Source organism: Esox lucius, chromosome 3 (assembly GCF_011004845.1).
Source record: "Esox lucius isolate fEsoLuc1 chromosome 3, fEsoLuc1.pri, whole genome shotgun sequence".
NCBI classification, from domain to species: Eukaryota; Metazoa; Chordata; class Actinopteri; order Esociformes; family Esocidae; genus Esox; species Esox lucius.
In genome coordinates, this window is record NC_047571.1 from 21,868,853 (window position 1) to 21,925,158 (window position 56,306).

The 56,306-nt window shown below is 42.9% G+C and overlaps 2 protein-coding genes across 3 annotated transcripts; one reads left to right on the forward strand and one right to left on the reverse strand.

Annotated features, from left to right (window-relative positions):
* Positions 1-232: 232 nt before the first annotated feature.
* On the forward strand, positions 233-46,799 carry ncana (neurocan a). Of its 2 annotated transcripts, XM_020045466.2 has the most exons (21): positions 233-595; positions 7,008-7,060; positions 14,130-14,297; positions 16,105-16,181; positions 23,267-23,482; positions 23,697-23,879; positions 25,116-25,290; positions 25,465-25,592; positions 25,775-26,089; positions 27,233-27,382; positions 27,471-27,554; positions 27,695-27,933; positions 28,063-28,219; positions 28,590-29,393; positions 33,442-33,558; positions 40,265-40,378; positions 41,419-41,470; positions 41,743-41,932; positions 42,143-42,287; positions 44,999-45,181; positions 45,801-46,799. In XM_020045466.2, the coding sequence occupies exons 3-21, from the start codon at positions 14,188-14,190 to the stop codon at positions 45,923-45,925; spliced, it is 3,564 nt and encodes a 1,187-aa protein (XP_019901025.1). In that variant the 5' UTR covers positions 233-595; positions 7,008-7,060; positions 14,130-14,187; the 3' UTR covers positions 45,926-46,799. The 2 variants fall into 2 exon arrangements, with proteins under 2 accessions (XP_019901025.1, XP_010886420.1); XM_010888118.3 differs by lacking the exon at positions 14,130-14,297 and having other exon boundaries at positions 234-595.
* A 2,556-nt stretch (positions 46,800-49,355) lies between these two features.
* On the reverse strand, positions 49,356-54,499 carry zgc:85843 (DUF2781 domain-containing protein). Its single transcript, XM_010888138.4, has 10 exons — positions 54,294-54,499; positions 53,903-54,024; positions 53,659-53,756; positions 53,362-53,465; positions 53,188-53,270; positions 52,968-53,092; positions 52,195-52,296; positions 51,983-52,075; positions 51,709-51,828; positions 49,356-51,545 (listed from the first exon to the last, which is right to left on the reverse strand). The coding sequence occupies exons 1-10, from the start codon at positions 54,377-54,379 to the stop codon at positions 51,321-51,323; spliced, it is 1,158 nt and encodes a 385-aa protein (XP_010886440.2). The 5' UTR covers positions 54,380-54,499; the 3' UTR covers positions 49,356-51,320.
* Positions 54,500-56,306: the final 1,807 nt, after the last annotated feature.

Sequence of the window (56,306 nt, forward strand, 5' to 3'; positions counted from 1 at the left end):
TCTAGGCCTATTGTGAGGGGTAAGGGGAAAGGGTGTTGTGGGGAATAGTTATAATCTCTTGATGTGCCAATCTAAATTGAATTCAGAGACAGGGGATCAACCTTTGAGGTTTACGTTTGGAATCGGATTATGGTCATGTAAAATACCCCCTTTCACCAATGCTTTCTCCAATCCATGCTTCCCTTCGTTTTTCCGATGAATGGGGGGCGCTGGAACCGTCTGTCAGCGATCGCGTCTTTGTTCAAACCGATTCAGCTTCTCACCCTGAGCCTCGCCACCGGCACAAGGGGAGTGAAAACCGGGAACTTCCGTCTAACCCGCTTCAGAGCAGTTATCTCCATATTGGACAAGAGGCAAATGGTGAATATTAGTCGTGGAGCAGAAAATTGGCCCAAGCAGAAGGTGTAGCGCGTATCAAGAAGTGGTATTTTTCTCTCTCTCACTTACCGGTTCTTTTTTGCTGTTTCACCCATTCGACTCATTGCTGATTCGATTGGAGCATCCGGGAAGGCTATGTTTTAAACACCTGCACTGAAGCGCAACGCGCTGTAACATTCCTGCGGATTGCGCTGCATTTTTTTCCTACTACTTTCAGGTAAGATTTAACCTTTCAATAGTCTGGAAATTGTTTACTTTTTTATTGGTTTGAGATAATTAGAATTTGCGGTAACACAACCTTGTCTGAACAACACTGACTAGACACAGACCGGGTTGTAAGCGGCGTCTTGCCACAGGGGATGAAATGGATGCATTGCTATCTGGCTCTGTTGTTGAACAAGCATTTAGTAGGCTACTTTATAAGCCTTTCATGTTAAGCCAAACAAGAAAAGTATTTAAGCCAATGACAAGTAATTCCAGGAGCTCTGACAAGAATATGACACAGAGAGGCTGCTGCTTGGCACATTAAGGCAGGAGTCTGCACCGAAAGTGATCTCACCTTTATTTAAACGAAATACCTATTCAGGGTCATCTTTTAATATTTTTTTATAAACCAGCAGGAACTTGGATCCAACAAAAACGTAATATATGAAATCTGTCCCTGTATTTCCTTGAATTAAATCAAATACAATATATTTCAATGAGATCAAAGCATAAAGTTAGTTATGGTGAATTACTGTATATTTTTGGGCTTAATGGTGGTCATATGATTATGTTCTGGCCCCTCCACCATTCACAAAGACAAATAGGTCTTGTGGCTGAATATTGTTTTTTGCTAGTCGAAAAGATAATTTATAAAGAGATGCTTACATTTTACTTACAAGTATATAAAATGGGTGGTGAGTATATAAGATAATGGGATATTAGTGGTGTAGTATAATAGTACATGGATAGATTATACTTCATAATTAACATACATTTGTATTATTTTTTTTTTTTTACATTTACATTTTATATACATTTGCAATATAATTATTGTACTCTATATCTAGATGCAGGGAGATGGGCTGAGTTTTGAGTTTTTCAGGTATTTTGTTTACAGTTTGAATGTGGCTAGCAAGCATAGTCTGGTCAGTCTCTAAGGGCCAGATGGCCAGTTTCTGAGAGCGAGAGCACAGGGAAATGGCAGGATGAATGAGTTAGGAATAGTTAATTGGGAGCTGTTTTTCAGTATTTATTTTACAGGAAAATCACAAAAACTAGTGACACTTTTCTGGTTAACACCATTGATGTCCTATAGATAGCCAAAATTAAGGACTATCATGTACATTTTAATTTAATTATTTATTATATTTCAGTTAAGCTATTCCTTCAGTATTTGATACTATGCATAAAATATGTGGTCATCTTAGAGCAAATCACTGATGGCTTGCATAACTAACTCTGCCTCTAACAGCTTCAGTAGCTTCATCTTGATTATCTAAATTATTTAGATCCAAGCTTTTAATATTACATTCATGACACATGTACAAAATGTATAAAATATGAGGTTGCTGAATATCCTGTTTAGTGTGTCTCTAACAAGCCTTGGTCTCATGGGAGTACCTCTGGGCATGTCTCAGTAATGTGCTCAGAAGGCCCAAGCTTGGGCGGACATAGACGTCCACAGGATGGGTCTCAACACCCCTCTAAAACTGCAGGCTACCGTTCATTTGGAAGAGCCTTAGAACTTTCTTGCAAGGGTTTAAGTTGTCTGTGTCTTTTAAGAGCGTCCTCCTCGGGTTAATGGTGCGTGTGTGTGCACGGCAAAACAGAGAGAATAGGATGGGTGAGAGAGTAAGAGAGAGTGGTAATGTACAGTATGAGTCAGATGTTTGGACACACCCATTCATGGGTAAAAGCCAGATGATAAAACAAAGATCAGAGAATACCTGCACATCTGGCCCACGGTCCATCATGCGTACTGGTCCCACCCACTCTAACTTCTGAGGTTCTGTAACACCAATACACAAGTCTAGGCAGGACATCAGGATGTCAACATAAGTTAATACTTTCTGGGAAAGGTCATTAGTTGCATTACTTGTATTATTCGTAGACAACCACAAACATGTTGTGTGTCTTCACTCAGTGTGAACAATGTCTACTAGATCTTAAGCGACTTAAACACCAACACAGAATCAGCGTGATGGCAAGTAGTGTAGAACAAGTACCAACAATCCTGGTAAGCTGTCACTAATAATGTTTTTTTTGCTCAGAAAGTGGCGACAACAAAATGATGCCTTCCAGCTAGGCATGTTTCACACTGGTGCTAAATGTTTGAACAGTCTAAAAGACATGGTAAACACATGAAAATGTACCAGCCTAGTTAGAGTTAGCTAGCGGAACTGTTTCAGTCACCTTGACAAATAAGGTCTATTGTGTGAGATTGTCTTGTGTTTTTCTATTTATTGTTCCAGTCTTGAATACTATTCCTCCATTAAAATGGGCTTTGTAAAGACGGGAATGCCTGGTCTGTAAACTTGTGGTAAGCAGGGCACGGTTAACTAGCCAGGCTTTTACAAAGCAGAATTTGGGCTGTTGTCATTGTGAACCGAACAGAGAAGTAGGGGGAGGGACAAAAGACACTGAAGAGAAAGATAGGCAGGCAGGGAGATGAAGGAACCAATGATAGAAGGAGAATACAAAGAGGGACATAGAGAGAAAATTTCAGCAACCAGACTGAATCTTCACCAGTGACACCCATGTATTTTTCATTCTGTCTGGGGTGCGTGCGGGAAAGGTCACTCCTGGAGTTCATGGCCCAGTGCCAGAGGCGTCCCAGAACTCCTTCTCACCTCGTTAGATTAATCCACTGGGAGGAGAGGATGGAATGATCTGACCCGCTGAAGGAGAATTAGAGAAGAATGCTAAGCTAGCCTTACCTAGTGGAAGGCTGGTGATGCCAAAGCCATTACACTCTAACCTATACCATTGTATCCCAATGAGTTGCTCCTATATCCTTAAGCCTACTGGCCAAGTACGAAATTGTGATAACAAAATACATATATTTTTTTAATTAGTTCATAAGAAAGGTTTCAGCGCTATAAACAACAACCAATTACTAGATGCTGGACCACAGGCGGCTCGGGGAGACAATGGTCAGTGCCAGTCATCCTAACCTTTTCCAGTGTTCGTGCAGTCAGATTTCACCAGGCCACAGCAAACTACAGGGATGTGGCTAGAAATATTAGACAAGAAATTTAAAAAACATTGCCTCAACTATACATGGATCATAGCCATTGATTGGTGTATAAAAACACAGTGATTGTTCTCTAAAACTACTGAGCACTGCCAGAAAGGGCTGTTGGATTAGAAGGCTGAAATGGCAACTTGTTTATATGACCCAGCAACTTGTCTAACCCATCTGGCAACATGTTGGTTTTAGTCGCCAATATGTTCAAAGGGAATTTGTGTCAGCACACCCTGGACTGTAATGCATTTCAGTTGTCTGAAAACTAAATACCTCAAATTATAATCTGTCAAAGAGACTCGGGTTTCTCTATCAACTTGCCAATTTGTTGTTTATCAGTGGTCAGAAGGTTGACATTTATTTTAATGGACAGCTCAGTGTTTTGGTCAGATGTTCAGTGATACTGTGGGATACTATGGTTCTTTTGGTATAGATGTGTTTTACTTCAAATGAGGATGAGAGTTAGTGTTCAATGTTTTTTTGTCAAGTGTGGTCAGTATGATCAGTAATATAAAGAAGAATCATATGTACATTTGGTTGTGGTAGTGGTTGGCCAATTATATTGTTTCATAATTGGTCTTTTAATGTAGTGCTTGCTATGCATTAATCTAAGGGATTATATTGGGGAATGGGCCAATTTTGGGGATCAGCTTTCCCTTGCTGGAATCAAATCCTCAACCTTTGACCAACTAAGAATAATATATTAAAAACAGATTACAGGATTGGAAGTGTGGGGTTGTGTTGTGCCAACTTATTATCATGTGGTCATTATTTTGCAAAAAAACTGAATTGGCCACTTTTTGTCTTCTCTAGTTCACTGGGCAGTTTTTCAGCAGCGGAGAGTTCCATGGTCACAGAGAAACAGAAAAATATAGAAATGCATGATGCAGAAACTTGGTTTAAAAATGACAAGCCATGCCTGCAGCCGGGTCTTCTACTGAAAACCCCCAGGCATTTACCTTTGATGGGTTTTCCTGGTATTTGCTCTTTAGCTTGTCATAGGAGTGTATGCTGCTCCGACGTGGCCTCACTATCATGTTAATGTTTTTTTAAGAAGAAAAAACAGTGGCCATGTTGTGTATTACATCCAGACCGAACAAGCCTGAAAGTGCAGGTCTGAGTAAAGTGTTTATTTTCTGAATTGTGTCAGATTATTATAATCTCTGAGTTCCTGTGTCGGGACAACATAGACCGCTTTCTGCTTGAATTTTTGAGCCAGTAAAAGAACAGCAGAGATGGAGAGAAATTTTCCCACTCAGATTCTCTCTTTTTCTCTCTCCGTTTCCCCTGCTGTGAAGTCTCAAATGCCGAGCAGCACAGAGGGGGGTTGGACGGAGCGAGCCATCAATCAAGCTAGCTATTTGCACCCTGGGAAGGACTAACACCTCTCTGCAAACCAATCACCATAGGCCTGGATAAGACCACAGCACCACGGCTAAAAGGCTTGCACACAAAGACACTGCCTCTCTCTTTGTCTCTGGTTTGAAGGGAGCCTTCTTTTCTCTTGTATTGACTGGTTGCAGATGCTGAAGGTCATTCTGTCATGTTGAGTATTCCTGTGAGAGTGGCTCGATTTCAGGCTTTTTGACCCGTTTCTGATTGTGCCACAGTGGTAGGAGCTTCTTTAGCTTGTTCACTCTTGGGAGGGAAGAATTGTGGGTACCTTTGCGAGACACATCCACTGTGCGTGTTAGTTAGTTGTTAGTGTCTTTGTGTTATTGTGTGTAGCCTGCAGTAAGCAGTTGGTTGCCAGAGTACAGCATTCAGTGTTTCAACCCTAATGAATAGTTGATAAATAATATTTATTGCCAACACGTCATTATTTGGAACAAGTCTATTGCTGTAAAATAATGTTAATGTTAATGGACCTAGTTTATAGTCGGTGGACTGAGCACCTCTTCTGTGGGTCATTAAACATGTAAACTCCTGGATGAAGTGGCAGCCATTAAAATCAAAGTAGTTTATCTCGGTGGCGCCAGCATCTCTTAGCCTAGATGTGTTATTACTTTTAGTTATGAACATGGCAATATCTGAAATTACACCCTATTTCCCATATTACTGCAAAAGAAGTGCACTATATAAGGAATAGGGATCCATTTAAGGTCCATTTTACCCAGTGGATGGGTTAAAGTCATGAGGGAACAACATAACCGTTGTTTTGTCGGTGTCAGAGGAGGAACTATATTAAAGCTTAAATATTTGTGTGATTTGTGGGATTGTCTGTTGTCGACGCTTCAATCACACTTACAGGCTATGAGTCTCCCATCGAACTAGAAAACATGCAATGGTCTGTAATTATTTATATAATAAACAGAGGCATAAATATCTATTGATGTTTTAAACGTCAACTCGGTAGGGATGATACGAAAAGCACAGTCACCCATTGCAGGTACACCTCCAACACCTCCATCACCTCCATCACCCCCAACACCTCCAACACCTCTAACACCTCCATCACCTTCATCACCTCCAACAACTCCATCACCTCCTACAACTCCATCACCTCCAACACCTCCTACAGCTCCTAAACCTCCAACAACTCTATCAACTCCAACACCTCCAAAACCTCCATCACCTCCAACAACTCCAAAACCTCCAACAACTCCATCACCTCCATCAACTTCATCACCTCCAACATCACCATCACCTCCATCACCTCCAACACCTCCAAAACCTCCATCACCTCTATCACCTCCAACACCTCCATCACCTCCAACACCTCCATCACCTTCAACACCTCCATCACTTCTAACACCTCCAACACCTCCATCACATTCAACACTTTGGTCACCTCCAGCACCTTCATCACCTCCAACACCTCCATCTCTTCTACATAATCCAACACCTCCATCACTTTCAACACCTCCATCACTTCTAACACCTCCAACACCTCCATCACATTCAACACTTTAGTCACCTGCAGCACCTTCATCACCTCCAACACCTCCATCTCTTCTACATAATCCAAAACCTCCATCACCTCAACACCTCTGTCACTTCCAACCTCTCCCAACCTCACAACATCTCCATTTTCCCTCCTTCACCACCAACACCTTCAGAAAATCCACTGTGCCTGAGGCCACAGCAGATTCATTCTTGATTGAATCAAGGCCTCATCCAATGTTCATGCACCTGATACCATGCACCTAACGTTGCAAGCCATAATGACCCCTCAACTTTAACCTTTCACCTCTGAACCCCAGCAGACATAGATCTGGAGTAAAGGCCCTTTCTGTAGGCATGTTAACAGCCCCTAGTTGAATCAGGCTTCTGGTTAATGTCATCAGGGACTTCCTCACCTCGACTTCTTTCCTGTAGAGAAATTGCAGAATATGTGTCAACAGCAGTTTGGATATATTGAATGGAAAACTACATTATATCAATTTCTACTGTGTTTCAGAATTTTATCCAGAGACCCTCACTGATTTGGCAGCACGCCTACAGACTCTAAAGGTAAGACAGAGCTGTGTTGATTGAGGTCATTCACCGGTAGATCCCTGCTGCCTCTCTCTCTCTCTCTCTCTCTCTCTGTCTTTCTCTCTTTCTCACACATAAATACAAACACACACACACACACACACAAACACTGCACAGCAGTCATCCACTGATAAATAAGATGTGTACAGTTCCATTGAGGAGTTGTAGCTCCACAGGAGATTATGGCAGATGTGCTATCTATAGAATATGCATATACTGTTCTGTTGGCACTTTCTTATATTTCCATATATTTGTTTGCCAAGCACATTTTTTTGGAATAGATACAGATATACATATATATCAATTGCACCACCTACTTATATTATATGTGCTATCAATACTTATATAAAGAAACATGCATAGAGCTGGCATCCCCATTCAAGTTTATCCGATCAATCATACACAATGGTCCAGTGAATACTAGGTGCAACTATTAATATACCCCAGCATGGTTAACCCCTGTTTTATATGTCTTGGCCTTTTGTTTATACTGTAATTATAGTTTTGACCACACTGTAAAACCTAATAAGTTCAGAGAACTCAACACTTTTGTGGAAACTGATTACATCAAAATATTTAAGTCAAGTTACTTAATTTAGTTAAGTAAGTAATTGCTTAAATAAAAAAATAAAAAGCATTTTTAAGCAATACAATATAATACAATTATTTCCCAATATGCATTGCCCTTTCAAGTGAACTCTAGAGTTACCACCCATGACTGTATTTGTTAATGACAGAGACATGGTTATTGAACACATTTATTATCTCTAAGTTCACTTTATTGACTGTTATGAAATAGTCAACTGTGAATACCTAACATATTCCATAAATCCTTATTTTGAATTGCAACCCACCTAGCTCGTAGACTATTCATTTCAAATGTCCTCAAAATACCCTGTGCTGAAAGCCCTGGTTAAAGAAACTTTCAGTAAATCCCCAGGTTTCCAAAAATGAAATAAGTGCTTCCGCTGATATTTCTGGAAAACCTGGGAACTTAACCAGACTTTTGCCAAGCTACCCACAAAATTCCTATTGAAATCCAGCACGTGTTTTGACAGGAATATTTTTGATATAATATAATACAATCATTTCAGTAGTGGGTGCAAAATATGTTTGACTAAATTATTGGATTACTTTAAACAAACGTATGTGTTTGATGTTTGTGTAGCTAAGATGAATCAATCATTCAATGTCCATGCAAAAAAAAAATAAAAAAAAAAGAAATAGTAAAAGTCAGTATAACATAAACATTTTAAGTAACCCTTAGTAGAAACATTTGAGTAAGAAATTAATTCGGGTTTACAGTGCATAATAGGCAATTAAACATATTAGAATATCACAGCATGGCCTTTTTTTTCGCAATTTTTTTTTTACTGAAGGTGAATAATGTAGAATATCAAGGGTATGAACCTACAGAAACCAAAGTCTTTTCAGTTTTTCTATTTTGTCCTTCACCAATGCTTGATATACAGATAATAAAATACGCCAAGTTAAATGATCATTACAAAAAGCAATGTCTAAAATGTAAAATATGATGTACTCTATGCAGTGTGGCAGCATTGTAACTTACCTCTTCTAATTCTTGACTCTTCTTACTATGGATGCAACAGATGTTATGCTGGAATCGGCTTGGAGCCTTTGCTCAGCCTCTCTCATGGAAAGGCCATAATTGACAACATGGTCAATAATTGTGGCATGAATTTCATCTCAAACTATAGTTCTTCATATTCCACTTTGAGCCCCTCCATCACCATGTGTCTGAACCCCTCTTCCCATTCCCCTTGATTGGTCAATCTTTGCAATTAACAACTCATAGGTGACCTCTTTTATGCCTGAATAAGAATTGAATGCTGGTTAAATAATTGTGCCAAGAAGTTTTGTATAGGTGTAAAACGGGAGTTTCACATTCAAGGGAGTAGTTTGTATCAGCTGTAACCAAATGCTTTTATTTGGTTTGACATGATTTACTCCACGGTGGTTTAAGTTTTCAGTAGAGTTGGGTTTACTCTAATAATTTACCTTGAGCCCAGAGTAATTAGAAGTATCTTAGCAATTGAGAACTTTAACCATTATAACCTTTGATATGATCCAGTTACAAACATGTATTTTTTCCGGATAGGTGAAAAAAGCTGTCTTATTAAACTGTATATGCAACATCACGTGAAAGCGTGAAGTCATTTAGACTGATCTGCATGGTTGGAAGTTTAAATGATTTGTTCTTAAACAGTGTAGGAGTAGTGTTCCAAGAAAGGAAAATAAATACATTATAATGTTCCATGAAGAGAAACTGAGCACCAGACTTTCACTCTTTAAAGGTAAAGGTTCAAAGTAAAGGTTCAAAAGCAGAGAAGTACAGGAAGATGTGGTGTAGTTTAACTAATAGTATATGCAGTATTACAATAATAATACTATAAATGCATTGTGTTTGTAGAGATCACCGAATGGTAGTCACGTTGGAGTCCTGTATTCTGGTATTGGAGGGTTTGTATGTGTTTGAGTAGACCTGCTATCTTTACCACCATCTGTCATGCTTTGTGCTGGGCAGTAACCTGATTATTGTAGGGCTGACCGCTGCATGGTCCCTGGCCATTTGCTCCAATAATCAAGCCCAATGGAAATCAATGCCTCTGTGCCCTGATTGTGATTGATGCCATTTTAAAGATATCCAGTGCTGAGATTGCCTGCTTAAACTGCAATGTCTGTTCCAATAATTTTCCTCTATGTTTTCCTGCTCACTCCGACACACTGGCCTTCTCTGCCTCTATTAAATCTCCTCTCTTTTCCACTCCTCCCCTCCTCTCCCCTACCCTCTCCTCTCCTCCTTCTGCTCTCCTCCCTTCCTTGCCTCTCTCCAGTCACCTCTTTCCCCGCTCCCTTTTCCTCCTCTCCCCTCCTCTCTCCTACTGCCCTCCTCACTTCCCTTCCCCTCCCCATCCCCTGCCTTCTCCTCTCCTCGTCTCCTCTCCTCCCATTCCCTCCCCTCTCCTTCTTTCCTCCTCCCCCATTCTCCCCCCTCCCTCCATGTGCCTTTCCTGTCTCTCTACTCCGCTCACCTTTCCTCTCACAGCAGGGTCCAATCTGAGCCCCAGTTGAGGTTTTCAGAAACCCTGTTCCCTTCACGTGGGTGTCCGTAGAAGTCATTAGCTGCTTTAAGTGTAGTTATTCCCCTGTCTTATTCCACACACAAGCACAACCTAGTGTGTCAAGACGAGAATGACATATGATTCAGACCATCAAAGGAGAGTTTGGAATGGGCTACTGGAGAGGAGTCACGCTGCTTTTTTTCATAATGTCTAAAGCAATTAATGTAGTGTCTACTTACTATTTCCTAGATGTACCCATTATGTAGCTTGTTGCTGAGTCATTCAGTTATTATGTTACACACCCATGTTGAGTGTATTAATGTACAGAACTATTTTCTTTTTTCTTTTAATATTACCTTACTAATGTACATTACTTAAAATTGTGATATCAACCATGTTGTATTTCTACAATACATTTTATAGCGATTAAAACGTATTTACAGTGTCAAAGTTCAAGATCCCCCATGGGGATTGGCACCAGTCCACACGGTATCACAGCCACTGAAAGAGTACTGTGCCAGTCTGCCAGCCTTTCCATTTTCAAAGAGCTTTTGAATTGCAACTGGCAGTTTAATCTGGCTTTATCCTCCATCACTCTACTCCTCCTCTCCTCCCCTCCTCCATCACTCTGTTCCTCCTCACCTCCATCACTCTGCTCCTCTCCATCACTTGGCTTCTCCTCTCCTCATCACTCTTCTCCTCCTCTTCTCCATCACTCTGCTCCACTGTCACTCTACTCATCCTCTTGTCCGTCACTCTGTTCCTTCTCTCCTCCATTACTCTGCATCTCCTCTCATCCATCACTCTACTCCTGCTCTCCTCTCTCACTCTGTTCCTCCTCTCCTCCATCACTGTGCTCCACCTCCATCACTCTGCTCCTCCTCTCCTCAATCACATTGTTACTGTCCTTCATCACTCTATTCCACCTCCCCTCCATTGTGTTGTTCCTCTCTTCTATCACTGTTCCTCCTCTCCTTCATTGCGTTGTTCCTCTCCTCTTTCACTCCGCTCCTCCTGTCCTCCTCTCCTCCATCACTCTGCTTTTCTCCTCTATCCCAATGTTCCTGCTGTCTTCCATCATCCTCCCCTCTCTCCAGGGGTAATTGTTTTTGTAGGTCATGATTAAGGAGGAGGAACGAAAGGACAGTAATGTTTAGCTGCCGGGTCCCCAAGAGAGATAAAAACATGAAGCCACGCCTGGCACTTTCTCTTTATGAAACAGTTTCTCTTAATAAAGCACTGGTTCGCTCTACGAAAGGCTACTCCTGTCTTTCCTACAGCCACGCACGGACCCACACTGCCATTTTCTCCTCTTCCACCATTTCTCTTCTTTCATCTTCCTTGATTGACATGCAATTACATTTCGGTGGAACTTCAATAGTCTGTTGCATGAACTGGCATGTGCGTTCTAACACAGGTCATTGTTGTCCACAAGTGTGTTGTCTTATTCACCTGATACCACACTATCAATCAATCAAATGTATTTATGAAGTCCTTTTTAAATCAGCAGTTTTCACAAAGTGCTTTTACAAAACACCTGGCCTTAAACCCCAAGGAGCAAACAACAGTAGTGTTGAATTTCAGTGGCTAGGAAAAACTCCCTAAGAATGCCAAAATGTAGGAAAAAACCTAGAGAGGACCTAGTCTCAGAGTGTTGACCGGTCCTCTTCTGGCTGTGCTGGGTGAACATATTAAGAGTACAATTGTAATAATTAATAAATGCATGTGGGCTGAGTCCAGAGTCAGAAGCATGACCAGATGGACAAGGAGAGGTGTCAGCACAGTGGCAGCTGATATCATCAGGTATTGTCTTGCTCTGATCTGAAAATGCATTCCTTAGATTATAGTGGAGAAGGAGAACTTAGTGGAGAAGGAGAACTGACCCTACTCCCCCAGCACAACAATATAGCAGCTTAAGACCTTGGGACTTATTGAAGACCTTGGGCACTATTGAATGGTTCCCAGGAGGCTTTGGCACTTCTCTGAGGAGACATACGTTCTATCTCAGGTTACGTAGAGGACACAGCAGAATCAGCTGAACATAATGTGAAATGGTGTGTCTGTGTGTTATTGTTTGTCTGTGTATTATTATGGGTGTGTGTTGTTTGTCTGTGTATTATTGTGTGTATGTGTGTTATTGTTTGTCTGTGTATTATTATGGGTCTGTGTGTTGTTTGTCTGTGTATTATTGTGTGTCTGTGTGTTATTGTGTGTTTTTGTGTGCCTGTGTATTACTGGTTGTCTGTGTGTTATTTTGTGTCTGTGTATTATTGTGTGTATGTTTGTTATTATGTGTTTTTGTGTGCCTGTGTATTACTGGTTGTCTGTGTGTTATTTTGTGTCTGTGTATTATTGTGTGTATGTGTGTTATTATGTGTTTTTGTGTGCCTGTGTATTACTGGTTTTCTGTGTGTTTTTGTGTGTCTGAGAACCTACAGTCTTCTCCTCACCCAAGACAAAGCCAGAGATATGAAGACATTTAGCCAGTCCTCACTTGGCTATTTTGTTTAGGTTTAAGGTTAGAATTGAAGTTGGGAATTATTGGCAATTTTTAGGATTAACTGAGATTACCAAGTTACGTTTAGGTTTTTGGGGTTTGTTTTATGGTTAGGCAATATATGATCTTTAAAGGCAATATACTGTAAAAAAGGGCTTAATGTGCATTTGTAGTTGTTTGCGTGTTTTTTGTCTGTGTGTGTGTGTGTCTTAGTGTGTATTTGTCTGTGTGTGTTAATGTGTGTCTCGTGGAGACGGATGAGGAGCTCTGAGGTGCCTCCGACAGTGGCCCGGGGCCTGCAGGGGAGCGCTCTGACAGGCTAACAATGCCAACATGGCCGACCTGGACGCTGCGTCATGAATCAACAGCAGAGCAGTTGCATGGTTGATTAACCAGGGGACTTAAAGCTCCTTTATCACTGCTGACTCTATGTAGGTCTGTTGAGGCGTCTGGAGTGCAGATAGACATGTTAACCAGGGCTGGGCGAAACATATTCAGCTGTGCTGTCTTATCTCACTGTATATAATGTCTAATATTTGTTTAGCCCAAAATCTGTTTTGTTGTTTTTTTGGAAAAGTCTTGGGATGTCTATGTTATCATTTCTATCTATCACCTCCTGCTTAGTGAAACGGTATGTCCACACGGGTTATCATTTCCCCTGTTTCCCTGAAGGGGGTTTTGGTCCCCCCACAAGTGTAGTTATAGTTCACACACACACACAATCGTGTCTATGGTTAAGAGAGGGGACAGTAAATGAAGCTCATGCCCAGATGTGATTTTGGGCAGGTATGCCCCTGATGCCATGATAACCATGGGATGGTGTTGAGAATTCAACTGGTTTTCAGTTTCTCTGGTGTGGCACTGCTGGTTTTTCCCCTATGATTCCTATTTAGGTTTGGCAAATGTGGAGTATCCCAGTGGCTGATGTTTTCAGGCAGGGCGGGGCCCTGAGGGCACGTTGAAGGGACCCATTCATTTTCTGCCGGTCTTGATTGTGAAGGGATTGGGTTCAGCGCCTTCGCTTTGCTCCACCAGTGAACAGCCGTGTATGTCCTCCAGTCAGTCCTGCCTGTCAGGGTGGCGGGTCAGTCCCAGAACGTCTCGCATTCAGGCCTTACAATCAGAACGTATGGAATGGACGTCCCCATTCACAGACACACTGTTGAGCTCTTGTTGAGCTCTTTTCTATGTCCTAAGGCAACCCTGAGTGTGAAATAAAGCTCTGAATGAAGCCTTAGAAGGAGGCGTCAACCACATCCGACGGCTCCTCCTCAACAATGGGGGGGGGGGCTAGTTAGTATGCGGATGGTGGATTCAGGTTCACAGTTTACTGTACGCTTTGAACGAATGGACTGCTGAATGGAGGGCTGAGTTGTCTGGTGTCCATAGTGATGTCCACACTCGGTATGCTGGCTGTGACCGCAGGGGCCGCTGGGATGACGGTGTCCCATGCCCTCCTCTGCAGGTCTGTGACCCCATCTCCCCAGAGCAGCCCGCTCACACGTCGCCATGACCCATCTCAAATGTCCCTGGAGGTTCTGCACGGACCGCCCGTTGAGCACGGCACCACGTCTCCAGGCGTGAACCCAAATGAATCAGCAACGGTTCACGAGTGGGTCCCGACCCATCTTGGGTAAAGTCTGTGTTGTTCTCCCTTGAGTGTGTGTCACTTCACAGTGGAGAGTCCTCACGGCACCAGGACCTCCCGTCTGCAGCGCCGTAGAGCAAAATAACTCATTACTTAAAGGATAGGGAGGATTGTAATTTAATGCCACTTAGATGTGGAATGTGTTAACTAACAGGCAATACGTTTCACTCTGTGATTAAATAAATGTGTCTTTTTATCCCCTCAATGGCAGGTGCTCTCTGAATGGATAAACTAGCTAAAGCACAGGCAGACAACAGCTCAGAGCAGTAGAGACATCATTGTTGTTGCCCTGGTCAGTGTGAAACAAGCTGAACATGGAAATCCTCGCACAAATCACTTGACTCATATTTGATTATACACCCTTTGAATGCTGGGCTGATTTCTTCTTTTTAATATTGTACAGAATAAAAAAAGATATGGAGCTTTATGGAGAACTGCCAGTTCAAAAGATGAGCAATCAGCTGTCTATATATGCAGGGTTTTAATAGACACAATCAGACTAATGCAATATGCATACATGAGACTGCCAGCAAATCAGAACAATTTGGACAGGGTAGGATCACATTTAGGATCTTGACTGGTAAAGTTAATCTGTTAGACCCATTCCAGGTTGGCGTGTACAGAACATATAGATTCACTGTCTACACCAAACCATTTACAGTTTCCCCCATACCACAAAGACACCAAACCATCTACTGTTTCCCCTATACCACAAAGACACCAAACCATCTAGTTTCTCCCCTTCCACAAAAACACCAATCTACTGTTTCCCCCTGTACCACAAAGACATCAAACCATCTACTGATTCCCCTATACCACAAAGACACCAAACCATCTACTGTTTCCCCCATACCACAAAGACACCAAACCATCTAGTTTTTCCTCTTCCACAAAGACACCAATCTACTGTTTCCCCCTGTACCATGAAAACATCAAACCATCTACTGATTCCCCCATACCACAAAGACACCAAACCATCTACTGTTTCCCCCATACCACAAAGACACCAAACCATCTACTGATTCCCCCATACCACAAAGACACCAAACCATCTACTGTTTCCCCCATACCACAAAGACACCAAACCATCTACTGTTTCCCCTATGCCACAAAGACACCAAACCATCTACTGTTTCCCCCATACCACAAAGACACCAAACCATCTACTGTTTCCCCCTGTACCACGAAGACATCAAACCATCTACTGTTTCCCCCCACCATATAATAGAATCCTAGTGAGGATGAATGATTTAGAACACAGTACATGTACACTGTTATAGTAACCTTAATACGGATGTTCTATTTTTCTAACACAACAAGAGGATGAATTATTTTTGTCGGGGTCAAGGGAATATTTGTAAAATATTCTGGAGTCAAGGGTCTTGCTCAGGTCTGCGTCAATAGCGCCCCCTCCAGGTCCATGTTAGTAGCGTCAATAATGTGTTGACTTGTGTGTTCACATATTTACATGTAGGTAGTATGCATTTGCGTGCATATGGGATGCAAAATCTTTACAGATTGCGCAGCCCTACCAGAAAGACACCAAACCATCAAAACCTTACCCTAAATCACAAAAACAACGTAGCATCTACAGTTTCCCACATCCAACAATGACACCAAACCATTCTTATATCTAAACCTTAAAATTGCCTTTTTCCTCACATGGGCTGGCGGTATTTGCCTGGACACTGAAATGTTACTTTTTTTATCTATATTTGTGGGTATTTTGTCTCCACCAGGTTAATAAAACAAGAACACACACACACAGTATTAATGCTATCTCTCTCTGCAGGTCCAGGATGGTGGTGGCTGTGCCTGTAGCTGGTCTACAGGCTGTTCTGTCTCTGCTGCTTCTGTGTGTTGTCCTGGGTGAGTGTTCCTCCTTCAGTATGACATGTACACTGGTTTCAGGGCCTGGAAACTGCCCAACAACACATAATCAACATGAGCTGCTACCGATAATCATAGGCACATTCTGAGCAGATAGAAGCAGAATATTTAATCAAGGTAACAGGTTTCTGAACAATAGTAATTGATTGTGCTATTCCAAAGGCTCTGAGGGACTGTATTGGAAAGAATCCAAACCCATTGATAGAACTTTAGGCAACCGTCTGTTCAAATACACTGCTGGAACAACAAAGACAATGACTCTCTTGGAAGTCTATCAAAGCCTGTGGTTCTACAATGTTTAAACTGTGTCCTGATAGGTTTAGATAGTTACCACAGAACTGTGTCCTGATAGGTTTAGATAGTTACCACAGAACTGTGTCCTGATAGGTTTAGATAGTTACCACAGAACTGTGTCCTGATAGGTTTAGGTAGTTACCACAGAACTGTGTCCTGATAGGTTTAGATAGTTACCATGGAACTGCGTCCTGATAGGTTTAGATAGTTACCATGGAACTGCGTCCTGATAGATTTAGATAGTTACCACGGAACTGTGTCCTGATAGGTTTAGATAATTACCATGGAACTGTGTCCTGATAGGTTTAGATAGTTACCACGGAACTGTGTCCTGATTGGTAGACAGTTACAATCCTTGCCTTGTTTCCGCTCCTGTCTGGTGTTGGTCATGCTGATTTAAATGATTGGATGATGATTTAGTTGTATAGCAGTTATTAATGCTCTTCAGTGTGAGAGAGACTTTTTTGTCTAACTGTTTGTGTTCAGATATTTGTCTTATGTCCTTATATTAGTATACTTGTCAAGTACCAAAAAGATTTTGGAGTTACGTGTTAGAAGTTAAGAGATAGGGTTAGAGGATAGGGGACATGTTGTTGGAGTTATGGTTAGGGTTATCTTTCATTGTTTGGGGTTAAAGTTGTGGTTATGCTTTGGTTTGGGCTTAGGATTTTAGGATAGTACATTTTAAATGTGTGTTTGTGTATGCATGCAGATGGATGGGGAGAACTTACATTATATTACTGTCCTACCTAACCCCCGAGCATAAACACACACACACACATCACTACCTGTCTAATGGACAGAGGCCACTTATAGTTCACAGTACATCACTGTCCTACCTACAGTAACCCCCCACCACTTCCTATCTGATGGATCGTGGCCACTTACAGGTTACAGTATATTACTGTCCTACCTACAGTAACCCCCCACCACTTCCTCTCTGATGGATCGTGGCCACTTACAGGTTACAGTATATTACTGTCCTACCTACAGTAACCCCCCACCACTTCCAATCTGATGGATCGTGGCCACTTACAGGTTACAGTATATTACTGTCCTACCTACAGTAACCCCCCACCACTTCCTATCTGATGGATCGTGGTCACTTACAGATTACAGTATATTACTGTCCTACCTACAGTAACCCCCCACCACTTCCTATCTGATGGATCGTGGTCACTTACAGATTACAGTATATTACTGTCCTACCTACAGTAACCCCCCACCACTTCCTATCTGATGGATCGTGGCCACTTACAGGTTACAGTATATTACTGTCCTACCTACAGTAACCCCCCACCACTTCCTCTCTGATGGATCGTGGCCACTTATAGGTTACAGTAGATTACTGTCCTACCTACAGTAACCCCCCACCACTTCCTATCTGATGGATCGTGGCCACTTACAGGTTACAGTATATTACTGTCCTACCTACAGTAACCCCCCACCACTTCCTCTCTGATGGATCGTGGCCACTTATAGGTTACAGTAGATTACTGTCCTACCTACAGTAACCCCCCACCACTTCCTATCTGATGGATCGTGGCCACTTACAGGTTACAGTATATTACTGTCCTACCTACAGTAACCCCCCACCACTTCCTATCTGATGGATCGTGGCCACTTACAGGTTACAGTATATTACTGTCCTACCTACAGTAACCCCCCACCACTTCCTATCTGATGGATCGTGGCCACTTACAGGTTACAGTATATTACTGTCCTACCTACAGTAACCCCCCACCACTTCCTCTCTGATGGATCGTGGTCACTTACAGGTTACAGTATATTACTGTCCTACCTACAGTAACCCCCCACCACTTCCTATCTGATGGATCGTGGCCACTTACAGGTTACAGTATATTACTGTCCTACCTACAGTAACCCCCACCACTTCCTCTCTGATGGATCGTGGCCACTTACAGGTTACAGTATATTACTGTCCTACCTACAGTAACCCCCCACCACTTCCTATCTGATGGATCGTGGCCACTTACAGGTTACAGTATATTACTGTCCTACCTACAGTAACCCCCCACCACTTCCTCTCTGATGGATCGTGGCCACTTACAGGTTACAGTATATTACTGTCCTACCTACAGTAACCCCCCACCACTTCCTCTCTGATGGATCGTGGCCCCTTACAGGTTACAGTATATTACTGTCCTACCTACAGTAACCCCCCACCACTTCCTATCTGATGGATCGTGGTCACTTACAGGTTACAGTATATTACTGTCCTACCTACAGTAACCCCCACCACTTCCTATCTGATGGATCGTGGCCCCTTACAGGTTACAGTATATTACTGTCCTACACCTTCACCCCACAGCCCTGCACATATTGTTCTGTTCAGCTTTCATTTCTGTTCAGCTTTCATTTTCTTGTGTTTGAAATATGAATGTTCTATGTGAACTCATTCTTACACAACCAAAATGTTTAGTATTAATTTTACTACCTTCGCAAACAAACTTTTTTCTTATAATTTATCGTCAGGGAAAAGGGATTACACAAATGGATTTGGGTCAGAAATATTTGACTAAAAGATTTTGACTGACCTGTTTATCAAAGCGCATATATCTATAGGGTTGAAATGCATGTATAGGAAATTGTCTACTTAATGAAACGGTTCCCCATTGTGGGATAGAACCCTTTGATGTTTGATTAGATGACAATGTCAGCCAATCTGACATACAAAAAAGCGGGCATGCATAATTCCCCTATCAAAAATCAAAAGCACAATTTAAGTATGTTCTCCACTGTCACACAAATATTCTTAGGTTTTCTCTAGAGTTGATGTTCACAACAGGTGGGTAATATTGTAGTACAAAACATTTCAACGTTGTTTTTAACATGACACAAATCATGAATAGATAATGAGGCACATCTTGCGGAGAATGTCATAATCAAAAGATGATGGGAAATCGTGGGGGGGCAGTTATTGACTCTGAGGCGAAACATTAGAAAGAGCCAGGTGGACAGAGAGTTATTCATGTGAATGTGTAATGCCGATAAGTCTGTGCAAACTAGTTGTTATTGTCATATGTTACAAATGCTTTAAATATAGTACCAAAATGTTGTTTAAACATGTTGGCCCTAAGACCAGCCTATCAGGCCTGACAACTACGTTCCTGGTCGTGAATTTAGATTATAGATCTGGATTCTGCCTTTTGACAGCTTGACAGGATTATTGATGTTCAATTGAATACCTCACGTCTGTCTAAAATGTCTGGATTCCATTGATTTTCTCTGTCAATATTGTTGTTGCGTTACAATGCACATATATAGATACATTATATATAGTGTTTATTTATATCTACAGTATTTATATATATAATTACCTTATATCAATATTGACAACCGTTGTTGCTTTGTTGTCAAGGCTTGTTTGTACATCAGAAGGTGTATAGCATTTTGAATTGAAGCCGTTACAGAGAAGACAGCCATGTGGAAGCAGTAAAGACATGAATAATGTCCTATTTTCTTAGATCATTGTCAGGCATCCTATTATGTCTGTGCTACACTGCAGAAAGCTTGGTGGCTTTGGGCCCTGAGTACTAGGAACAAGATTGAGACCCATGAGATGAATATCCTTAAAGCACAGGAAGTAGGAAGTAGACCTAATACAAGCATGTTGATTGACACCTCACCAATCTGACAGGAATACAGCAAGACGTTGACTTCAGTTAATGACAGTTTTCATGTCCTCTGCGAACCATATTTAGATCCTTTTTCTGGTGGATCATACACTTCACTTCTGTCTGTCTGTCTTCTCTGCCTTTTTGTCCCACTCTCCCTCCCTCTCTGTGTTTGGTCTAATCTCGGATTCAGGTGTAAAGATGTGTTGTTTTAAAAACACAAACATGGGGGTTCTCTCTAGAGGGTTCTGCTTTTGAAAACATTCCAATCTATATGCAGATGGGCACTATCTGCCAGGGATTTCAACCAGTCATCTCCACCATATGGCATAAACACATTATTCCAACACTGTTTTGTCATATAGTTTCCTGCTTAAGGGGGATATTTGTTTTAAATATCAGCAAAATGTACGTGTTTGTGGAAGAAGGGCATTAAAGGAATTTGAGAACATTAAAGGAATTGGAAGAAAACCCCAAAACAAATTTGTGCTTTGTTGACTTCAGACTTCAGGATGTTCAGACTTGACTTCAGGATGTTCAGACTTGACCCTGTGCGTGTTTTAAGGATCTTGAGGCTTGGCTCAGTGCGTGTTTTGAGGATATTGTGACTTTGTTTTTGTATGAGTTTTGCGCTGACCGGTGGTCATTATGCTGTATATTTGGGTTTTGGAGTGTTATTGAAGAGTGGACTTAAGTCATAGCCAGAAGGCATGGCTCCGATGACAGGTATATGTCTTCTGTTGAGACTGAAGGCAAACACCCAAGCTCAGGATTCACTTTTCAAAACAGCTTTCCGTGTGATGCATTTAAAGTGTGGAGGCGTTCACAGGAATCTTTTCAGAATACAGAAACCTCCCATTCTTTGTGTTAGACAGTAGGCTCCAACGTCTGGAGGAGAGCCAGACAGACAGAGGGTGGGGTGGGGGAGGTGTAGGGAGCCTTTACCGGTATAGCTGTTTCCATGGTTACCCTGAAGCTGTTATCTCACGGTAGCTGGACTGAGTAAATTACTGATACCTACAGCATCTGCCGAGCGATGAACCCTAATTGCGGCTTTATGGAACATCACTGTCCCCGCTCCTTTGACATCCAGTCTAATAAATACTGTTTTCTGAAGCTTTTTCATCCAACTGTCAATAACCTTTCACCTTTGGAACACGTCAACTTTCACCTCAGATTTGGTATGATACCATTTCCTAAAGAGAAAGTACAGAGTATTGTGTCTACAGACTTAGTGAGCATGCCATTATCGAGAGAGGCTTACAATAGGCAGACCTGGCTTTCCACAATGTTAACGCTGGCCATGAAGTGGGTGTGAAGTAGAGCTACTCATCCTACCCTCTTATCAAATGTGCAACTACATTAGAGACACATATTTCCATCATATCATACCGACACGCAAATAATGTAAAACTAAATGAAACATTGATAAACCCACATGTCTGTTGGGTAAAATGCAATTACAGCAGAAACATGTGGTCAAACCATTAACATTAAAACAGAGGCAGCCTGTGAAGCAAAAACAACATTGTGAACAGAACCCATACTCATCTCTTATTTATTTACCTTTGTCTTTTACGACATTGCACATAGCTTATAATATAACATCCCAAATGCTGGTATCCTTTTTAAAATGGAGTGTAATGTGTATGTAAAATGTCTGATATTTTATTTTAGGCAATTTAAACAAATATTTCCCATGCCAATAAAGCCTTTTAAATTGAATTGAGAGAAAGGTTACTGGAGAGAAAGAGACACATGCAGAAAGGTAGAGAAAAGGAGAGGTAGAGGGGGAGAAACATATAGTAAGAGGTAGATATTAAAGTTTTAGTGAGGGAAAGCAAGAGAGACAGTGAATGAGAGGTAGAGAGAGAGAGAGAGAGAGAGAAATGGGGAGAGAAAGAGGGGTAAAGAGAGAAGGGGAGAGAGATAAACGGAGACAGATAGGGAGAAGAAGAGAGAGAGGGAATGAATGAGCAGGTGTGTGAGTACAGATATGAGTGTGATTAAATTAACATTGTGAAATTGGAATTAATTATCTGTATACACACATGCACACACACACACACACACGCACACACATTCAGACACACACCCTGCAAAGACTCAAGTGGATTACTGTGTTCATGTCTGTGTGTGTTTATCTTTGTCATACTGTGTGTGTCTGTGTTGGCCTGTGTCTGTGCATTTGTCTGTTTGTCTGTATCTGTCTTTGCTTGTCTCTGTGTTTGTCTGTGTCTCTCTGTGCATATCTCTGTGTGTGACTCTTTGTGTGACTCAACATGGTGTAATCAGTTTTTCTTACTGTTTAACTCTGCATTGTTGGAAAGGATCATTTAGCATTTGGCAAATATATATATATATATATATATATATATATATATATATATATAATGTTAGCTCTGGCCCAATCCATATTTTTCTGGGACCAATCAGACAGAACCCATTGGCTTCTGGGACCAATCAGATCATTTGGTTGTCTTCTGGGAGATGTTCAGATCCAGACATGTCTGTGGGCTTGGAGTTTGTCTGGTGCTACTCTAATGTAGTAGGCAGGTTCATGGTTTATTTGTGAATTTGTAAAAATTCACAAATAACAGTAAAAAGTCTTGACATTTTTTTTTCTTCTCCATGGTTTCAACCGACCCAGAAAATGTAGAGGAGTTAAGATGAATGGTTGTCTTTTTAAAGATGCCTTTTGGGATTTTGGGGAGTATTATGAAATGTCTTTATTCCTTTCTGAATGTCTTTGCCCAGCATTTTGGCTGCACAGCACCACTTTTACAACCAGTAGCCAAAACCCCCAGAATGCATCTATAAATTAGGTCTTCAATAACTGACAGGACAGGTGAAAAAACCCCATTTACACTACCTCATTTAACAACGATGCCTTATGTGCGTCACATTTACTGAAAGTCATTAGCTCAGTCGACCTTACACACCATTACTAACTACTAAAAATGACTCCTATCTTGGTATCCTTGAGGGCCGTAGCAACAGAATACCATTCAAGTCCATGATGGGTGGATCGGCAGCCACATTGAGCGAACCCATTGGATTGCATTGATTTATTCTTCCAGTGGTCCTTGGTTACCGTCTCATCTTTTTTCCCCACCTATCTTCTCTCCGTAGTTGTGACCCAGGCATCCTCCATAGTAAACATGCGTAGAGTCACCCATCCTACAATACGAGAGTCTCTGGCTGGGTTTGCCCACCTCCCCTGTGTCTTCACCCTTCAGCCCAATGAGCCCAGTCCCTCCAGCAAGCCATCCCAAATCCAGTGGACCCGAACCTGGGTAGCAGGTGGAGAGGGTATTCCCTTGGAGCAGACGATTCTCTCAGTCAGAGGTAAGATTAGTCCTAAATTAAAGCAGATGATTCAAAGACTTTCAACAAGGCAAGTTTCCATTGACATGGATGTGAACATTTCGCATTTAGATTTTTGTAATACACTATGAATTCAGAAACATTTGACAATGTCATTTGTTATGATAAAACAATGTATAGTGCTGGTGTATACATTTCTATAGAATAATGTACCTTTTTTAATTCTTTGCCGAAGGTGAAACGTTGAACGTGAATAAAGCTTTTGCTGGACGGGTCAGGTTGCTTGGATACACCACTAACAACCTAAATGCTACCATGGAGATCTCTGGCCTTCGTATCAACGACACAGGCACCTATCACTGCCAGATAGTCGTGGGCGATCACTACGAGAGAGACATAGTGCCCCTTGTGGTCTTGGGTGAGTGATTTTACTAAATCTAACTGGTCTCTAAACTGCTGGGATTATTATTGCGATGGCTTTTTTCCTTCAAAACAGCATGACTTTATAATACCCCTATACTATAGGACAAAAATGTATTTGTTCCTTTTGTTATTAAAGACGTATGTTGTGTAATAAGTCTTTAATTAGGGTAATATGTGAACCACTGGTCATTCCTACAAAGTTCAAGTTCAAAGTTCAAGCTCATTAACACTTTCTAAAACCTTGTGCAGATAGCACCGTACTAGTATGGATACATTTAACTTAGAATAAATAACAACTTAGAAATCTAAGAGGGAAATGTGAATTTTAAGCTAAAGAGATATGAGCATCTTTGGCTAGCTTAGTTGCTTGCATAAGCACCTTGTAAGAGAGAGAGTGATTTCGGCATAGTTGTATATCAGGATCGACAGGCTCTATAACTTGTTAACACCAAACCTTCTCTAGAGATCACCTTTGACTGTCCAGAAATGCTGTGTCTGAAGCAAAACTAACATCCAACAATAGAAAACCAGAACTGTCAATCAAATATCTCAAAGTGCATTAGCTCAGCCTACCTGCCTGCTGTTTGGGTGTAAACAACTCTTTCCTAAAACAGTATGTTACCACGAATTAACAAGATATTTAGTAGAATACAACTTTCTGTCATATTAGCCAAATGCAAACAACACATATCACATCAATCCGCAACATTTACAGATAGCTGTCAGGGAAAAAATATCAAGCATTCTTTGTCGGAGCAGAATTCTCTTGTCTGAAAGGTTACATACGCCTCTGATGCACCACTTTTTTAATTGTCTGAAAGGTTATCAGTTGCCGCTATTGACATGTTAGGGTAGCAGCATTGAATGTCTGGAAAAGGTATTAGCATAATTATTAAGTGTCTTACAATTCTACATGGACAGTAACATTTCATTGGTTGACCTTCGCCAGTGAATGAAAATCCTAATTATGTTCATGCTTGTACCATTTCCAATCTGTTTGGCTGAGACAAGGACACTTTTGGCATCAAAATGCAAACCTCTCTGTGAGTGTTTCACGGCCTGCTGAAACAGCCCCATTGGGATTGTTCTGAATTCCGTGCTTGTTCGTTTCTAGTGAATACAAATGTGACTGGTTGTTCGGTTCCTTGTGGTGTCAGAGACACGCTGTAGGGACGGACACAGAGGTTCTCCAACAACCTTGTGTCTGTCTGTCACCTCTGTCCCTCTTCAGGTGTGGTGTTCCATTACCAGTCTCCTAGCGACCGTTACGCCTTCTCGTTTGATGACGCCCAGCGGGCCTGTCAGGAGAACTCAGCCTTTATCGCCACGCCGACCCAACTGTGGTCAGCGTTCCACAGTGGCTATGCCAACTGTGCTGCTGGATGGCTATCTGACCAGACTGTCCGGTGAGGGCACAAACACACACACACTTAAGAACACTAAGCATGAACACATTTAAAAACACACAGAGCACACAAACACTTTAAACAATAAAACTCAGAGCGTGTCATTCTGTTTGATGATTTCAACATCTGCTGCCAACTCTCGGATCTCTGATCTTGTTAGCATTATCTCCACAGATACCCTATCCAGTCAGCAGAACATGGTTGCTATGGACACCAGGAGAATGCAGCTGGTGTGAGGAATTATGGGAAGAGAGACCCTAATGAGCGGTTTGATGTGTACTGTTTTGCCAGGGACCTGGAGGGTGAGACACACATGCATGTACACACGCATACACGCGCACACACACACACACACACACACACACACATAGAGCAAGACAGTTAAACATCTCACTTCCAATCCTATTCAGTTTTATAACATTGCATCTCTCTTTCTTTATCACTTTCTTTTTATCGCTCCCCCCTCTCCCCTCTTTCTTTACAGGGGAGGTATTCCATTCATGGGTCCCGGGACGTTTGACTCTGTCCTCTGCCTCCGATCGCTGTGTCTCCCTGGGTGGACAGTTGGCCACAGTGGGACAGCTCTACCTGGCCTGGAGGGCCGGGCTGGATAGCTGTGCTCCAGGCTGGCTCTCTGACGGGAGTGTCCGCTACCCCATCACCAAGCCCAGGCAGGGGTGTGGAGGGGACCAGCCAGGAATCCGGACCATCATACCCAACACTGATGAAAGCACAACCAGCAGTGGATCAGCTAATTCTACTGATACCACACCATTGTACAATGCCTACTGCTACAGAGGTGAGAGGGAAGCCCACATCTGTACTGGGACTGCTGAGATCAAGGTGCTCAGCAGTTGTCCTCTGTAGCTCTGTTGCTTCCTGAAATTACAGGGTTAGGAGGGTCGACTCCCGTTGGGAGCCAGAAGGAAAAGAAGTAGGAAAATATATCTGCTGCTGTGACTGCGACTCTCTTCTGTAGAGTGTCTGCTTGATGGCTAATATTTAACAATGTCAATGTTCATAGGCTGCATGTCAGTCTAAAATGGAAACTCATCTCTCACGTTGTCACTGACACTTTGGCATTGCAATGAGGAAACAAACAAGACAATTCATTACTTGTTAAGAATTCCTTCTTAGAGGTGAAGCTATGGCGACCTCACTATCACCAGTGATCCATGTCATTAAAATGGCTTGTGTAGTAACCATGACGATGCCTTTGCGCACTATGACATTTGTTGGCGACGATGTTACCATAGGAATACCAGCTGGGTTCCTGGTTATATTCTAGGCAGAAAATACCCAGGTAGAAGGTAAGCAATAGGGCATGAGTGGATGTTGTAAATGGCCAATATATCACGGCTAAGAGCTGCTCTCAGGCACCACACATTGCATAGTTCCTGGACACAGTGCTTAGTCGTGGTATATTGGCAATATATCACAAACCCTCGCAATGTATTATTGGTCTTATAAACTAGTTACCACAGCAATTAGAGCAGTAGAAAGGCATCTCATAACAGTGGTATACTGTCTCATATACCGCCGCCAGTGTAAATGTAATCATATTCACAGGGCCAGCGCTGTTGATAATAAGCATGCACTGGTGCCTAGAAGTCTTTCTCATTTATGCAAAGAGTTTTTTGGTATTAGAATCCTCTTGTCTTGATCTTTGTTATCCTCGACCTAGGTTATGTTGCCCTGTCTCTATGTAAAGAGGGAGAAGGAGGAGGGAGGTGATTCAGTTGACATGAATCCATTGCTCATGCTATCCATGAATTCGTGGTCATGTTTTATTCATAGGGGTTTAACATCTTGGACATGAATACTCTACAGTCCCTATGGTCTTAGGTTCACAGGCATCATTTTACCTGGACATTTCAGTCACGAGTTTCGAAATGAATCTGGACTGAGTAAACCCTCCACTGACTCTCAGTGTGCCTTACAGGGAGCGTAAAGGAGCCAGGCCCCATATCTACCATCTACAAATCTCTATGGAGGCCCTGGAACTACCTGAGCAGCACCATCGGCTCTGACACCTCAGCAGGAGACAGCGTTGCCCTGGCTACTGAATCCACCGGCAGTCCCCTGACCCCCGGTCAGTCTTGTTCAGTGGATGTGGAGTAAAGGCTTTGACTTACTGACTCCGATTTTCTAAGTTGTCCTCCTCTGTCTCGTCGTCACAGAGAGTGAGAATCTTTCACCTTCTGAGGACCTCACACCCTCAAACTGGACCGGGTTGGTTGATCTGGAGCAAGAAGCCCACTCTTGTAAGGAACGTTGCCTAAAAGTCTGAGCAACATTGTCTGTGTGAAACATTGTCAAAAAGTCAAAGAAACATTGTCTATGTTACACATATAGCCCACTTGTTCTGACCTGGTTTTGCTTGATGGTTTTATTGTCCTCTCAGCCTGGGACTCCTGGTCCTCAGATTCCTCTGAGGGGTTTGTCACCCTACGGCTCAGCCTAGAAGAGAAATCTCTATTCTGGGGGGACCTGGAAGACATGGATCCTGAGTCTGGAGCTTTTCTCAGACCTCCAGCCACCCCCAGCCCCGGTCCAAGCTTCAGCACTAGCCTCAGTTCCAGACTAAGTTTAACCACTCAGGAAGAGGAGCCAATCTCAATGCCCGCCCCCACTGAAAAAAAGGTTGCTCACTTTTTGCAAATGTGGTTGACTACATGCACTTTATCAACATGGTTCTTTGGCATATCAAAGCATTTCAGTTCCTGTATTACAGTATATTCATTTTTCATTCATTTTGGTCTGTATCTCAAGGTGATAGCCAAGATAGTGAAGTCTATGTGGAAGCCATGGGACTACCTGACAGGGGTAACAGAAGCTGCCCAAGGACCAGTCAGTCCAGAGAGGGATAGAGAGGGAACCCCAGAGGGCTCTGTGACTGGCAGCGGATCTGTTCCCACTGGCTCTTCAGGTTAGTCCAGACATTACGTTTCTGTTTTGGGTACTGAGACATGCAGATGTAATGAAGGGAACCCTTGTTTTCTGCCTTATTAAGCATATGATTCTAATAAAGGTTTTCTATTTAGCTATTGAGCTGTGAGGTGGGACTGGTAAAAACCTATAGCCCAACAGAAGACTTATAGCCCAATAAAGATCTATAGCCCAATAAAGGCTTCGGCCCCTCTGGAAACACACTGTGAATGCATGACACTCTCTCTGCTACGCTTTGGCAGTATCTCACTCTATCGCTCTCCGCCCAAACCTTTCACTGCATTCGTCCTTTCTAGTCCCTTTGATGTCTTCTCGCTCCTCTTCCCTCTGGCTCCTCTTACCTCTCATAGGGTTACCCTCGTGGGGTCGTGGGTGGTGGGACAGCTCCGATGTGGGGGAACTGGACACCCACACGCCCGTCACCGGTGTGCCATCAACGTCCCCAGGCCAGGTCCCCTCTGCCACGGCCACTGAGAGCCAGTCCTCTGCCCCCGTCTCCAACCCCGGACGGTGGGAGGCTGCCTCAGAGTCCGCTACGCACCCGGAGAGTAAGTGGATCCAGGTGGACCCCCGGAAGGTTCAGACGTCACCCCAGCCGGATGACGGGAGACGGGGAGAGGTCCCCACCAGAGTGGATGTCCGGGCAGGTGCAGGGAGAGGTATAGCTGAAGAGGAGGGGAGTGCTGCGGGGACCTCCGAGGAAGCCAGAGGGGAGATCCAGTTCACATATCGCCACGCTGCGACCGACGCGCCCAAACTCCGACTCCCTCCTTCAGAAGAGACAAGCACGAGTAAGGACCAGCCAGGATATAGTCCCAGCCCCTCCCAACCCCACGTCAGCAGCTCCACTTCTGGGTCAGACTTTAGGGACTCTTCCCCTTCACCCAAACCAGATACTGGAGCTCCGGCCCCTCCACCTTCCACTTCAGTCAGCTCCAAGGAGACCGCCCCATCCGGCTCCTGGGTCCCGGTAAAGAGTGCTGCGATGGAGCATGGAGGGGAGGGCGGGGAAAGGGGGCCCCTGACGATGCCCTCCGGATCACCAGTGGAGGAAGATACAGTCTGGTCTTACACACTTGGCTCTGGGTTGCCTAGCAACGTGGATGAGGAGGCCGGCGGATTCAACCGGAGCAACGGAACTCTTGGCTCGGCAGGTAAGTATACGTCTGTCTGTCTGTCAGCATGTCTGACTGTCAGCATGTCTGTCTGTTACCATGTCTGACTGTCAGCATGTCTGTCTGTTAGCATGTCTGACTGTCAGCATGTCTGTCTGCCTGTTTGCTTCCAAATCAACTGTTTTTCCCCACAAAGCTTATCAAAACAAAAACCTCTTATTTCCTATTCCTGTCTATCATGGCCTCAGTCTCAGGGATCTCTACAATCCCCATGGTTGTTTCCTCGCTGCTGTTTTTTCAATCTGTTTTTCAATTCAGAGATAACAGTGCTGCCTTCCAAACACCAGTTTTCCCTGCTCAATCCTCTATGGAATAGGAAGGTAGTCATGCCTCGATAGATATGGGTCTGATTGTGTTTACTGCAATTATGTATACTGTAAATCCGGCACCTGCTTCAGTGTCTCTTTCTCCAGAGCCGTTTCTCAACTGATAATGAATGACGCTTGTGGCTGGATCACCATGTTGCCTGCTCTCCCTCGGGTGTTCCTGCATCATACATTTCTGTGGTGATTTGTTTTCGTTCTCCCTGCAACAGTGAGGGCCATGTATAACCAAAGACCGGGATTTGTATCAGGGAATTGTTCTGGAAGGGACGTCAGAGAAAAAGCACGTCACTGAAATCACGTGATGCGATGTTACTCGTCGAGTTGGCAGCCTCTGGAGTGTTTTACTTTATCGACCTGTATTAACCCCTTAGTTCCATCCTTTACTTAAACAGTCCCACTACACAAACGCAAACAGCGAATGAAGGAGAACATTTTATTTTGTATTATTTTATATCAATTTATCTCTCTTTCTGTTTGTATTTGTGTGTAAACGTCTATGTGTGTGTTCGCGTGTGCGTGTCTGTGCGTGTTTTCCTGTGGCCGCGTGTGTTTTAATGCGTGTGTTTGGACAGAGTAGAGAGGTGTCCAGTGTTTGTTTTCCCTCACTTATTAAGTGGACCTCACCAGGCTGTATAACAGACCAGAGGTCTCAGATTCCTCATACAGGACCTGCCCTAAAGGCCCTCTGTCACACTCTCCCAACAGGAGGCTGATAAGGGAGAACAGACAGAAATAATGGCCAGAAAGTCATGAATGGAAACCATGAGTGTGATGTTTGATACCCTTTGATTCATTCCATACTATCCTCCCCGATTATGGTCTCAACAGCCACCTGTGCTCTCAACCTCTTCCCTTTTCCTCTCACTCAGCTGTTCGCCTGCTTCTTTTTTCTCTCTCTATCTTTTCATAATTCTCTTTCACTCTTTCTCTTTGTCAATTTATCCAAGCCTGTGGCTACACAATGGACATTTGTAGGTCAACACCAGCTGCTGGTCTGAGTTGTTTGGTCAATTAATGCATGGGTCCGGAGGTCAAGTGCTGGAAAGGGATAGCCAATCAGTTAATTCTCTGGAATATTGATATGTTTGCTCCACTCGGGTTAGTGAATAACCAGCCACAGCTCCTTTATCTGTCTCTCCTAAACACTCACTCATGCACACACAAGCAAATGCATATACATACATAAATACATACACACTCTCAAAATACTGTGTATATATTTGACTAGAATGGGTGTGTCAAAACCTTGACTGGTACTGTATGTATACACACATTATGTATTAATTGTTTTATTGGTCCTTTGACCATCATAAAAGCTCCAAACAGTGACGTTTGTAAGGACTGGTCTTGACCTTGACTACTGCAGTGATAAATGTCTGGCTTAGTAGCAACAACGCATCACAAGCCCTAGCATAGAACCTCGAATGAAACTAACCTTAAAGGTTGGCCTTAATGTGTCTATCGCCTTGAAACACGAAAAGCCTATCATTTGTATTCCAACACTTTGCACAGGATCTGGAAATAAGAAGTACGGATGATATATAGAATTTAAGAAATTGGTACTTTAATAAAAGGAGCTTTTTTAAATATATAGACCAACAAACACATGTATGCCTGCTCAGTGCTGTTATTGTTGAAATACTGAAATTCAATTAAGTGAATGGAGTCCTTGAGAGAGGCCCCATCTTCCCCATCAAAGAGCAAGTGCAGCAATCCCATCAGGACTCAATACATACAAGTATAGTACAAAACACTTGAATTTAACATAATGATACATAGTTCATAGTACTCTGTAAAGAAACCCAGTACAAGTGTCCATTCAGAGATGGTTGGGAAAGGCAGACACCCTTAGCTACATGGATCCTATTGGGAGGGCAGGCCCGGTCTCTGTTGTCCACGGTATCACTGTCCTCATCCACCAACCCCCAGCCCACCATTATTACACAAGTACAACATCAATAATGGAACTGGCCCCATTCTGATAGCGGTCTGTGGTGATATGTTTAGTTGAGATGCTTCATCTGTCTGTTTCTGAGGGCCTGGTAGAGAGCCAACATGATGGCTGATTATTGTGTGGATGTCAGACAGTAACAGATGTCTGCAGTGTTGGAGATAGAATGAGCCTGCAGGCCAGTCATGGCCTGGGTATTGATTCTTCTGAGTGCTGGGTAAACACACACACACACACACACGCACAAGCCCATTGTAAGGAAGAACACACACACACACACACAAGCACATTGTAAGGAAGAGCGCACACACACACTCAAACACACACACACACACACACATACTATAAAAAAAGAGAATGCACACAAAAAATCATACACCCTCAAACACACACACACACACACACACACAGCACTCACATTCCTGTGTGTCAGAGGGTGGCAACAGAACAAAGAATCAAGATTCCTTAAGGATCCACTTAGGGAACAGACGTGCATCACAGGGACTGTTGATATGGAAATGGTTAATTATCCTGTGAATAATGATTGGCTAAATGTTAGGGGAACCAGGGTGCCCAGTAAGTGGTCTGTTCATCACATCCAAAGTTATTTTCTCCATGGTAACCATGACAACAAAGGCCAGGAGGAAGACGATGGGTGGTTGAAGTAAGATCTGGAGGACCTGGAGATTTAATTAAAAAAACGTCTTTGTGTGGAAGGGTTTGGCTCTAACCGCTGTGATTTCCACAGCGGTCTACATCTGTGGTGACGGTTCACAGTCGTTCACCCTCTCACATCATCGCCTCATGATGCCGAGGTGGCTTTACGAGTCTGCCCCCCAGGGCAGGGCAGACTCAGCACAACCCTGTGGTTACGCAGCACTTTCCAGCCCGTCCAGCAGAACAGAGGGCAATTAGGCACTGCTGAGAGACAGGGAGCAAGCTGCATTAACTTTATACCTCATTCATTTTAAGGTTGAGGGTTGAGATGGAGGGTGTGTGTGTGTGTATGTCTGTGTGTCTATCTGTAGACTGTGAGTCTCTATACAGCTTAGAGATAAAGAGATGCATTCTATATGGAGTGAAAAAGAGACAAAGGGCAACAGAGGTGTCTGTGCTCTTGGCAATGTTTAGTTTATCCACTATATTCATTTATTAACAGTTGAGAAGGGTTATTGTAAAGCATTCTGCCCTCCAGTCTGAGGATATCTTAATATTTTATGCCAGACAACCGAGCAGCAAAAAATCGACATTCATACTGTTTGGCTGCCTTCCATCCAGCCTCAGGGAGGTACTGTTCCTCATCTGTTTCTGCTTAGAAAGATAATCCAGGTGTCTTACTGGCATTGAAATTAGAAAAGAACCTTCCAAGGTCATTCCTCTGCTTTATCCTTCCTCCCATTCGGTTGAGATATAGATGAGGTAATTTGTATGGTTCTCATGCGCTTTACTCTCTCAAAGGGGATGACGGCTTTTGTTTCCTGTTGAGTCGGGTTGTTTCCACCAGTGTTGTCCCCCCTCCTCCCGAGAGTCTCAGGAGTCACGGCAGAAGAAACGTCTCAGACTGTGAAGTCGTGATAACCTGTTTGACGCCTGACAACAACAGGATCATCCAGTCTCCTGCGGTCGGAAGTGAACCTCCATTAATTTATCGTGACAGCCGGTCCACTCTGAGGAATGAGCACCGTGGGCGAGTGACAAGTCGTGCATCTCCAACAAATGAATGAATGATTCATTAAGGTCTCTCTTTCAGGTGCGGAGGAGCCCTGCCTCACCAATCCGTGTCTGCATGGAGGGAAGTGTCTACCTCAGGGCCAGGGCTACAGCTGTTACTGCCCACAGGGCTTCACAGGGGAGAACTGTGAGATTGGTGAGTTGACCACCAAAACACATGATTGGGAGCGTATTGGTGTATAATTAAGAGGTCTTGGGGTTCTGACTGGGGTTCCAGTTGAGGGTTCCGGGTTGGTGTTCCAGGTGGTTCTGACAGGGGTTACAGGTGGGGGTTACAGGTGGTTCTGACAGAGGTTACAGGTGGGACTTCCAGGTGGGGGTTGCAGGTGGTTCTGACAGGACTTTGTGATGGTAATTCCATTGACCGGAACTCTTAAAGGAGTTAGTACAGAGACAAAATTCTCTTGGCATAGTTAGTAGTTTAGTTGCAAATAGGGAGAGTACACAGGTTACCAAGTAATGGTGAATAATCTCTAAAGCATTTGGAAGTACATTCAATACTTATAGAGGAATGGGTGGAGATAAGAATCTGCATGCAATAAAACAACATGTTCGTTATCCATCCTACCCCTTGTTGTGTATCTTCCTCTATCCTGTCCTAAAACCCACTGTTCTGCATCTACCCCCGTCCTGCTGAAGATTTACATTCACCTTGACACCTCATACTTCCTTTCCCACAGCACAACCGACATTCCTTTTCTTATCTAAACACGGGGACTCAATACTTTAATCAATAAGAATACATCAGTTCAAGACATTTTCATAACAGCTTCCAGTTGGGGGTTCCAGGTGGTTCTGAAAGGGTTTCCAGGTGGGGGTTACAGTTAGAGTTTTGATGTAATAAGTGGTGTCTTGGTTGTCAATGTCAATCACTACTCTTTGTCTTCTGGTTCTCCCTTGGATAGCTTTGTTAATGGGGACCTTTTGGATAAATAGAAACAACCAACAATGTAACCTCTTCATAGTCATGTTTTACAATTGCATTTTTTATTACTTTCCCAATTTTGTGATATGAAATTCATTATTGAGGCTCCTCTTCATTGCAACAACTCCTGGTTGTCTCGGTACAGTCGATGAGATATGTGTTCTCCAAAGCACATCCAATGACCTTCTGCTTCATTTCATGCTGGAAGCTCCAAAAGGAAGTTTCTACTGAATCCTTACATTCTGGAAGACACGCACATGCTGGCCTTGTACCGTACAGGCTCCCAAGCCACGACGAGGAGCTGCTAGAGCCCCATGAAGCAATGCTTCGTTACTAACCCGCCAAACACAGGCAATATTGGCCAATTCACTGACCTTGACAGGACCCCCGGGCATGTGTGGGCTGTGGTGAGCGCTGCAGATGTGTCTTATGAATAAACCTGGCCATGACGGTCAGCGGTAACATTTAAATAAAACCCATCTCACAAATGAAACTTTGGCTTAACGGAATATTCACCACATTTCATAGGAAAAGGGACAGCGTCTTTCCAAGGTGACACTTGCATTGGCCAGTTGATTTCTGAATGTATTTCCCTTTGACTAGATCAGTGAACAACATCATGAGAAGCATGCAGTCCACTACCAGGTTGGGAAAGGGGATTTCTTCAGTGTTTCTTCAACTGCAGCTGTGTGAACACTGTCAGGACATTCGGCTAGTCAACTGGCTGCAGGAGTCATGAGAGGAAATCAGGTGTCATATGTCTTCCTCCCATTTATTACTTCACAGTCCACAGCATCTGAGTGAAAATAAATCCCAGTGACTTTTTCAGCTGCGCTAGTCTACTTCTCTCCTCACCCTCTCTCACTGGGTACTACTGTGATGAGGAGGTGTGGGTCTCACTGGGTACTACTGTGATGAGGAGGTGTGGGTCTCACTGGGTACTACTGTGATGAGGAGGTGTGGGTCTGACTGGGTACTACTGTGATGAGGAGGTGTGGGTCTGACTGTGTACTAATGTGATGAGGAGGTGTGGGTCTGACTGGGTACTGCTGTGATGAGGAGGTGTGGGTCTGACTGGGTACTGCTGTGATGAGGAGGTGTGGGTCTCACTGGGTACTACTGTTATGAGGAGGTGTGGGTCTCACTGGGTACTACTGTGATGAGGAGGTGTGTGTCTGACTGGGTACTGCTGTGATGAGGAGGTGTGTGTCTGACTGAGTACTGCTATGATGAGGAGGTGTGGGACTGACTGGGTAATGTTGTGATGAGGAGGTATGTGTCTGACTGGGTACTACTGTGATGAGGAGGTGTGTGTCTGACTGGGTACTGCTGTGATGAGGAGGTGTGTGTCTCACTGGGTACTGCTGTGATGAGGAGGTGTGTGTCTCACTGGGTACTACTGTGATGAGGAGGTGTGTGTCTGACTGGGTACTGCTGTGATGAGGAGGTGTGTGTCTGACTGGGTACTGCTGGGATGTGGAGGTGTGTGTCTGACTGGGTACTACTGTGATGAGGAAGTGTGGGTCTCATTGGGTACTACTGTGATGAGGAGGTGTGTGTCTGACTGGGTACTGCTGTGATGAGGAGGTGTGTGTCTGACTGGGTACTGCTGTGATGAGGAGGTGTGTGTCTGACTGGGTACTGCTGTGATGAGGAGGTGTGTGTCTGACTGGGTACTACTGTGATGGGGAGGTGTGGGTCTCACTGGGTACTACTGTGTTGAGGAGGTGTGTGCCTCATTGGGTACTGCTGTGATGAGGAGTTGTGGGTCTCACTGGGTACTACTGTGATGAGGAGTTGTGGGTCTCACTGGGTACTTCTGTGATGAGGAGGTGTGGGTCTCACTGGGTTCTACTGTGATGAGGAGGTGTGGGTCTCACTGGGTACTACTGTGTTGAGGAGGTGTGTGTCTGACTGGGTACTGCTGTGATGAGGAGTTGTGGGTCTCACTGGGTACTGCTGTGATGAGGAGGTGTGTGTCTCACTGAGTACTGCTATGATGAGGAGGTGTGGGTCTCTCTGGGTACTGCTGTTATGAGGAGGTGTGTGTCTGACTGGGTACTGCTGTGATGAGGAGTTGTGGGTCTCACTGGGTACTGCTGTGATGAGGAGGTGTGTGTCTCACTGAGTACTGCTATGATGAGGAGGTGTGGGTCTCTCTGGGTACTGCTGTTATGAGGAGGTGTGGGTCTCACTGGGTACTGCTGACTGTAGAGCTGACAGAGGCTTAGTGCATAATGCAGACACAGCACCGAATGTGAGTGTGTTTATGTGTGTGGCTGGGTGGGTGGTGAATGGATTTGCAGTATTTGCTCTATAGTCTTTTTTAGTAGCCCTAACTCTCTGCATTATGCATGACAAGATGAATTATTCATAGGCAACATGGTTGTTGTGTGGTCTGACAAGGTGTGTGCATGTCTTCTGAGTCAGAGAGTTCGAATGATAGGTTAGATGAGAGGGGTCGTTCAAGGTTATGCTGGGGTAAGGTAATCACCAGAGACAAAAGAAAGTGAGGCCAATGGAATTGTAAAGCAGTTCTGATGAACGAGAAGAAACATAGCAGAAGTCACCTTTACACTGTTGAGAGCACCCTTAAAACAGTCATGGACCGAACTTAGAACTCATAAACACCTCCTTACCTGAATATCTATTTACATTCCAATCTATTTTTTGGGAGTAGGTTGTGTAGCCTAGATCTTTCAGTGAAATGTGAAAACCATGTTTTGTGTTTGGCCAGACATACAGAACAAAGTGTTACTGGTATTATGGTCCTACCAGACATTTTAGGCTACGGCAGGATTTAATTTCTGCAAACTTTTTCCAGTCTTTGTTTATCCAGTCAAGTCCTTACCAGCTCTCAGAATTAAGGATAGACATTATACACACAGTTGTACGTTTGTGTATGTAAAGTGTGTACATATGTTGATTTTTGCTGCACCCAAAGCACCATCAATTGGTATGCTGAGGGATTTGAGATGCCATTCCAATCGGGAATTCCAACTGTACTGGCTGCCAGGAACCTTAGAGTGTATGATGCTCATGTATAGGCTGTGCTCAAGAATGACTCTCATTGTTTGCCTTTCTAAAGTGGTTTTTAATCCTCACAAAGAAACCTATAGATTGCTTTTGAAACTCCATGTCTGCTATGTGTCGAGCCAATCTGTACTTAATCAAAAATAGATCTGCCTGTCTCTGAAAACTTGCTCACTTGCATGCAAAACTTTTCAACAGATCATCTATTCACTTTTACATCTAGTTTTTTATTATGTTTCAGGAATAGTTTCACACATGCTTACAATTGAATAGATTACTGCACTTATATAGAATATTACGGTAACAAATGCACTAATGTGGTCAGATTATATGATACAGCCTGTCAAGGTACACAGCCCTCTAAATATTCATTTTTCATCATCTGTTCTGATCTACAGATGTTATGTTCTTTTCTGTTAGTATATTTGCTTTGAATCTTCAGCAAATGAAAGCCTTGTTCAATAGGAGGATTTAAATCTGGAGATCAACTTCGCCAGTCAATAACTTTAAAAGGTTTTGCTCTGAACAGCTTGCTGGTAGTCTGTTGAGAGTCGTTGTCCTGCTGTATAATGAAAATCATCCAATGAACCTGGAGGCATTTGCTTGTAATGTGTAATATGCTTTTCACCGTATTTCACAGATATGGTGGTATGAGAACCTTTTTTCTTGTAATGCCGTTTGAGATTGCTTGAGCCATTCCTTTTATAGTTTTTTAATGATGTTCAAATATTCTATTTTTGGTTAACATTTTTTTATAACTTTAATTGACACAGTTTTAGACCTCACTTGGCCACACCAATGGCAAATGCGAGGCCAAGCAAAGACAGACAGCTCTTTTTGTCTGCACAAACGATGTGATGAAATACAACTGACTGACACCCGCAAAGCCTTTCAGTTGAGTGACACCTTTAAAGCCGAAGTATTTGGACAGATTAACATTATGGGATGGTTTTGTAGAGACACAGATTAAGCCTATTCTTGAACTAAAAAAAATCAAGCTCAATGGAGATTTTCCTTTTTACAGAGGACGGATGTAAGCTATGACGATACCCAAGACAAGCGGTAACCATTTAAAGATGTTTGAAGGGTGGTGTCGGCCACTAGTTATAGTATCAATCAATCGATCAATCACATTTATTCATAAAGCCCTTTTTACATCAGCGGTTGTCACAAAGTACTTTCACATAACAGCCAGCCTGAAACCCCAAAGAGCAAGCAACAACAATGTACACCCAGGATGTTCATCTTAAAGATGAACAAAATCGATTTTTGAAAATGCGTCTGTTCCGACAACCTCCGTAACGATGTGTGGGACCATCAGAGTCCACAACAAGAGCAGCAGCCCTAGTGCAACATCACAAGGATAGAATTCATTATTCTCACAGCATTACAGACAACTTTGTTGATTACTGAACGTGTACCGATATAAATAAAAGTTGTGGCGCAGTGAACATACTACATTTGGGAAATATAATTGATTTTGAGATATGATATACATTTTGTTTTGGCAAATCGTGCTTCAAGAGGTCCCAATTCTACCTTCTTTGACATGATTAACTGCTCACATCGGCAGCTTTCTAAATACACTGGACACATCACCCAAAATAGCACTGTTTACTGTGCCCATTGTCAGAAACCGTTTCTCTTTATAAAAGTCTGTCTCTAAAGTGTGAACCAAGAAGTCCTTTATATGACACTCCATCTTCATAACTGAAGAAATATATACTGAAGCAAACATTTCATCCACCTTCTAGAGAAGACAATTGCTGATCGCAGACTTCTCTGTTAAGTCAACAACTATCCAAATCAAATAATTCTGTTTTATTTCCATAAACTACAGTACCATCCATCCAAATCAAATAAAAGACGATGAAATTTGCTCCATCAGCCCTCCCCTGATTTCAATATCCACAAACGTCTGAACTGAACTCACTCGGAACCTAAAAATACTATAGGCGTCACTGCTGAGCAAAGGACGTTGAGAAGATGTTAAAAGACGTTGAACCAAATCTTTTTGCTCCGGCAGCTGTAGCTGGTCCAGATTTGGTACATTCTGTGGATGTTGAAATCCAGCCCAGGACTGACTAACACCAAACCTGAAAAACAATGTGCAAACTTCCCAGAGGGTTAGGATGATTTTCTGGTACGTCAGTTTAGCCCTCTTCTCTGAAGGACGATCCACAGCTGCTCCATCTGCTCTAGGGGCTAGCACCAGGGACAACCTATTATTACTGTTCTTTTAACCCAGGAGGAACACGCACTCCATCCTTTACGCTCACAGGTGCCCAAACAATCAAAAGTTGTCTCTCAAGTGCAATGAGGCAAGGCAGCCATGCTCACTTGCTAACCCACCCAAGCCTAGACAGTGCTGGCTAATTGCACCTTACTCCGTGGGACCCCCGGGCTAATCCACAAGCAGGATTTGAACATTTGTCACGCAATTACTCAGCTGACTGTGAGGCGGGGGTTTTACTGTAGCTTGATTACAATGAGACCAAATCGCTTAATTTCTCGTACTTTGTGACAATCTTTTGAATTCCACCCAACAATGGGGGCCCAGGGGTTTCCCTTCACACTGTCCTCATGGCTCTCGCTACTGCTAAGCATTTTGTTAGCGTTAGGCGTGTTTGCAACCAGGACACAGCTGGCCGTTGCTCAAACTCCCAAGGCTAGTCTGAGAAAAACCCTACTCTGGCACTTCCTGTTACTGTTTGAGCCAGCGAGCTTAGCTGAAATTGTTTCCACAGATCTCCCACTGTCATCAAACACTTTAGTTGGGGCGAGGTCGGTTGGGGCTACCATGGGTGAACCTGAGCCCCTGTGGATGGATCCTACTGCTGTGTACAGACTTTGTCCCATGTGTTGTGTGTGATCTCTCTGACAGACGTGGATGACTGCCAATCCAACCCGTGCCTAAACGGAGGCACCTGCATCGACAAGATCGACTCGTTCATCTGCCTCTGTCTGCCCAGCTACTCCGGACACTCCTGTGAGAAGGGTGAGAGGCGCTCGTAACACACAGGGCCAACGTGGAATCACGTCGACACACACATCCTACATGGAGAGATCGAGGGTCACTTCAGCTAAAATACACAATAAATGGTTTTTGAACCTTCAAATTATACACGGTAATGTGTTAATTGACCCAGGTCTGCCCCAGCCCCCCCCAATAATCTGTGATATATAATTTCTGTTATGTCTCTGTGTAGTTTCATAAATGTGTTTATGATAAATAGCTACTAAGATATCTGGAGTTGGGGGTGATTTTGTCTGCGTTATCAGCAGGATACACCAGACAGTGCTCCAGGTTATCTTGATGGGGGTTGTTTATGTGCTGTATCGGCCTTACATCTGTATCAGAGGCTAACATCACCGTGCACTATTTCACTGTGGTATCACTCACCAGCTATCAGACAGTGTATCTGTACCTGTCACAGTGAAGCGGAGAGCTGGCTGATGGATGTACACAGAACACACACACACACACACACAAGTGCAGACTCAAACCTCCCAGTCTTCTGAGTCAGTCAGCCTCCCACAGCCGTCGTGTGTCCTCCCCTTGTGTTGCCGAAACACTAATAGCAATGAGGATTAATGGACCTGCAGCCCTGGGAGTTATTAATGAGCCCTCATAAAGCAGAGTAATGAGTCCTTGTAATACAGAGAGCAGAACAACGTGTGCTGAGAAGGGAAACGCAGGAGCCATGAGTGCAGGTTTAGCGTTTCATTCAGCCCCTCAGCATTTGGACACCATTAATGTCTGCCCTTGCAGGTCCTGCGAGGCGCATTACCGGATGAAAGGATGAAAAGTTGAGAGGGTAGAAGAATAATCCAGTGGGCTTCTCTCCACCTCTTCCTCTTCTCTTCCTTGTAACTGGCGTTTTCTCTCTTCCTACTCTTCTTTTTCGCTCTCCTTCAACCCGTTCTCTCTTTCCTCATCCTTATTGTTTTTTCCGCCCCCCATCTTCCTCACTCTTCCACCTCTTCGGTCCGTCCGTCCTCCCTACTTTCCGACCCCTCTCTACTCTCCCTCTCTAGATGTGGAGGGTTGTGAACATGGATGGAAGAAGTTTCATGGCCACTGCTACAGGTATGAGAGAACAGAAGACATAGTGCCTTATACTCATCAAACGTTTCCAACTGGCTCATTCATCCCCCAGTAACAATGATTTATTACATAAGAAGTCACTATAGGTAATAAATGTATGCCACAAGTGCATGTAGCAGTCATGTCAGTCGAAGGACTGGATGAGAGGGACTAAATGTAAATGGTCCCCAGGGTTACTATCCCGAGAGGTGAACAAAACATGGATGAATGGCAAGTGCGGATTTACCATCCACCCCGTTTATCCGCGTGTTCAGGTACTTCTCAAACAGACACACCTGGGAGAATGCAGAGAAGGACTGCAGGGAGCACAGTGCCCACCTGAGCAGCATCACCTCAGTCACTGAGCAGGAGTTCATCAACGACCTGGGTCACGACAACGCCTGGGTGGGCCTCAATGACCGCACGGTGGAGGACGATTTCCAGTGGACCGACGTCAATGACCTGGTAACCCTTGATATTGCTGTCCGTGAATAATAACCCCGTATTACACTCAGTTTGGGAATGCGTTGTCATCTACCTGCACTCGAGTCTCACTGCTGGGACACTGTGTAAGATGTCGCGGATGCACGGTTAACCGTCAGTTCATTTAAAACGCATTGAGAATGACTTTGATTTCACTATGATAGTAAATCATTTGAGTGTGGTATTATGTAGGTATATGAGAACTGGAAAGAGAGCCAGCCTGATAACTTCTTTGCCGGCGGAGAGGACTGTGTGGTGACCATCGCCCATGAGGACGGCAAGTGGAACGATGTGCCCTGCAACTACAACCTCCCCTACATCTGCAAGAAAGGCACAGGTAGGATGCCAGTACCTAATATGTCTGCAGAAACGGCACAGGTAGGATGCCAGTACCTAATATGTCTGCAGAAACGGCACAGGTAGGATGCCAGTACCTAATATGTCTGCAGAAACGGCACAGGTAGGATGCCAGTACCTAATATGTCTGCAGAAACGGCACAGGTAGGATGCCAGTACCTAATATGTCTGCAGAAACGGCACAGGTAGGATGCCAGTACCTAATATGTCTGCAGAAACGGCACAGCAGCAAAGAGGCAGGGTTGTAATCAATCATTCATCAGGCAGTAGCATCATCAATGACTCTTTTCAGGGTGGTGGGTTCCTGGTTTTTCTGGATAACGTCTTTGGACTGGGCTTTGGCTAGAAACACAATGTTATTTTCAGTTGGAGGAACACAAGAAAATGTCCTGTTTGATAAACAATGATTTTGGGAAGATTGTTTCCTGTTGCTTTCCAAACCTCTTCAGTGTAGTCTAGACAGTCTATTGTGACTGTTCTGTTTTGCTGAGGAAACTCAGAGACTTGACAACAGCGCAGAGTGTAACAGCTTAAAGCCAGTGTTGTGACAGAAATATTGCCTTCTGGTAAAAAGCCTCAGTCTAGTGTTTAGTTCAGCAGGTTATCATTGACTAGTGCCTGACAGTGTCATGTATCAATCATTCTTTGCCTTACCGGCAGACAGAAGAGAATGTACTATTTCTAAAGTGCTGAAATTCCCCTGAAAACAAAACAATCAATATGCAGCCTGTCAAACCACTATAGGCAGCACTGTGACAAGCAGCGGTGAAGCACAATGCTCTCCTATTCTCCCTCAAATGATTGAAAATAAGCTTGTGTGTATTGCCTGAAACATGCTGACATAACAAACAGAAGACTCAATTACATTTTATCCCAGTTGAGCTAAACATCTCTCTGTGTTGACAGTTATCTCACACTACCAGTAATTACTGGGGCTAGAAAGCCACCATTTTCCGTCTCGTATAAGCTGACATTATACTGCCAGGGAGTGTTTTGCCCTCAGATCGGTCCCTGAAGTCCTTGTCTTTGTCAGGTACACTAATGCAACTGTGACACTGTGGAATGAGACCCAGAGAATGGATTTATAGGATAGCCTGAAGCCTAGTTTCTTAAAAAGAGAGAATGTAGCAGAGGAACAGAAAGATGGCAAGAGAGGCAAAGCGGAAGGAGAAACAGAGAGGCAAGGAAGAGAGAATCACATTAAGGCAGAGAGAGAAAGAGAAGGAGGGGAGGATATGAGAGCTGCCCTGGCTCTGTTGCTAGGTTCTGTTCGATTCCAACTGTAAAACACTGAGTTTCTCAGGTTGGACAGCAGTCAGTCTTTCTCTGCTCCTTTTGGGTACGTGATGCAATAACAACAGTGCCACCTGTGAAAAGACCAAAGAACTGCAAGCAAGATATCATAACTTCTGTACATACAATATACACTCACCTAAAGGATTATTAGGAACACCTGTTCAATTACTCATTAATGCAATTATCTAATCAACCAATCACATGGCAGTTGCTTCAATGCATTTAGGGGTGTGGTCCTGGTCAAGACGATCTCCTGAACTCCAAACTGAATGTCAGAATGGGAAAGAAAGGTGATTTAAGCAATTTTGAGCGTGGCATGGTTGTTGGTGCCAGACGGGCCGGTCTGAGTATTTCACAATCTGCTCAGTTACTGGGATTTTCAAGCACAACAATGTCTAGGGTTTACAAAGAATGGTGTGAAAAGGGAAAAACATCCAGTATGCGGCTGTCCTGTGGGCGGAAAATGCCTTGTTGATGCTAGAGGTCAGAGGAGAATGGGCCGACTGATTCAAGCTGATAGAAGAGCAACTTTGACTGAAATAACCACTCGTTACAACCGAGGTATGCAGCAAAGCATTTGTGAAGCCACAACACGCACAACCTTGAGGCGGATGGGCTACAACAGCAGAAGACCCCACCGGGTACCACTCAACTCTACAAATAGGAAAAAGAGGCTACAATTTGCACAAGCTCACCAAAATTGAACAGTTGAAGTCTGGAAGAATGATGCCTGGTCTGATGAGTCTCGATATCTGTTGAGACATTCAGATGGTAGTCAAAATTTGGCGTAAACAGAATGAGAACATGGATCCATCATGCCTTGTTACCACTGTGCAGGCTGGTGGTGGTGGTGTAATGGTGTGGGGGATGTTTTCTGGGCACACTTTAGGCCCCTTAGTGCCAATTGGGCATCGTTTAAATGTCACAGCCTACCTGAGCATTGTTTCTGACCATGTCCATCCCTTTATGACCACCATGTACCCATCCTCTGATGGCTACTTCCAGCAGGATAATGCACCATGTCACAAAGCTTGAATAATTTCAAATTGGTTTCTTGAACATGACACTGAGTTCACTGTACTGAAATGGCCCCCACAGTCACCAGATCTCAACCCAATAGAGCATCTTTGGGATGTGGTGGAACGGGAGCTTCGTGCCCTGGATGTGCATCCCACAAATCTCCATCAACTGCAAGATGCTATCCTATCAATATGGGCCAACATTTCTAAAGAATGCTTTCAGCACCTTGTTGAATCATTGCCACGTAGAATTAAGGCAGTTCTGAAGGCGAAAGGGGGTCAAAAACAGTATTAGTATGGTGTTCCTAATAATCCTTTAGGTGAGTGTATTGTACTTTGATACACAAAACTGACTTTATTGTTTTTCCCCTCATAGTGCTGTGTGGAACCCCACCCGCTGTGGAGAACGCCCATCTGATTGGACGCCGGCGGTCCCACTATGACATCCATGCTGTGGTGCGTTACCAGTGTGCCGAAGGGTTCTACCAGCGCCACATCCCCACCGCTCGTTGCCGTGTCGATGGCACCTGGGACCGGCCCAAGATCATCTGCACAAAGTGTAAGTTACCAACATTGGACTGTTTTGTGTTTTTTTCACTTTTCTTTTGAAAAAAGAATCATTTGACATTTGTTGTGTTATGCAACATGTTTTGATTAACAAACATTTAATCAACTGGTCTGATTGTAGTCTTTGCAGCCACTTACCTCAGATCGCTAACTCAGACTAATGCTGTGGTTTGATGACCATCAATATTAGTGTCTAGGACAGAGGCTCCCAAACTGGGGGTCTCGACCCCATGTGGGGTAATCTGAAAGGAAAATGAGGTCAGGGGAGAATGTTTTACAATTTACTCTCGTAGCCGCAAAAATAAAAAAATTACAATTATATAATTTTTCTTCACATGGTTGGGGTCGTGAGAATATGTAGAAATCTAAATGGGGTCATCGGCCAAAAAAGTTTGGGAACCCCGATTCTAGGATAAGGTACTACTTTTTCTTTCCGCTGAGAGTGGACAAAAGTGCCTATATGTGCCAGAGCCTTGAGTCCTGGACTAGGTCTTTGCTGTAGAGTCATATGCGTTGTGTCAGACAGGCTTTTATTCACCCAGTTCTTAAACAGCATCCACTAAATGGAGAAATGGAACTATAAAATGAAATCCCATGTTTCCCTCCGTCAGCTCGGCGATCCCACCGGTACCGCCGCAACCACCACCATGGCCAACGCCGTGAGCGCAGGAACCACAGGAGACATGGAGGAGAGGCACACAGGGAGAGGGGAGAGGATGTACACAGCCACTACTGAACCAAATACTACACTTCCCACAAAGCCTTGCGTCTGGCGCGGAAGGGATCAGTCAGGATCTCACAATGGACAAATAGTTGACATATGAACTTTTACTTTTTTGACTTGATTTTAGCCTGACACTTTGGGTTTAAATTACTTTTCAGATACCGTAGAGAGCAAAACTTTCATGCATCAGTGCAAAAAGTTCATGTATATCTCAAGTTAACAGTTGATTTTGTTTCCCCAGGTCAGCTGCTTACAACAGTAATTGTTTTTCTCTCACTAACATAATCGCTAATATCTTAGAAAAGGCAATGCCTATGGATAACCGATTCTCACTGTCTAAAAATAAAGTGGTGTGTGTGTCTGTGTGTGTGTGTGCATATGACCGTGTGTGTGCATGTACTTGAAAGAGAGTGTGTTTTTGATAAGTCTGAAGCTTGTTCTTCTCAGAACATACTCATTTTAGTATTCTGTTTTAAAGCACAGAAAGTAATTAATGCAACTGAGATAATTATCTTTCAGTCCCAAATAACCCAGAGCTTTTGTTTGTATACAGTATCCGTTGTGTTTCCTTAAAACGTAAAACTCCTGAATAGCAGGGCTATTGTTTTATTATTCGACAACTCACACGCCATTTTCAAAAATGTTTAATCTTTTCATGTAATGTAACTATTTATTATGGATTTTAATATATGTTTTGTTTTCTCTGTGATTCAACAAGGAATTGTATTCCATTTCTCTTTGACATACCATTCTGGCAATCAAAAGTAATGAAGTTAACCCTCTTAAGTCTGTGTACTGTGAATACTGTGGTGTTTGTTTGATATTGACTGATATCCAATTGATACCTGACTCCTGGCCAGTCATGTACTCCCCTTGGCCCTCTCAACTAACAGCAACATAACAAAACATGGATCTAGATAGATGGATCTAGATAGATGGATCTAGATAGATGGATCTAGATAGGATATTATAGGATAGATTGAAATACTGCTACCAAGGTAGCTAATCATGGTCAGTAGTCTGAATCTCTGCAGCACTCCAATAAGATGGATAGGATGCCATGATTAATAATGAATCTGGTCCCTCATGTATTTGATTGGACGTTATCCCTTTTTTGGTGTTCTTATATGACCTCCTGTCCTGCTGTTGTATTCCATTCTTATTAAAGCTGAAAAAAAAGAAAAAAAGAACTACGATAAAGTATGCGGTCAATGATTTGGGCTTTATTATGTCTGTTTGTTTTTTTATGTTTCTACCTAATCGCTTCTATTCTGCACCTCAAACATGAGTGGTTTGTATCAAACCCCCTAAAACAAAGGAATGAACGTAAACTGAGAGGCTGTGTATTCTTGTGTCCTGTATTTATTTCATTCTCTGTCCAGAGTTTCAAATTGTCAGGAACAAAGAGGCAATTTTCTTCTGCCTTTGGTCTTTGTATTGAATGGATTGTGAGGGGAAGTACATCTGAATGAATCGACCCAATAGTCTAGAGGAAAGTGCATTTAAAGGAATGGATCCAATATCAGTGCAGGTTAGATCTCTGCTAGTTTAATCTCACTTTGGATTGTCGCCCATTGGCTCAGTTATCTGTGAGACCTGACCCTCTATCTGTCACAGGCTGATTCACTAAGATCAAATGTGTTCAATCGAAAGAGGTTTTGGAGAGAAAACAAGATGGAAGTTATATTAACTCTGGTTAGGATCATGAAATTAGTAGCTTTACTCTGCTGAAATCAGTCAACAGTGACTGGCAAACAGTTAACCAACATGTGGATAGTTCAACATGTGGATAGTTCAACATGAGGATAGTTCAACATGAGGATAGTTCAACATGTGGATAGTCGGTCTACTTGTGGGAAGTGAAAGTATGCTGTGTTTTAATTTCCCCAATGTCAAAATTGGTTTAAAACAGAACTCCGAGATAAACTGCCTGGTGAACAACTGGATGTTGTGTGACAATGCTGTCTACTGTAGATGGGTCTAATATGTTCAATTCTTATCAACTGATGCCGGCTAAGACAATCTGCCAGGCAGGGCAAAGGTTACTAGGCCAACTGTACTCAGTAGCTGTCTACACACATCATCAATTAGAGGCAAAAACACATGGGTCAATGTTCTGGTTGACGATATCAAATTCTCTTATAGTCATTGATACATTCTGCACAATAAGAGTTTTGAAATGGCATAGATCACTGATTATTTTATTTTCTGAGATAAAAAGCTGTAGCCAAATGTTGTACCTAAACCCAGAGGATTTCCCTCTGTCCACCATTATACTATTATGTAAAAATAAAAATTATGTTACACTTAAAGCGAATGAGCAGCCGTTCACAATACATTCAGTATCAAATTGAGTATCTGGTCTGCATCAATAGGCAGACAGACTGGCATGGAAACAGTAAACAAAGGATTTAGAGTAGAAATCTGGACAGATATCAGGGAATAGACTCACCCAGGACCAGAGTACTACTATAAAGAGACAGAATGCCCTTTTTAATATATTTGCATTGTTATTATACCAGCTTAACCCCTCCAGTAACAACCTACCTAACTAGCATTTGGTCAATAAATTGTAAAACAAAATGTTCCCTCATTCCTTCGTGGACAGTGTTGGTCTCTGGACTCCCCACCACATGTGATGAAACAGGCGGTGTTATTTGTTCTGACTGCAGCCCTAGCACTCAACTTAAAAAGAAACAGTCCTGAACATGGCCTATAGTTTCATAGTTCAATCATCAGTAAATATATACGTTTGTTAATGATCAAAGTCCAGGTTGGATGGCCTTGTCATTCCTGCTATACTAAACACTGCACGGCAACATAGATAAGCCTGCATAGGTTCATGTCCACAAACAGGGTTTGTCTGGACCAACACTCCAGATAGGAAGTACTGCTCAGAGATGTAACAGGGTTTGTCTGGACCAACACTCCAGATAGGAAGTACTGCTCAGAGATGTAACAGGGTTTGTCTGGACCAACACTCCAGATAGGAAGTACTGCTCAGAGATGTAACAGGGTTTGTCTGGTCCAACACTCCAGATAGGAAGTACTGCTCAGAGGAAATGTAATGTTTCACATGCACTAGTACATTTAGCAGTAATTTAATATAAATACATGGAAGTGTCTGTTTTACTTCCAAAGCCCCTGAACTCAGAGAAGGCCACAACTGTCAATAGCAGTAGAGACAAGATTGGGTCAACCGAATGATACAGGAGATCTTTTTTTTTCTCCACCACAAACTTGTCTGCAGGAATTCGTTTCCAATAGGTTCTCTCCACCAACTAAAGAGCGTGGCGGCTCCCCAGATGGACTACAAAAGGAAGACAGTATACCACCAGAAGGAGGAACATATATATTTTTTTACTTAATTTAATTAATTTACCAGTAGAAACATTGCTGTACCATTACAGTACTGGAATTCAATTGAGTCTGTGTACTCTCAGTAACACTACTATATACTACAAAACCACAAGCCAATGTTGTTCTAGTTTTGCACTGAGGACAGTGATGAAGAATTACATTGGCTCATGTCACCTTAAACAGTCTTTTAGAAAAAGGAAAAATCTTGACAAGGCACACCTGTTAACTGAAACGCATTCCAGGCTGGCTACTTAAAAGAATCAAAAATATAAATATATTTGGATTTTTTTTTTTTTTTAAATGGTTAATACATGATTCCGTGAGTGTTATTTTATAGTTTTGATGTCTTCTTTATTATTGTACAATGTGCAAAAATCATACAAATAAAGATATACTCTTGAATGAGTAAGTGTGTCCACACATTTGACTGGTTCTGTGTCTGCTGATATGTACATCTCTGAAAGACATCCTATGGCTTTATCAATCACGGACATCAGTGACTACAAATAAAATGTACTTTACTAGTGTGATCGGTACAACATGAGTCTTAGCGAAACGAAACGAAACATTCCTACTTTCATATTTTAGATCTAACTCACCCTTCAATCCACACAATAGCGTAATTCTCTGTGCTTTTTTCCGCACCAAAAATAAAAGTTGCTTCTCCTGGCCAATTATGTGTGAAATAAACCTCACTGCCCTAGAAACCTCTCAGACGTGATATATACCATCGAAGGTCCCTCCAGGGTGAAGTGCCCCATTATTAACTACTGGCCTGTAGAAGAGGGACATTTTCTACGTGTGAAGACAGTAGTCTCATATTCCAGAGGAACATTTAGTTGACTCGAATATAAAGGTATTTTAATCCTCATAAAAAAACACGAAGAGTTGTGTGTCAGTGTTTTGACTGGGTGTAATATTAATACAACTTACTCTTTACACATTGGGATGTTGAATATATATTTGCACTGGCTCCATCTTTGTACAATTGATTAAATAAAATTTTTAAATATACATTTCTGTGAAACTAAATATGCCATCAAATATGAAAACCAAAAAGTCACAAGAAAAGCTGTGACCTTTTTCACTGTCTACCATTCAGCAGACAGAGTGGAAAACCCTACCTTTCTACTGAATGGTAAAGGGATCCCTGAGAAATACCTCACAGCAGTTGAGTTGACCACTTTGTTTCAAAGTTCACACGTTTTGGGTGTCGAAGAGAGGTGGTGCCTCCTTGGTGGTATTAGAAAAGGCGAACGTGTTTTGTGAAGAAAACCTTGGTTTTCTTCACAAAACAAAAGTAGGGATGCAGTGGTGGTACGTCAAAACAATAATGTCAGACAAAATGAGATAGCAAAAAAACCCAAGAAAAAACAAACGCCAATTCTTCAAAAGTCATTGGTCCTGCTCTTGGTCTGCTATGGCGGACTCTCCAATCACAACCAGTCTTGTTAAACAAGCCCGGATATCTTCTCGGTGGAAATGCGTCCAGCTTCTGTGAGCTTTACTTTTTCTTATTAACTGAAAGGTCTTGAAACCTCATTGTGGAGTGAATGAATAAGTCCATGACTACTGAGGCAGTGCCGATTGCTGTCAGAGACCAGAGCTCTCCATTAACATAGTCTGAGACAGTATCCAGTTGAGTACTATAGTATCGGGCCATGATGGGGACTCTCACTGACTCATTGGCCAGATAGATAAACCTGGGCTTATGTCCACAAACAGGCTTTATCTAGTCCAATAGTCAATAGAGAAGTGTTGAACAATAAATGAGATGGAGCAGGGTTTGGCATAGGCTCAGTTTGATTATCTCGGCCTTCATTGTTTGCCTCGTAGTGAATTATATTGCAAAGAAACAGACGCGTGGCTGAACTTTACCCCAATGAAGAGGATAAGGTGGGAGTTGTAGTGTCATACAGGCTTACAGCGCAAGACTGCAGAGTGTCCTTAACGTGTGACAGGACAATAAGTCTTTTGGTCTATTGGTAGAATTCCCAAATAATAGCTAAGGTAGTCCACGCTGGATGGGAATTGTAGTCACACTGGTTTAGTTATTTTTCTTCTCCTGGTTGGTTTTTCCCTTGTCCTCCTGGTTGGTTTGTCCGGTTGGCATTAGGAAAGCAGGGCTGACGCGGCATCTGATGGCTAAGAGGATAGGCGTGGCTACATACAGCCCGTTGAGAATGATGACGGGCAACCACTGGTCTGTGGGAATCCGGTACGTGAAGGGGGTACGTGAGTGTAACGAGCCTCCAATGTGGCACCACTGCGTCTGGGGAAAGAGAGGAGGGGGTGTGGGGTGAGAGAGCATTAGTGGGAAAGATAATTGCACAAAAACAATTATCTGAACTTTATTTCTTTTTATGATTTCTGCCGCAACTGTTGTTTCGTATGTGTTGTACAATCTGAGTGCAAAGCAGTCATGTGCTTGAGACCTGGGCTATGGCTCCTGCAATGAACATGGTCCAGTCCAGCATCCAGGTACAGCCAGGCGTCCACAAGGCATATACGAACGCAGCCAGCAGAGGCAAAGCATAGAACAGATACAGCAGCATCTAGGGCGGTCACATAACAGAACTGTTTCATTCAACACGTATGATCTGGTGATAGAACCATTAAGCGGTCTGGAACGGACTCAGATATGGATAGTCTGCTACGACGGACAATGACATGAGGATCTATATTTGTTCTACTCCGTCTGTGGCTCACCGTGATTCTAGGGAAAGCCACTGGGTCTTTGAGGTAAGGTTCATACTGGTAGATGTAAGTGAAGCAGGTGTCCAGAGGACAGTCTAGAACCACCTGGGTGAGAGGGAGAGAAGGCAGCGATATGAGAAACGTAGAATCTTTGCTTGCTGAAACACACTGGCTAAATAACTACATTTGAAGAGAGTGAATTGAGTGGTTGGTCTGACACTTACAATGCCCCTGAACACAGAGAAGGCCATGGTTGCCAACAATAGTAAAGAAAGGATCAGGTCAACGGGACGACCGAGGAGACTCCTCTTTTGCTCCAGTGCAACCTGAGGAATACAGACACTATGTCAGCTGCACTGAGCAACTGCACATTAAAGGTATTTGACAAGAGCATTCACTAGGAAACAAGAGGTCTACTTTAATTTGTTAAATAAAAAAGATTATTTAAGTTTCAAATTATTATCGACCAACACAACCATACATAAATGTTATTTGACTGTGAATGGGATGGACTGCACTAAGATTAATTCTTATGTTCTTCCCTCAACGTTCTTGCCTGGAGGCCACAGTCAGGGCCTGACTGCAGAGGTGCCTCTTGGCATCTCTATGCGCACTACTGTTTCATTGTCCCCAATCAGAGGCAGCTGCTCCCTATTGCCTTTGAATGGGGATCCTATTTAAGTTGCCCTGTTTTTCCCTTTGGTTGTCCATCATTGTTTTGAGTCGGCTGTCTGTGGTGCTGCGCTTCAGCTTCAGCTTCAGCTTCAGCTTCAGCTTCAGCTTCAGCTTCAGGTTATGGTTTGTTTGTTTGTTTGTTTGTTTGTTGTTGCCAAAAAGAAGCATTAAAAGGCTGTTCATTTGCTCTGTGCCTTGTGTCCTGCCTACACTGAACCCTGACAGTTGTTCAGGTCATGGGTGAAACCAACTGAAAGAACAAGATAAAGTGATTCTAGAACTATTTAAAATGTAGCTTCATTGCACTGTTGCTCCATCTCACCTCGTCTTCATGAATGGTTGGCAGCTCTCTGGGGCTCCTGAACAGCAGGGCAGCTCCCCAGATGGACAGCAGCAGGAATGGGAGGTTCCTCCAGAAGGCAGGACCAACGTTTGAACCATATTTACCTGTGTGGAGGGTCAGGGTCAAATATGAATGTGCTGTTCCTGATTTAACTGTTGCTATGCTAGAAGGCCCAAAATGTAACAGTATTGCCCCTCACCAATGACCACTCCTGTAATGAAGACAATCTGGTGGGCGATGGATGACCCAGCCCAAATCAGCGCCATGCTGCGATAGGACTTCCTGTAAAGAAAGGAAAAGAACTGAACCATCTTTGGAAATGTCTGATTGGCGCTATTGATTCCACTGTAGCCTGCCGGTAAGGTTTACTTACCCCTTGAACATGCGATGAATCATGAGGAGGAAGAGAAGAAAGTGAATGATACCCTCCCAGTAATTCATCATTATAGCATAGGCTGCAGTCAAATGTGGCTCCCCCTGACAGACCACCAGATCATACATTAGTGAGGCATGCACTATTAATAACTGAGGTATCTTCAGATATTTCCATAACCATATCGCAATCAATCAGAAAAACTGATCCCTGACAGTCAGAACCTTGTTTATTCATCTAGTCCTGGTCACAGGTTGATAGCAAAGGACAAGTGACAGTTACTGTAGCTTGACTAACCTTCTTCAGGTAGAAGCCCATGTAGCCAGAGATGAAGCCATCCTGTTCTAGAGCGTTGGTCAGCCCCACCAGACAGGTGAAAGAAAACACAGCGAACACTGAAAGAGAAGGAGGTCTCTATCATTCATTTTCACCTACCTATTCAGGCTTTTCACATCTCTTCGTTACCCCTATTAAGGCAATGTGTGTATGTGGAGAATGTGTGTGTGTATGTATTACTGCCTCAGCTGTCTTTATTACATACCATAAACTAAGTGGTCAATGTCTTCCCAGTGCTGCAGTGCGAGAAGATTGAGAACAAGGAAAGCTATGATGTACGGAACAATGTACAGTACAGCAGCTCCTACTGTTAACACCATTACAGGCCTGTGAAGAAGAAAACACACAAAGCGGAAATACATACATTACGAATGTTCAAGAATGTTTTCAGATGTTCAGAAAATACAAAAACTCAACGCCCATTCTTCCTTTCTACTGGTTGGAGGAATTAATGAATGAGCCCGGAACATTCTCTCCAAGAATGTATAGCCATTGTAAACAGAAAATATGTTCAACAAAATGGAAATGAATCATATATGTATCATGCTAAAATGGTGTCATTATCAGCGTAAAGTTGTAAAATGAAACCGACTTACTCTTTTACAACAGTGTTCATAGTGTAGAGAATCAAAGGAGCCACCAGAGACAGCAGGAAAACACAGATTTCCACTGGCAGCTGCATCTTTCTACCACTGATTAAATAATGCAAAAAATATCCTTGTTCATGTATCCAAAATGAAATACTGAGGTAAAGTGGAGAATAAGGCTGTCCACTCCTCTCCTGATTAGTAATGGGATCCCAGGTTACACACCGCTCCTACTGACCCTTGACGTCGGCTGTTCGCTTCTTTGTTCCAAAGTTCACAAACTTCATGATTGGATTACTCTTAGTTTAGGATGCAGCCTACTTTATTTTTACATACAGTTTCACGCAGTGTGTAAATAGGCTACTTATGGTTTTTTATCCATAAAATACATTCATGTTAACAGTAAACATACAATTGTATATACTGTATACATCAGTAAAGTGAGTAAGTAAAATGAAATCATTGACCATGTTTACTTTCTTTTCATTGGAGGTACGACAGTTGGTTTTATAATTTAAAAAGACTCTAAGAATATTATCAGGCATCAAGTCAAATGAAATGTATTAGTGTGTATGTGTAGGAAACATGCTTGTGTCAGTCTGGATAACTTCCTGGTCCAGCCTGTTAAGGAGTTCTGTGGAACACCGAAGACACATATCTGCTCTTTAAAAATGTAGAGCAATGCATTTAGCCACTAGCTGAGGTTTGTCATGTAACACAGTTCTATAAAACAAGCATACATTTTCTCAGTTTCTCTTGTGAACCCATTTTCACACCAGTCCACCCTAGTTGGTAAACTGCTCCATGCTCGCCTTAGTGTGTTCTCTATTGCCCCCTTGTGGAGAATCATTTTTCATTCACAAAATAAATGTAGTTTTGGATGTGAAGTAGTAGCTCTGCAGTTGTAGAGGTAAATATTAAAGTTTCATTACCACAACAATCAAATAGACAACAATCAAAATAGAGCTCACCCCAAAGTTAAGCCTACTCTTCAAACACATGGCAGGCGTGAAGCCATATGGGGATTCTTAACAAATACATGAACTGTAAATCCACAAACGTGACCATGTCCACAATATATGTTATTTAAATGTCTTGGTTTTATGTGAATGCTTGCAGTAACTATGAAATAATGTGTAATAACCTTCAGGTCTACTTCTTTGGATAACAACATTTGAATGTGAGTGATTTCTCACTCACTCTCTATGTATCTGTGTGTTTTAGAAAACCATCTGTGCAAGTGAAGTGTAAGATTAAGGATTCCTCACATTTGCTGTTTTCAGATTGAGATGGATGAGGATTATTCAGTATATATCTGACAGAGAATAGACATAGACACAAAGATTATACATTCAGATGTTGATGGTGCTGCTTCATCAAATCAATGCTGAGATATATTCTGTAACATTTATTAATCAACCCTAACCATATGATTTATTTCATACATCTAGCCAGTGGGCGGTTCAAATTGTGTCCTAATAAAAACGATACAACTTGAAATGCTGCCTCCTACATCCAGTCACCTAATCTCCATCTCCATATAGAAAGGGGTAATAGAGGATTACATTCTGCAGCTTCAGTGAATTCTGATGAAAATGCAGAGACAGGAGGAGGGACAGAGACTGGAAGGGGTGGGGGCACGGAGAGGGAGAAATGAGGAGAAGGCACGGGCCAAAGTGTTCAGACAAAGACACACATTCACAAGCATAGCCTGACACTACAGTAGCTACAGTACACACACAGCTCCAGATCGCCGCCCAGAGCACCATGCTGCACCCCATCATGATCGGCATCATCACCCTCAACACCACCTTGACCATCGTCTACTGGAGCTTTCTTCTGGGAGGGACCTTCTTCGACATGATGTCTCAGGGAGAAGACAAGCCTAAGAAGCTTAGTGAGGTCAACCCGGTTTGAGAACCTGCGACAGTCATCTTGTAGAGTCGGGCAGCTTGTAGAATTTAGAGTTGTGCAGGACCATAGGGAATCCTGTTTTCACCCAACTGGATCAGCATGGATTCG

Coding starts and splice junctions, on each gene's coding strand:
- ncana (XM_020045466.2), top strand. CDS start 14,188: ATGTCCCTGGAGGTTCTGCACGGACCGCCCGTTGAGCACGGCACCACG. Junction 14,298..16,104: donor TGGGTCCCGACCCATCTTGG/GTAAAGTCTGTG, acceptor CTCTCTCTGCAG/GTCCAGGATGGTGGTGGCTG. Junction 45,182..45,800: donor CAAGATCATCTGCACAAAGT/GTAAGTTACCAA, acceptor TCCCTCCGTCAG/CTCGGCGATCCCACCGGTAC.
- zgc:85843 (XM_010888138.4), bottom strand. CDS start 54,379: ATGCAGCTGCCAGTGGAAATCTGTGTTTTCCTGCTGTCTCTGGTGGCT. Junction 54,025..54,293: donor ATGAACACTGTTGTAAAAGA/GTAAGTCGGTTT, acceptor TCTTCTTCACAG/GCCTGTAATGGTGTTAACAG. Junction 53,093..53,187: donor CATTACAGGAGTGGTCATTG/GTGAGGGGCAAT, acceptor CCCTCCACACAG/GTAAATATGGTTCAAACGTT.